General features: G+C 34.7%; 2 protein-coding genes across 3 annotated transcripts; one reads left to right on the top strand and one right to left on the bottom strand.

Moving 5' to 3' along the window:
* Positions 1-4,170: 4,170 nt before the first annotated feature.
* On the bottom strand, positions 4,171-5,986 carry LOC106715954 (ELAV-like protein 1). The gene has a single exon (XM_014509363.2). It carries the CDS (start codon positions 5,627-5,629, stop codon positions 4,550-4,552), a length of 1,080 nt encoding a protein of 359 aa, XP_014364849.1. The 5' UTR covers positions 5,630-5,986; the 3' UTR covers positions 4,171-4,549.
* A 20,621-nt stretch (positions 5,987-26,607) lies between these two features.
* Positions 26,608-51,589, top strand: LOC106712714 (ATP-binding cassette sub-family G member 4). 2 transcript variants are annotated; one of them, XM_014505354.2, is made up of 8 exons: positions 26,608-26,773; positions 41,945-42,120; positions 46,648-46,956; positions 47,609-48,183; positions 48,254-48,496; positions 49,168-49,554; positions 49,733-49,833; positions 50,995-51,589. In XM_014505354.2, the coding sequence occupies exons 2-8, from the start codon at positions 41,975-41,977 to the stop codon at positions 51,493-51,495; spliced, it is 2,262 nt and encodes a 753-aa protein (XP_014360840.2). In that variant the 5' UTR covers positions 26,608-26,773; positions 41,945-41,974; the 3' UTR covers positions 51,496-51,589. The 2 variants fall into 2 exon arrangements, with proteins under 2 accessions (XP_014360840.2, XP_045534754.1); XM_045678798.1 differs by lacking the exon at positions 26,608-26,773 and adding an exon at positions 36,113-36,186 and having other exon boundaries at positions 41,942-42,120.
* The last annotated feature ends 20,500 nt before the right edge of the window (positions 51,590-72,089 follow it).

Below are 72,089 nucleotides of genomic sequence, written 5' to 3'. Positions count from 1 at the left end.
TAAAATCAAAAGCTTTATTCTCTACTCCTGACAAGTCGATGTACCGCTAAAAAAACTTGATATTAGATTTAGGACTACTATCGCTGAATTAAAACCGATTTGTACGTTTTTAACGAACACATAATCGAAGGTTATTTTAACAGAATAACGAGATTTATATTATTAACCCTTGCCTTTTTATACATACATACATTACCGCTGAATCACCCATAGTCACGAACACCACACTATAAATTGGGGCGAAGTTAGATATTTGTTTTATAAAATGAATTTAAACCAAGCTGTTGGTTTCCTATATAGAACTAAATACAGATAGAACTATATAGAACTAATACTAATATCAGTCAATTAATCTGTATAATAGTTTTAATGTTTAATTCCTTTGACATTCAAAACAAAATATCCTAAATATTTGATTTTTCACAGCACACAGTAATCTTTAGTTTAAAGTAGATTATGTATTCAGACTAAATCATCCGGTATGCAAAGTTTCCCAATGGATATTGCGTAAGAAATTCCGACGTCAGAATAATTTGCTTTTAATATAATTCCGTTTTGCGAAAACATCTTGTCGATGGACGCGTGTTTTACCATCAAGAGAGAGTTATAATGAACTTTCTAATCGAAGGCTCGCCCGTTAGCCCGTTACTATAGTTTAGTGGTTCACTTGTGCGGCCAAACTGGTGACATGGTCATATCAAATTTATAATTTTTATGACAACTAAATCATAAATATTTCATATCTTATTCTTTGAAAGTTCACTTACTTAACATAAAACTAACAATCGTTAAGTTACCACTAAGGGACACCCCTAGTTTAGAATTAGTATTAAAAATTACACTAAGCAATTGTTTAAATAACCATTAAATGTATCTGATAAACGAAGTACAACTAATGGTGCTTTATGGTCATTCGAGTAAATAATAAGAAAATGTCTAAACATTTTGACGATGTTAATTTTTTTACCTAGACATATTTTTTTGCCAATTGTCCAATGTTCGCTGTTGTCTAGATTGTTTGAAAAGGAAAAACTTTGCGACACAGCAAAACGCTCCGTTGTCGTCGCCAAGCTGTCTGGTCTCAAAGTGAGAACAAAAAATTGTACATTAAAATCTCCCGACTCAATATTGACATCGAAATGAAAGATAGTCTGGTGATAATATTTTTGGAACAAAGGAGCTTTGGCAGTTAGGGATTTAAATAAAAGAATATTTAAATATTATTGCTAATGTCGATATTTAATGTCTATATCAATATTCCCTACATCAGATTACATTCGTTGACATTTCAAAAAATTAAATGTAAGCCAAAATTTTTTTTCAATACGTTATCGGCGATTTGTACTCTGTCTTACATCTCTAGTTACACACTAGGCCAAACCTTACAATACCCGAACCTGCCCAGAAATTAATATAAACCAAAAAAAAAAAAAAAAATTTGTTAAATAATTGTTATACAATAAATAAAAACTAAACAGAAAAAATTGACAATTGTTAATTTATAAATTAACTGAAACTACGCTAAACACAAATAAAATACCACGAAATATTGCAGAGAAAATAAAATTAAATGGGACAGGTGTGAAGTTGTCAGTGCTACCTATAATTGAGAAAAAAGCTTTTTATTTAATCTTTATTGTTTTTGATAAAAAGATCTTTGCATTCGTTCAAAATTCATGCGATTAGAAACTTATGTCTAATAGACTGATAAAGACTGAATCTAAAGATGCCAAATCTATACTTTTTAGTTTGATATCTGTTAATTTAATTAATAATTAACTAATTTCTTCTCATTTATAGATAGCTTTATCAACAACTGCTCTGACAAAATGTTCCTTTCATTGGTTAGTGTGAATTTCAAGTGACGGACGACACAACACAGATTATCGTAGATATGCTGGAAATCCTTTGAGCGGTTGATTAGGGATCCAAATAAAACTAAGTCTCCGCTAAATTGGCTACAAGGAACTGTGAAATGGAGGCGGATTTAATACTACTTAGGACATAATAAAGAAAAATAACACACTGAGATTCCCTCCACGTAGGTTAGTTTCTTTGCCACAGACACGCCCAAAAGATTCACAACAATTCCTCAGACTATATTACTTCGAGGTATGTTTTACCTGTGACTAGTTTTTTAAGCACACCACTTGCGTTGTTGCTGTGTGCATACAATGGTACACTATTCTTAAGTTAACGAAACACCACACCAACAAATTTTTAAAATCAAATTCTAAGCTACATTTAAATAAAGAACACAGTTTTTTTTAAATACTTATATGTAGGTACTTAAAAATTTATGTCGCGCAAAAATTAAAACTGACTAGTTCCGTGTAATTAAGTACTTTAAATAAATAATTAACCTTAATGAATCATTTATCCTTAGCAGTATAGAAATTAACTCACTTAATCAAAATGCGTTTAACAAGACTGTTGCTGCGCTGTCACCAACTGTGCACTATCGGGGACATGATATGCATTTATCTATGAATAATTTAACTATGAAGATACTGAAACTACTCAATACTGTGATAAATCATACGGATGTTGTTTTACAGAGTAAACAATTCACCAAACTAAGTCCCAAACTTACACTAATAATCAATATATATTAATAATAACATCAAATGAAATCTACTATAAATCTATTCACTATTATGACAATAAATTATTAATCATACATTACTTAAATGTAATAATAAATAGCGATTACACAATCAAATTAATAAGAGACAAATATCATTTCACAAAAGACAAATTTAAATCATGCTTACGTTACTGCATCAAGAGCAGTTCCTCATCAAATCGAGTGCAGTAAGCGCTCTGTCCTCTGCCACTTATGAGAAAACCTTTGAGACTAACATTAATGCAAATTTTATTACTTGACATAAACATTAATATAAATTTCCCCAACTTGATACATATTCAAGTCAATACAAAAAATTTCTTTTAAAATGTTGATCAAATAACTGCAGTCATATAGTGGTCCATCAACTTTATAATTTCGATTCAGATTCCTTACATGGTTATGTCAAAACAAGTCAAAAAAATTAAAGTCAATTCCTACTTTGGTCAACACAATTTAATATTTCATTTTTTTTTCATGGAAGAAAACTGTTTTAATATTGCATAGTGTCATCCACTACAAGTTTACAAAACATTTTATTAAATAATAATAACAATAATTTATTAACAGTAATTTTTAAAGCTGTATAAATATGGGGATAAAGTGTTAACCAATAGTTGGAATTGAAGACTCATTATTGTGATTTGAGATTTTTTTACAATGAAAATCAATCAATACAGGAATTAGAAGAAAATGTATCTTGAATATGAATTTATACATTAAAATATTAAAATAACCATCTTACATTATGATTTTGTGCATTTATATTAGAGATTCTCTTAATATTTAAAGTCATGGATTGATTATAAGAGATTATAGTCACATGAATTATAAAAGAGACATGAAAATGATTGGAGTTGTCATTGAATGATATATTTTTTCATATGAATATTTAATGTAATGATTAAATCAGTCATATTTTCTGTCATCTTTGGTAGTAATTAGATAAATTCAATATTGTTTATATACTTTGTGTAAAATATAATATTGCTGGTTTCATTTTGAACATAATCAACTGAATTACATAATTGCACTGTGTTTAAATACATATAATAAACTCTTTTTTTAATATATTTTTACTTAGAGTAAAATCTTTAATATTGCACTGTCAATCCTCATAAACAGTATATTGCTCGGGATCTAATCATTGTGACATAGTCCAAAATTTCTCTAAATTTCTTAATATTTATAATATTAAATTTGTATTAGAAATTACTCTGGTATTTAGCTAAATGTCATCAATTAAACCACTGTGAAATTGTATTTAAGAATCAGTAAAGGTATAAAAAAAAAATATTAATTAGGTCTATTTTAAAAACTAAAATAAATTATCATTTTTACTAAATTATAGACTCATCTGGTATTTAGTCACACATTAAACTAAGATTTAGCAAATTTAAAACAAAATAATAAAAACTTTCTATCTATGCTAAAGAATCAGTACATTGTTTTTTTTTTTTTTGAAAATAATATTTTCTATGAGTTACAGGAGCAAATTATCTCTTTATCAAATAAATACAGTAATATTCTTATTTGTAGTTGGACAATTTATAGTGTAATTTAAGTTATTAACATCTCAGAGATAATGATTTTGGTGTAAGGAAAGGTTTGGCTAGCTATTGAAGGTTCAAATGTTCAACTTATCCAATACCAGTATGTAAATGGATAAAATATTAATTGAAGTGAATTAATCAATAAGTGGGACTTTCCTTTTTGCTTATATTTTATAGTGAATCATGAAACTTAACCTGCGGTAGATGGTTTGTACTTTTCTTGTATGAACACTGTTTACAATTCGGTGCCATGCCATGATTTGAGTCACATTATTTCCTAGTCAATAGTTTGCTGTGACAAAGAATCATGACATAGAAATGATCAACATTTTCGCATTAGCTACAATTTATTGACTAGAATTTGATGAGTTTAGGATTTACTCTTGTTCGTTTTGAAGCTGACCTGCAGCACTTGGCCGTTCAGAGAGTATCCATTCAGGGACTGGATGGCGACAACTGCCTCATCATAGTTGGTCATGGTAACAAAACCATATCCCTTGCACTTGTTAGTGGTGGGATCTCTTATTATTTTAACACACTGGACGGCACCAAATGGGCCGAAGAGCTGCCAAAGAGTACTCTCTTCAGTATCAGCTCCAATATTGTACACAAAGATGCACCAACCTGAACCTCCAAGAGCATTGCCTTGGATGATGGGATCGGCCAGTGGAGAGAATCTCTGCAGACCTTTATTGATAGCTAGGAGGGCCTTCCCTGCTGGGCCAACAAATCTACGAGTAGAATTGGGAGTCAAGTAGGCAGCTAATGGAGCTAGTCCTTTGTTCTGATTGCTGGGATTGTTTGCACATTTAACAGTCATCGGGCCAGTGCCTCCTGGTGGAATGGTGCCATTCAACTCACGGATAGCTGCCTCTGCTTCACAGCGCTGGTCATATCGGATGAATGCCACACCGCGTGATGGCCCCTGAATTGATTGCTCATCTATACCTCCTTGTAATAAATGGCCGACACTTACGTTCTCATGAAGAATCCGCGAGCTGATGATCGATCCATAAGGACTGAAGAGCTTCTCCAGGTCTTGCTGTGTCATATGTTTGGGCAAGCCGGACACGTAGAGATTGGCACCTTTAATTGCGTCGGAACTGGGGCGGGCGTAAGATACTTTTATTATCTTATTCTGCAGTCGAAGACCATTTAGGGTGTTAACAGCCTTTTCGGCATCTTCAGCCTTGTGATAGTTGACGAACGCGTAGCCTAGACTCTGCCCGTTGAGAATGTGGTCCGGGAACACGGTTACTTTGTCTCTAATCAATTTACAACTCTCGACCTCCCCAACACTAGAGAATAATGACCGGATCTCTTCTTGAGTCATAGTTTGTGGCAAATAATTAACAATCAAGTTCGTCTTAGATTCATTGTTGCATGGCTGTACTTTACTACCATTTTGCGTAGGTTGATTCATGTTTACGGAGTCGATATTGGTCATCATTTTTACTGAATACAGCGTTAACACCAAATAAGGTTAAAAACCGAAAGGTTTAAATAATGTAATACTAAGAACGTTTTCTAATAAGAAGACTATTTCGCCCGAAACGTTAGCTCCACTTCGTATTGGTTGAAAGCATATGCAAGGAAAGAAAATCAATAAGATGCTGTGTACTCTGGTACTTATCCTGTTTTCGGAAATCCAGTACCTAATTTCGTTGAATCAAAGTATAATCGGAAACACAAATTAACGCGAGTTTATTAGATCTCACTGAGGATACGAAAGTAAAGTGAAAAGGAAATCAACCAAAAATCTATGCGACTTGCGACCTATTCTCGTAAATTCATTTCTTTCACTTCACTTTCTTTTTAAAATGTTGCCAGACAATTAAAACATTTCACCCGAGTACTTAAATCTGCGGGAAATTACAAAGCTTCTTATAACCATTTATAAAAGTACGAAAGTGTGAAAGTGTTATTTATAATGTAATGGATACAAGACTAACAACTTTTGAAATTTAATTTCATTCAGCCTTTCATCTCGAGGTTTTCAGTATTTCTTTAACATTATTATTTTCATATTATTATTTTTTCATAACTTCTTTATATTCTGAATTCTTAATTTTTTTTTCTAAGTAAACGTGATAAATACGGCAAGAGCAATTTATTGTACTTTTTTAATTCTTCCAAATTACATGGGATTATTAATCATAAGGTAACACCAAAACAGTGGTGCCAATAGCTTTTTGGCCAACATAACGAAATTGCAATGGAAGCATTCACAAAGATAGCTTTCCTAGAAAAAAAATCTACATGTAAATAAAGTGAAAAGTTCAACATAATACAATTTTATTGATTATTTATAAATTTCAGGTCAGGTCAATAATTTATAAACAACTTGGAACAATAAAACATTTAAAATAGTATTATATTAACTACTTTTTTCTTCTATTAAAATTATAGATAATTCTAATAGTTAAGGTGCTGCCATATTTCAAAATAATTTTGTTTAATTCGATACGAAAATAATAGTAACCAAAGCGGGGATTTTTGGATTTACTCGAGCGTGACAGTTAAACAAAAGGGGGAAACCTTGCACCCAATCGAGTACTCCTACCACAAATGAAAAGCTCTATATAAAGCCGCGTTTTTAGGGTGGCCGGTCATAATCCATTCAGTAAAGACTAAAAACTGTGTTAAAAATTTATGCCTCATGTACCATGCAAATTAACAGATACTTGAAAAGTAGATTTTTCTGTCTCAGCCTGTCTCAAACTGACATGCTAGGTCATTTTAACAATAGTTTTTTTACTTAGTATCCTAATCAGCTATCCTAAAAGCGCGACTCTATATGTTTTTTTTTTGTGACTGAGTAGTCACTGTTTGCCTTGAAGAGGCAAAGGAGTTTCACCGGGCTTGAGGTGGCCGGGCGCAGATGGCGCTTAGCCTAAACCTCGTTTAAGAGTAACTGGGCTCGAGGGCTCCCACAGGAGCCTCGGCTCGGATTGTTACTTCATTATTATTAGCGAATCGGGAGGTCACCGAACTCTTAGATCGCTTAGGCGGACGCTCCATGGAGTGACTGGGCTCAAGGGCCCCCGAGAGGGGACCTCGGCTTGAACGGTTGCTATTATCTGATTCGTATTATTAATACAACTAACATTACTACAACTTCGAAAAACGTTAGCGCTGGGAGAAGGAGTGGCGGAAGAAACTCCAGCAACGCTTCTATTATTGATAGGAGAAAACTTGCCTGCTATGAGGCCGATTGGATTGGAGGTGGCGGCACCTACAACTAGTGGATTAGGATGACCGACAGCAGAATCAAAATAACGACGCGACGCTAACTTCAGGTGTTGGGCAATGGTGGGCAAGTCCAAGTCTATATGAATATCGCTGTTGCGCATGTATCACGGGGCTCCCGTGGCTAGAATCTATTCTCTATCACCTGAAGTCGATGTATTTGTTTCGGGGCGATGAATATACCGGACTAGGGCTATTTATGGAGCGATTCATTTGTGGTAAGTCTATTCGATTGGGTGCAAGGTATCCCCATATGTTTAACTGCTAGCTCGAGTAAATCCAAGGGGGATTCGGCTACTATAATTATTCTTTTTTTATAAGAGAAGGGGGCAAATGAGCAGCGGGAACACCAAGGTGTTCATCGACGCCCATGGACATCTGATGATGACGTGATACGCTCGCTTCTTGAAGTCGTAGCAGTTTGGAAATACCGCCGAGGACAGACCATTCGCAAACTTCTTCATATAACATAATAAGGGAAAACTTTTCTTTTGCTTGACTACCATAGTTAGAGATTTGTATTATATTTCCATAACTCTAAAAGCAAAATTACAATAACTTTTTCATTAATTTTTATCAAACACTATGAATTATAATTGCTGCTGACTAAAGTCCTTATCACGCACGTAAGAATAATTTATTACAATTTGTTTTAGTAAGTCATTATAAAAAGTCTAGTGATTAACTAAAACTAGTTCCTTTATTGGTAAACCAAGGTTCGATCAATAACATAAGATTGGTTAAAATCTCTTTAAAAATATCCACTACTGGCATGGGCCTGGAGGCAACGAAATTTTCGAGAAAGTATTTGAACATCGTCGACATAATTTGTCAAAAATTGTATGAGATTAGTCTTTGACCATTATGCCGGATACGGGCGCTGCTGTGCAAATATAATACATATTTTGTCGATGCCTTACGAATACTTTCTCGCAAATGTATGAAGTGTTACATTTTTGATGATTGCTGAGATGTTCATGAGTAGGTTTATCAGATATCTCTATACAATGTGTTCTGTACACGGCAGGACTTGTAACTATTCATAAGGCATTTGTAATTATTAAAGTATCGGTAATATTTCTAACAAGTCACTTAATTACTACTTAGTAATCCTTGTGTTATTAAAGCTGATTCAAACAATTATCCAATTATGTTACCGCTACGATCTTTTAAAATTAAATTTAATCTTTTAACTATAAAATTACTGCTATTGTAAAATGAATGAGAAAAATAACGATAAAATTGTTTTGACCATTAAACTTATACACGACCATTGAACATACAAGTTTTACCTTACTTTAAGTACTTGTAAAACACCTATAAAAGGCAACATTTATAATTATTGTAGTTCCTAAATTTGTATTGAGCAACAAATTTTTAAGTAAGTGAATAAAAAAACAAGGGTTGTTATTGTTATGACTGGGTTTAACAAAGTAGACCGCGCCTTCACAAAAATAATAGCAATTCTACTCCGACGTGTTTTGTGTAATTTATATGGAAGGTTCTGAATTGAACCTTTTTCGAGTTTCCATTTTGCGTACTAATAAGTTTTAGATTTTAATTTAACTAAAGTCGACGTATTTATGTATATATAATCCTTGATAAAAATAATTAAACTAACCTTCATAAATGTATAATCTAAATCTTTCATTTGTTATGTGTATTCATTTGTTACGTGTATAATTGTGAAAGCGTAACAAATAGATTGGTAGTACCGTTCACCTTTTAGTTTAGTGTTCAGTGAGATAAAACATTAAGACCGTGACTCATAGTAATCAGTTGGTGGTGCCACTCTCAGTGGTTGGCGACAAAATAATCCGTGGCTGCCGCCTGTATCAAAACGGATGTTCCGCCGGGTCGAGTCTTTCGCAGCATAGAATGCTGGTTACTCATCTGATGTCGCGAATCGTTCCAAGTGATAGGCTTCGATTATGTATTATTTAAGTTTAATATATTTTATTTAAGTTGATTCCTTTTGTCTATAAAGTATAATATTTTTACAGCAAAATGTACTACAGTTAATGTCATACTTAAATCCCTGGTAAGCGACGTGAAGATCCGCGTTTTACAAATAACAGATAAATATGATCTATCGGGAGTCGGTCGAATTATATTTGTATTTAATATAATATTGTTAAGAGAAAAATTCGAGAATCTCAATCTTCTCATACATTTATGACTTTACATAAATAAATGTCGAAACATATTAGTATTTTTAAAAACCAATAAGTCAGACTAGGGAGATGACTTTAATACATTTAATTTGAACTAAACAAACTAATATGTAACACTTTTTGTTTTAAAATATACTCGGAAACATTAAAAAAATCATTTAGTTATTACCAGATAGATTTGAAATAGTTATTCTCTCGTTTAACACTTCCTACGTCCACTACATGTGTTTAGGCTCTAGGCTGTCATAATGAAATTTAAAACACATAAGCACGAAAACATTATCCTCTAGTCAGTCAGGTAATCAGTCGGGTAAAAATAAATAAATACAACTCTCTTGCCTCTTCTAACTTGTGCCACACGCAAAGCACGCGGTGAATGTAGGGCCGGTCTCGGTGCGTTCTCGGTGCGCCTGCACCCGGGCACTTACAACACGTAAGCATGCGCGGCATTTGTGACGTTAGCACGTTGCGTTTGGCAACAATTTGCCTGTCGTTTGTTGATGTCATTCGATGTTTTAGACCCTTTTTCCACAAATCGGCTAGCAGTAGTTTCACTAATGTAAATGGTACACGGGATTACTAGTAGCTAAATAATAAGTGTGGCAGTCGAGCGCAAGATACCAGCTTTGCGGAAACTAACCTATAATTACAAGTAACGTTTGGTATGGCTTCTCTTTTCATTCTTTCATTACGTGAAAGTATCGCATGTGGCAGATTATTATCGTTCTGCGTTGGCTGATGGAGCTGATCAGTGAAAATATAATTATCAATTACTGGTGGTTAATTATGATATTGTGACAACTTAGGGTTGCTCTCTCGCGTCTTTAATTCACATTGTTACTCATTGCTTTATATGAACATAATCCCTTGATTTAGGTACTTTAGTTATCGTCATTTCATATATGAAAGTATACATAAATAATATCACACACGTCATGTGTGGTAAACTATGAGCTCTTTTTCATTTTGGTAGTTTTAAAAACAAACTTTGCATTAATAATTTAATGTGGCAACCCTCTTAAACAGTTGCGTGTCGGCGCGTTCAAATTAGCTATAATGAGCTTTGTACAAAGGTATTGTGTAAAATTCAACCTTTCATAAAGCTGAAAATTAATCGATGAACAAAGTTATTAAGTAGTGCCGGCGCGTAATGCCCACAAAGCAAGTAGTTTAGAGAATAAATTTAAAAATAAATACCACATATTTATTATGAATATATTTTTACATATTAATAAAATTGAAGTGTCTGTATGTAATAACCAAAAAAAATCATACTTTGTACACATTATGTATTTGCGTTTCTACCAAAAATCAATTTTTAAAATTTTTGTCTGTGTGTATGTGTTTTTGTCCGCAAGGCCGCGTTTGTTCCGGGTAATTTCAGGAACGGCTGGACTGATTTCCACAGAACTTAGACGGGAAGGTAGCTGTTGCACGCGGGCATTTTATAGGATACTTTTTAAATTCCGTGCTGACGTAATCGTGGACTACCGCTAGTGAATAAATTCTAGGAGAAAATCTGTAAAATAATTAGAAATAGGTTTAATTTGGACATTGTTAGCAAGAAATGTGTGATTTAACGCTTTTACTTAGTGACCTTGTGAATGCTTTCGTGTCTGAACTTAGTTTATTACCGTAGTTGGTATAAACTACTTAACTATTAAACTATTAACATTTGTCATCACGCATAATATTAATAATATGGTGAATAAATTCCTATTAGGAATAAAAATTATGACGCTATTTCTGTCGATTTACATTACAGCTTTTTTGTTTTAGTTATAGCAAATATTTTATTGTTAAAAAAAGCTGCAGCCGTAAGGGAAGTTTTGTTGAAATCAGAGCTGGAATCAATTAGGTAAATCTAAGATTACTGCATATCCCACTAGAGGTTGCATAATAGTTAATCTCAGAGATAACTATATGTTTTATACAGGGATAAAAACTTAAAAGCATAAGTACAGAAACTATAAGTTTAAGTACAGAAGTATGAGGCTAGATTATAAGGCACTATCAGGTATGTCTATACGTGTTAAAAATGTTAGGATAGCGTTTTCATAGATCGAGAGAGTAGAAACTAACTCATTACATTTCTTTCATCTTCAATTGGGATATTTTTTTTTTTTGTAAATGTAAGCTTTTTCGTTGTGGCATCTCAATCATAGATTTGTCTTTTATTTTTATAAGACGAGGAAGCAAAAGAGCGGCGAGAGTACCGACGTGATCAACGACACCCATGGACATCCACGACACCAGAAGAACTGCATATATGAACGGTCTTTAAGGAAACTGTTCTTGCTTCTTGAAGGGTCCTAAGTCGTCTTTGTCTTCTCGAAGAGTTACTTAAGAAGTTATTACTACTTCATATAATAATGTCAGCTATAATAACATTGTACGATTGCCATTTCAATGTCAACAGCCGTGATGTAACTTCATAATGACGACAATTTTGTGACAAGGTTGGTGACGCTAAGCCAATTTACCTCTATATATAATATGCCGGTTGGTATTAAAAGGTAAGGAAATACACGTTATTTAATGCTTTATTAAATTATTTAAAGGCCAAAAGATAAGTTATTCATTGAATGGTAGTGTGTAAATATAGAAAGGGAAAAGGAAGGGAAGGTAAACTACTGATTTACGTTTTTTTTTAATTGTACAAGATAAAATAAAATGTTTGTTTTTAATCATAATAGCTATATATTTATATATAAAAGAGATAGCATTTTTTGTGCAGGTGTTTCGTCAAGGATAGCTATGGTTCGCATGGCATGGATAATTTGATTGGTAAAGTGATTTCTTCTAATTTTTCTAATTAAATATTCGTAGTTAATTTTTTTTTCCACACTGGCTCGTGTTGATGAGTTTATACTTTCCTAAATTAACAAAAAAAACGTCGTGTTTTGTGTTAATATAAATCTTAAATTAAGCGAAATAAACTACACACCATTCAATTCACCAACACTATGCGTGACAGCCGTGTAAGTTCTTTGTTCACGAACAAAGACTCAAGTGAAATTGTTTGTTCACACGTGTTTTTATGTGCTGGTTATGTGTCCACATAGTATATGGTATAGAACTCTTTGTATGTTAGTAACAATGTTGATAATAATGTTCATATTTAATTAAGTTGGATAAATAAGAGTATTAACAAGATAACAGACGTATATGATCTTTTGCGGACACATGAGTTCGTGAATCTTAAGAAACAAAGGAGTACTTAGTAAAACTATGCTTCTAAACTAACTCGCGTTAGTAGCAGGTTGTCGTACATCAATATTGTTAAACTAGCTGTCACCCGCGACTCCGTCCGCACGGTATTAAAAAAAAACTTTATAAATAGCCTATGTGTTCTTCCAGACTATGTTCTTTATCTGTGCCAAATTTCATCAAGATCCGTTGAGCTGTTCCGGAGATACCTTCAAAGAAACATCCATCTATCCATCCTTCCATCCATCTAAACATTCGCATTTATAATATTAGTAAGATATCATTTCAACATAATTTAATTTAACATATTTCACACATCAGTTAAATTTCATCAGAAATATCTAAGTTATAAAAATTCGAATTTATTAAGTTTTTCGTTCATCTGATTCGACTAATTTTCACACGACATTAAATTGACCATTTTCGTTCATTAAGTTCATTTCAAGCGTAATAATCTATATATATAAAAGAAAGTCGTGTTAGTTACACCATTTATAACTCAAGAACGGCTGAATCGATTTGACTGAAAATTGGTAGGCAGGTAGCTTAGAACCAGGAAACGGACATAGGATAATTTTTACCCCATTTAATATTTTTTATTCCGCCCGGACGAAGTCGCGGGTAAAAGCTAGTATTTATTTAATACCAAAACTATGCAATTAAAATGTTTCAAACTCACAACGTAGAAAAGGAATTTTTCCAAACAGATTTATTGTGTCGAGCATAAATTAATGCGGAAAATAACAAATGACATCTTCAAATTTAAATCTTATCACTTGTCAGCGGTTGTTTAAATAAAACTATAATAATATTTAATTAATATCTAGGTTAATATGACGAAACAAATTGCCTTATCTTTTCTATCCCAATTACCGACATCACTATGTATTTAATGAGTAACATTTGTTAACATATTATGTTGTCAAAACAAAAAAAGGTGGCAAACGAGCAACCGCTCAAGTTAAATCGCTAAAACAGCGAAGTCACTGGTAACCAAAGACATCTGGAAGAAGTTAAAAGATTTCAGATACGTTGCCTATCTTTATTTTATTCTCGCTAATTTTGTTAAAACAATATCATTTTTGTACAATGTACGAGTAGAGCAGAGACTTCTAAATTTTTTTCTTTTAGAACCCTGTCAACCCCCTGCTTCCTGCCAGGTCTTCAGTGGACCAATATGTGGACTGGTTTAAAGAGAGTATATTACTACTCATGGCAAAGTAAATTAACACGACGATTGTATGATAGTAAAGGCTATATAGCAACAGGATTCAATGAATCAAACTGAACAATGGAGTCGGGTGCGTTAAGTGCAGGTGCACTCGGTACACCCGTACTCACACTGGCGGATGAACGTGCACGATGCACTTACGTTAGAGTCACCATTATGTTATCATGGAATAGGATTTTCCCAAATAATCAGTTTTAAATGTTAACTACAAGGTGTATATTTTTTGTTAAGATTTAATAATTTTTAATGAATTAATAGTATTAAAAAAAAATTGTAACCAGTATGCATATTTATTCGTATGTATAACCAAAGGATTCTATTGTTGAAACATCTGTATAAAACATACTGTTATCCTTGTCATAATTTTTGTAAAAACCGAGATGACAATAATATGTTTTTGTACAAGTTTGTAGGCAGTTCCTTAAGATAATGAAATAAATGATGAACCGAGACTGTGGATTCTAAATGGTAACCCTAATCTAAATGCGTTGCTACGCGTAGTGTGGGGGGTTACCAAGGGCTTATTTTAGGGGACGTATTTTGGTGTTTAAATCGTCAAGCATGTGTACTGTTTGTTATCACGCAAAAGTTCTTTGAAGAGTTTGAAAAGAAGTTTTGAAGAGAAATCGAGACCGAGTATGCTGCATGAAAAGCTATGAAGATCAAGCTAGGTTAGGTACAGGTTAAGGTGGAATAATTTTATTGAAATGTTTGCTTGTTGACATCTAGGTACTACTCTTCAACATTATTAAGTCCGTGTTTTTTTCTATAAGACAATAAAGACAGATTTACAGTCTCTCTCTCATTCTTTGCGATCATAATTACATCCAATCTGATATCTTTATAATAATTGTAGGTTAAGTAAATTGTTGTTTTCATTTAATACAGTTATTTATACTTATTGAATTTTAAATACATATATTTTTTAAATATTAACCTATTACGTAAAGTAACTTACGAAACGCTTTTACTTTTAGTTCCAGTTTTTTTAATTAATCAAAATTTAATATTTTCAAATCAAATGCCAATTCAGCGATACATCTCTAATTTTGCGAATGTTCGTCAGCACCAGATCATTAAGCATTTGACGATCGGTCTTGTTTGTCCTTTAATCCTATAAAAAAATGACCATTCTATATTCATATTGGAATTAAGTATTCATTCTCGAACCATCATTATTTTTAAATTATAATCACATCCGTGGAGTCTACGAGCTCTTTTTGTTCATCTCAAGGTTGCAGCTGAGCAAATTATACGTTTTTATATGCCACGTTCATATCATGAAGAGGTATGTTAAAATATGAATGCAATATTTCTTTAACGCGGAGACATTTGCTCGTATAAAAGTAAATTATTGTGATATGTTAACTGGTACTAATATTGTAATTTATTACGATTAAATTATGTTCACAAAGGTTCTTGATTAGTGGTAAATATTAAACAAATAAGTTTCTCATTTTGTATTTCCCAATTTAAAGAATTACTAGGAGTTTAAAGTATTAAATTACAACAAATATGAGTAATACAATTCTACCAGATGGACAGTAATCAGGAAATATGATTGCAACAATATGATAACATGCAATGGCAATGTGCAGGCAAAATAATCCTACGACTAACTTATTAGTAACCGTTTCACACTTTTGTATTCATAGTTTCTGTCTTCGTCAAAATTTATAATTTACGTTTTACTTAATACTAGCTGTCGTCCACAACTCTGTCCACGCGCAATAAAAAAACTTAAGTAGCCTGTGTGTTCTTCCAGATACTGTTGTACAAAATTTATCAAGATCCGTTGAGCCGTTCCAGTGATAGATTCTAACAAACATCTATTTATCCATCCATCCATCTAAACTTTTACATTTATAATATTAGTAAGAAGTAATATGGGATGTATCTTTAATACTTTAGTAAAGTATGGTTGATACTCCAACAGCAAGGTAGTTCGCTTAGTCACAAAGTTACTACAAAGAGAGTTGAGTGACCGAACTCAAGTTTTCCGTGAAATACAACTGCCGTATCATATATTAAACATATTGTTGTCTCTCTTTTTTTAAGAGACAGAGAGAGATAACAATACAAGACATCGACGATGGAAAATCTCAAACTATACCTGTTAATGGCAAATTATATGCTCACATACCGTTCTTTGTCCGAACGTGGTGACGTGTTGAGAATAACTGGACTCGCTGATGGCGCATTGCTAATTTAATTAGATATTTTCTTATTAATTTCCTTATTTCCTATTCTTTCTGGGCTAATTGTAAGGAATTATTTTGTTATTTACATTACATTTTATTTGTTTTTTTTTCTAGATTGTGATTAGTTTATTACCTAGTAAAGTGTATTACCACAGCAGCTGATTTAACAATGCGTTAATAGTTAAAACGTTTGCATCTATATTATTTATTGGTAGTCAAACTTTGTTTTAAAAGTACTGCTTTTGTTTTCAATCTATTTTGAGCACGTACATGCAATATTTGTTCGAACTTAAACTCGGTCGCTGTCTTACTATAAAAATTTGTTTGGTTTTCTTAAAATACGTTGCTAGTGATGTGCGTTCTACTTTTATTTTACAACAGGGTACCTTTTACTTCTTTTTCGAAGGTCGTTAACGCATCTGCAGGTTATCTGGTGTTGGGAATGCACAATGGCGTCGATGATCACCTTTTTCCCGCCGCTCGTTTGCCGACTCTATTTAAAAATATAACAAATCACAGTCCTAGATCCGTCCACTATCATCGTATTTGACCTACCCTTAATACCATTATGAATTTAACAGATTCAGATATAAAAAAAAAAATTATACAATTTTTATTTATTATTTTATTTATTTATTTATTTTCTACAGATGTTTAAGAGCATCACTAGGGCATCATATATACGCTTCAATTGATATTATTGCCGCTAACTAATGTTAAATGACGCCAATTGCTCTACAATTGACACACGCCCCGCCGCGCTCTGTACACACGGGCTCTTGTTCTTGCGTGTTCCGATACAACTTCGATCATCAATATTGGGGTTAAGTCCTTTTAAAAAGGTTAAATGGGGATAAAACCTTTTAATTACGTGTGTAGGATAACAAAGTAAAAGTTTGACTAAATTAAAAAAAAAAGTTATTTCGAAATTTGGTTGGTTTGAATTAAAACAGCAAAAAAATTAATAAAGGTTAGTGACACAAATAAGAAATATGCCTTAAATTTAAATGTCAGAAAGACGCGAATATTGTCCTCCAATCAGTTGATATGTGCACGTTTCATAACTACATACATATTTCGATTACACGTAAATAAATAAATATGCGGACAAATGGGACTTTGTTCTCTTACAACAAACATAAAGTAGCAAAAACGACTATATCTCAATGGATTAAGGCTCATAATTGAAACCCATTGATTAAGCATAGTGATACTATGCGGAAGTATGAGATTAATCATCAAAGATACAACAAATATGAACAATAATTGCTCTAATTGATTTCACAACTTAATGTTATTCACCGTTACATCTAACTCACATTCAGGATTAAATTACAACAGAAATGTGTTAAAGTTGTTGGTTTGAGTTATGAATTTCATCCCACACCATGTCAGCTGATAGGCGTTGCTTTTACGAAAATTTATAGGAAGCGTGTTTTGTATCTGTATCCATTTCATCTTACATAGTTCAATCCTTATATATTTTATTCTTATTATTTTTTTATATTACAAGATGGCAAACGAGTAAGCGGCCACATAAATTGGCCGAAATGGCGAAGCGACCGCTGCCCTACATTCGCAATTGCAGATGCGTTGCCTACCCCCAATCGACGAAAGAGGAGACGCATAAAAAGAGAATATTTCGTATGCCTCCTCCATCAAATTCACCTTCCCTTCCCATCCTTTCCTTATATGAATGGGGGTGGGAAGGGGAAGAGGACTAAAATTAGGCCCCCGACAACACACTCATCCGACGAAACGTGGAATTACTTCCACTTCACGCATGTCTTCTGTGTGGTCTTGAAAAGAAAGTAATGAAATTAAGAGATTGACCAAGTCAGTGACAACCTTATTCTAAACAATGAACTGAAACTTCAACAATAATTTGATACTTTATCTAAGCATAATATTATATCTATTTCTAATTTAAACAAAGAATGCTTAAAGTCATGTTTTAGATAAACCCAAAATTACAAAACTGATTTCAAAGGTTCTTTCAGTAATTCGTGGACGACCTCTACTTATTTGAGGGAAGCTGGGGCTGATTGTCAATGTATAAAATGTATGTGAAAAGTGGTAAACAAATGACAACTAGATAATAAACCAATTGCTATGAGGTCGCAGACAAAGAACATTTGAGTGACTGCGCACACGTGCGCACGGTGCAAAGGTCGCTCTTTGTCTGAAGTCTGACCGAGTCACGCGTTATTGCTTTTTTTTGAAATGCTTGCTGTCCAAGACTACAACCTATATTCTTCCAACAAACTAGTTATATGGTCTCAGGTCTTGATTAACGCCCAAGTCGACAGAAAAAACTAAAACAATACTGGTTATGTCGTCGTGTTAAGTTCGTAACACGCAACACTATCTCAACCTCTAGTGAAGTACAACACGGGGGCGATCCTACCGCTAAATTTTCCACCTTTCTTTGTTTTACGCTTGGCTGTAAGTAACTTCAATACAAATATCTAGATGGTTCAACAAGAACGTAGCTCTTAAATAATAACGTCATTATGGGTAAGTCTTATAGTTTATTTTCTAAATGAAAAGAAGAGCTAATTTTTTTTTTCTAAAGTTATAGTAAAAAATGTGCGCGTGTGAACCTTGAATATAACGTAAAATTTAACTTTATCAGTTGTGTGTCAGTTCGACGAACAAGTACATAAATGATTACGGAAATATCAGTATTTACATTGCTCCATACTGATGAGTATGCCTAATTGTTGTAGGAATTTGATGAGAAGATTTTTTTAAAATAATTAATTATGTATATTTAATCAAAAAATAAGTTTTTAAAACATAATAATGTACATAAGTGACCGTCAAAGATAAATGCGAATATTCAGATGGATGGATGGTTGTTTGTTAGAAGATATCTCCAGAACGGCTCAACGGATCTTGATAAACTATGGCACCGATGTAAAACATAGTCTGAAAAAAAATATACCCTACTTATTAAGTTTTTTTTTAGTTCTAAGCGGAATAATAAGACAGCTAGTTATAATATAAGACCAATTACTTAAACGGTCAAGAAATACATGGAAGCTATAAAAGAAATAAGAACAGAAATACATTATTCAAATCGGTGAAATTCGTGTTTTTCCAGTTCCGTACTTTGTAACTAAACTGAAAAAAAATATTAATAACTTTGATTCAAATTACATAAATTATGTCCGCTGTCGGTGTCCGTTGGTGACATGTAGAGACGCCGCGTATAACCTGGTTAGGACAGTTTGGACTTATGTTATACTTTTTCTTTGGGATACCACAATCGTGTGTATAGAATCCAGTATTAAACATTCCATTGTGCACGTGTAGTGTTTATTAAACAGATTTTTGTACTTTGCTCGTCAGTTTTTCCAACAAGACTAACTGTTTAACATTTTATTATATAGCATTACCTGAAGAATGTGACGTCATTTTAACTACGTTACGAAGTTATAAATGCAAAAATAAAACCACTGGTTACTTTTAATAACTATCATTGTTACTATAGGTAACACCAGCCGGTCTATGGTTTTTTATCTATTCGGTAATAGGATTGAATGCAAAGTATGCAAAATAAGTAGAAACATATTGAGGTTGTAGTATCGGCACTGTTACCAAAGTAAACGTGATTTAAATGAACAAGACGTTCGCGTGACGAAGTACTCCGTGTCTGACAGTTCCGTGAACCCTCCTCCGATCGTATCGGACACGTCTTATTAGGGAACGGAAATAAGTACACCTGAGTATTCTTGCCTTGCTTTAGCAACAGATATTAAAGAAAGACAGGCCATAGAAACGATATTCGATTAAACACAATTTTATTTTTCATGTGTAAATAATAAAAATAATGAAGGTTGTAAGCTCACAAAATAGCCATGTATGCTATAATTATCACAGTAGTACAATGGCATAGCGGATATATGGATGGCAGAGCGGGATACTGTGTTATCGGTTGGAAGAAATAAGCACAGTGATCTGCATCGTTTTTGGGGTCATGGCTCTCTATTTCAATACGCTGTTTATTGGAACGTAGCTCAATATTGCACATACCAGACGTGAACTAAACTGTGTTAAAATAGTTTGTAAAGCCAAAGACCTTCTAGTCCTTTGGCTTCCGAGCGAGTTAGCCTAATATTCTGATTTCTAGCCGTTTTAAGGAAAGGTACGTGACCTGAAATGTAAAAATTTTGTTAAGAACAAGTCAGAAAAAGACTAATAAAGCGTAAATACACACTTATTTGTGACGCAGAATCTTAGCAATTACCGCATATTTTTGAATAATTATTTTTGTAATATAAAACCCTATACTTACGACATGCTTTAGGCTACATATTTTCACGACATTAAACTTAGGACGTGAGTAGATTGAAAAAAAATTGTGTCGCGAGATAGGGACAAAAATTGCAAGTCAATAGCACCAGATGGATGGTTGCCATGTTAACGGAATTTTCAGCCAATAGCGATGGCTTTCGTTGTTATTTAAACATTTGCAATTGAAAGTTTTACGAAGTGTAAACAATAAAAAAAGTTTTTCTGTATAACAAAAATTAATGGAAATTCATGCGTATGAAATAATATGCAGCACGGGAACAGCAAGTTCAGATATTGACGTAATCAGTTGAAATTTAAATTCAAATAGAAACAGAATCGTTTACAATTCAGATCGGGATATAATTTACTTTATATTAAAATGTTCAGTTAGTGTGAGTGTTCCTATAACACCTTTATAAAATATGTTATCTTTTTAAGTCAAGCAATGCGACCGTGGTAATCGACAAAAAGATTTTGCTAAAGTTACAGTTTTAAATATCGACTTAGGCAAAAACGAAAAGTAATGCAATATTTAGAAAGGCATTGTAGTCATTTGCTCGGTTACCGAGAGCGAGAGGCCGCGGTCATTCACCTCAGGCTCAACACTGAAACGCAGCCTCTGCGCTATATGCTAGTTTCACACGAGGGCACAACAGTGAGGTAATTGGACGTTCGAGCGATAGCAGTAATGCACTGTCTGTGTTCTTCCCTTGTATGAAACTAACTTTACAAGAGCCTGGTTGAATTATATTACTCTGTTGATTTATTTTTACAAGTTATCAGCCAATGATCGCAATAAGATTCTTTAAAAGCAAGAGGTTTTTTTCTGCGTCTCTGAATTAAGAATAAGTATATCTAAGTTTTGTTTATCCAACAGGGAGATCTAACCGTGAGTTTTCACTGCTGGAACACACACAAAAAACATTATATTCTCTTTGAAAAGACTGAGTTAAACAATACGTTTGTTTACTGGTATTACGGCAGTGAGAACCCACATTTAAATGTCGATAGACTTTGATCTGTTCGCAGACAGGCTACGTGTAATATCTTAGATGTATTTTATATCAAAGGGTCAATAACCGGTCAATAAATGTTAAATAGGAACATCTTTCAATCAATTTTCGTATTCCAATTTATTCGATAGCGGTCACAGATTATTACATCTGAAACACTTTATATATCTGTTCCTAAGAGACAAAGATTAACTTGTAGCATCCGAGAGAACATGTATATAGTTTTAATTACAGAGTGTTGTAGCGGTTAGAGTTGTTAAAGTTTATTAGTTTCAGAATTTACTAATGCTCTATGTAGAAACTAACAGAAGTTGTAGGTGGTCTATATCTATATCTATATCATGTATACGAATATTAAGTTACTATAATAATTTAATACATAAACTATATTTTTTATTTAGAAATCCAAGTATACAGTAAACTTAGTTAGGTTCAAGCTATTTTTACCATCGGCTGTAACTTGAAGTAATGCGCGCGGTATTGATTTTTTAATTTGAACCCAGTTCAGGCAAAGAACTGCGTAAATGACAATTTCATGCTTCCATTTGGAAATTCACAACATTTCCTTTCTATTTGTCGTTTAAATTTCAATAATTTAGGATACGAAGGATAAAAAAAGTTCTTTATTAAGTTCATCATCATTAATATAACATTTTTGTGGTTACGTTGTTTTTTTCTCGAAATTTCCCTGCGGTAAGTAAGGTTTCCATATTTTTTAAACATTGAAGTTGAATAAATTTTTTGTCATTCAATATCTTTTTTATAATAAACTAGTTGTCGCTCGCGATTTCGTCCCGGCGGAATCAAAAAAAAAAAAAAACTAAATAAGTAATCTATGTGGTCCCCCAAATTTCATCAAGTTCCGTTCAACAATAGGATCCAAACCGTTCCGAAATACCTTCAAACAAACATCCATGCATCCATCTAAACTTTCGCATTTATAATATTAGTAAGATGTAAGATAAATTACAATTAAAGGTTTGCACATATTTCATTGTTTAGATAACTTGATGTGGTTTTTATCGTATGTTGTTAACTGACCTTGAATATAATTTTAGCTACGAATTTAACTTATTATGTAATTTGTGACCTCTGCATAGGACTCTAGTTGTATAAAGGTCACAAGCTGGTTAAAGGTGACTGACAATTACCTTTGGGATTTATAAACTTTCGCAATTTAACATGTTTTATACATGAGTGAATTGGGAACAAGACCAAATTTAAACGGTAATTTGAAGAATGAAGTTCGAAGAGGCAATAGTGGTGAAAGAAACGAATTGGGAATAATGAGATTGTGGTATAAGATATTTGATGAGCAGATTTAAACAAACACAGATTTTGTTAATGAGGGTTTAGTCTTTACATAGGCCTTCTAAACTGAAAGCTGTTGAGGACAATGACCGGCAGGAAGGTGAGCACCATTTAGATTATAAAAACAGCTCAATATTAAAAAATAATAGAAATGAAATTTAGATCAAAGTAAGAAATGTAAAAAGTAATTCTAAGAGATGTTGTATGAACAAGTGAAAGATTTTCTTATCTGTGTTGTTAATAAGATCTCAAGAAGTAGTGCAGACAAGTAACGCTGAGTTTGACCTAATTTAGATAGACAAGGCAAGGTTGAAAGTATCTCGTCGTATTCAGGGATTTCATTTAACTTTCACGGATTGGGGCTTGCGCCAACGTATTAATTCTAGGTTAATGGGACGTAGAAGAACTTTTACTGGACATGCGCACATTTCCCGCTCTCCTTGAGAGCATCTTTTCAAAGTACAAAAGGTGTAAAAGATTCCAGATCATTTATAAGTCACAGTGTAAATTCTAGCTAACTTACGCGTGTCACCTACTTTCGTTGTTTACTTAAGATATGTATTATATAATTTTAAAGCATTTTAGATGTTTCTGAAAGACGTTGTTTTTAAAATTGTAATTAAAAAATTGTAACCAATTTAACCAGTACTTGGTAGGTTCTTCTGTTTTAAAATTGGAATCAGTTAATTGTAAAACTTGGTGCATCCTTAGTAAAGAAGGAATCAATTAGGAAACTTCAAAAAGTTTAAGGATAGAAAGTATTTTGAGCACAATGGTAAGGACGTTCGTCGCTTTAAGCAATCTCGGATTTCCTCGGAATGCTGTTCTTTTGAAATACCTTATTGCTAAATAAAAATAAGCTATTTCTAGAGGAATCAGCAACATATTTCAACGTTCAACAACATATTCAGGAGGAATCAGCAACATATTCAAAACATTTTTTTATAAGATAAGAGGTTGTGGATTGCCAGCCAGCGAGCGTTTTGTCAACTATAAAGTTGGAAGCCGCAAGACTTGTCCCCTTTTCATTTCCCTCCTCTTATTTTCTCTATCTCAGTAAATCATAAATTGTCATGACCTCTGGACTCCCTGGAATTTAAAACATGGCGGGGGTGCACGTTGGCGGAGTCTAACCAGTAAAATGTTTAAAGGAGTCTATGAGAAAAAAAGTTTCGTAATCCCTGCTCTATCATCTGTACCCCTGTTGTTAAAATTTAGCTTTATGACCGTGACTATTCAGACCAGATTGGCAATTCCTTAATATCATCAAATAAATCCTTTGTTCACTTGTCACTTTTCCTACACGTAAGAAATTATTAACATAAATAATTAATACAAAATTGAAAGCAATCTTGCATCATCGTCCTACGCTTATTTCAAGTTGATGGTTAGATAAATAATTGTAAACACTAAACATTAGCTTTATAAAACGATTGCAGTATATCAATGAACGCAAATTGCGTATACGTGTTTATATTTTTAATTGCAAGTGATGCAAGAACCATTATATCGTAGATAACGGTTCTGTTTTCGGATCTCGTCACTGTTTACGTGCTTGCTTATGTTTTGGTCAGATAGTACGTCAGAACGTTATTGTTAACAAAACTGCATTTGTTTTTCTAATTGTAGAAAGGTATATTTAAAATCGGAACGTAACGACTGGAAAAATAAAAAGATGCCTTGGCAAAGAATCTATTGTAGGTAGATGCCGTACTGTCAGAGTTGCCAGTCATAAGGCTCCTTCAGTGACCAATTATAGAATGAACAAGTAAAAAATCTATTTAAAGATGCGACTTATACCTACCTATGCTGACTCTTCAATGAAACCTAATAAGTTTCATAATATCATCTTAGCATTCTCCGGTAGCGATTACAATTATGTGATTTTTTTGTTTAAGAGATTCTGAGATAAGTAGTTGGTTTGTGTTCGGAAACCATACAAATCCTTACTTAATATTATAAATGCGAAAGTAGCTCTGTCTGTCTGCCTCGCTTTCACACCAAAACTAAGGAACAGATTTAAATGAAATTTGGTACACAGATAGTCCAGAGACTGAGAAAGGACGTACTTTTTGTTGAAATGTTTTATAATTTTAAGGAAAATAATTAGCCTAAATAATTAAAATGCCACCCGAAGATAGTATTTCACGCGGACAAAGTCGCGGGCACAGCTATTATGTAATTAACGAGGAATTTTCCAACAGGTATGAAAGTCAAAATATTTGAGATATTATTATTACTTATTACGTACAAATAACTTTAGCTTTTTTTAAGTTTCTGTAAAATACCAAGGTTAAAATGGAAAGTATTGTCAGTTATAAATAACCATAGTTAATTTGCATCCGTATACCGAAAAATCTATTTTAAAAAATATCTACCTTAAATTGGAAGTGAAATTTTTACTGTGGCAGCATTTATCGTTTTCGATAGAAGTTACTGACCTTCCGCAATCCCCAATATAATGAAAAAACGAATTTATTAATTAGTTTATAAAGATTTTAAAACACATTTGTCGTTAAAAAAGTAGTTAAAGTAAAATTTACCAACGACATATTTTAATTATATTTATCAGGAAGTTTTCTTTTTAAAGGAGCGCCTTACACACTTCAGTAATAGGTTCAAAATAGGACATAAGCCTCCAACATGAACGAAGTGCCGTACCGCAGTGCGCGACTCGAAAGAGACCACATTGAGCCAGAACGGAACGGCACTATGACCGAATCGATGTATGAAAGAAATACAAATATGTTACCATCCTGTTCGCCGCCGGTACACTTGCACTCGGAATGCACCGAGCTCTTCATCAATCGGTTCCCGTACTCGTATAGTTGATACGTAACGTTTGCACTGAGAATGAAAACACTTCCTTTATATGTTGTTTTTACGTTATATAAACTCAACTTGTTTTATTAGAGATAATTTTGAATTAAAGTTAAACATTGCTTTGTTGTTATTTATAAATGATAACTCCGAGTTTATTCTACTAAACGTAGATACCGTGCCTTGCATACTAAAATCTTAAAATATCTAGGCTAAGATAATTTTCATTGTTATACCATAAAAGTTTGGCATTGATGACTCTGTAGGAAAGACATTCGAAGTTTCCTTTACAAATAAGGGTAGGAAGACTGCATGATTTATTGGAAATGATTAATTTCACGGAAGTAGGTAGGTCGATATTAGAACATATAAAATAAATTAGTTTCGAAGTACAAAAAAAAATCTCGCATATAAATCATAAAAAGAAAGCTAAATGTTGGTAACAAGGTACAAGTTATGTTTTTATAAAAAGAAAGAAAAAAGGGCGACAGAAAATTTAAGATATAAAGTTACTTATGAACATAAATAAAAACACGAAAGGCGTAAATTCGAATGCCGTCGGTCAATTTTTAATAAGATCTCGTGTTTGTTCCGGTGATAAAGATAAATTAAAACGATTAATCGTAAGTCAACTGGTAGTTTAAGGGATTCTTTCGCAAAAATGATAATAGGTTAAAACAAATGAAAGAATTATTAAATAACGACAAAACAAGACACGAGCCTTTTATTAAACACGAGTGAGAATCGATTCGCAATGTCTCGGGTTCACAAACATGAAAACAGCTGTGCGGCTTCGGGCATCATCGCATTTGTTCGGTATTCGACGAACAATAAACGTATACGTCTATGCTCGCGTCGACCGTCGACACGACGACGAACAAGTTCGTTGTTCGTTGTCTCTGATTCAGTAGCACATGAGATTCAACGGTGGGGTGTCGTTGCTTTGCCGCAGTACGAAAAACAATAAAATCAACCTAACAGGGCTTCCAGTGTACTAATTTTAATAATTACTAATACGAAAGTTTTGTATAGTGTTTGTTGTGATTCAGTTTCTTCGTACCTGTGTGGATTTATACTTGCGATCAGGTAATGAAAAAACAAAAGATTTCATTTAAAAGCGTTTTTCGTTTTATTTATTTCTAATTGGAAACGTTACGATTGGATTTCGAGACACTATCCATATTCCACAATCATCGTATTAAAAAAGTTTACTGTTTATGCCGATACATATTATCTTCTCTTAATCAATTAATTATAAAATATCGTTAAAATAAATTGTAAATTTATGTAAGTCGTGTTATAGATTCGGTTCACGCTGATCATGATTGCAAAATTGGGCGGTTTTACTGCAGTTTATGAATATGTAGCCAAAAAATAAACGAAAAGAGAATTAGGTTTATAGAGCAATAACAATCTTCAGACATAACCTGCTTACTGCCAATAAATAAAATTGATGAAAGATTCGTTCCGAAATAGCCTATAATTTGATGACCTAAACCATATTCTAACAGTAAAAAACAAACAGTTTATTATATTATTAGGATGTTAACATCGTACGAGTATATTTTTTTGCATTAATCGCTTCTAATCAAATTATTTTAATTGTCACTAGTACACTATGAAAGTATCTACTAATTAACATATTTTACTTAATTACATGTTGTCAAATTGTAGTTGTACTTGAATTAATTATGATAACTGGTCAGGTAGAGTCTATTGTTAACATAAAAAAATAATTCAAATAAAGCAATGAAGAACGAAGAACGTTGTCTCTTATAGATGTAATAACTAATTAAATTCATGTTTGTAACAAAATTCTTCTAATATTAATTAAAAACCAGAATACCTACATTCTTTTATCTAATATATAAAATTCTCGTGTCACAGTTTTCGTCACCGTACTCCTCCGAAACGGCTTGACCGATTCTCATGAAATTTTGTGAGCATATACAGTAGGTCTGAGAATCGGCCAACATCTATTTTTCATAAACCCCCCCCCCATTTAGTTTTTTTAACTGCGCGCGGACGGAGTCGCGGGAGACAGCTAGTAATATAGAGATTTTGACTTTATTGTCACAAATTGATGTACTTGCAGAAACATATTGAAATTCTTGGTATGTTTAAAGTATAGATAATAAAATCGATTGATGATAATTTACAAAATTTTATTTAATTTGATAATATTTATATTAATGACATATTAAAATGCAAGCACATTCTACGAACATTGATAGTTGCGGTTAGGGTTGCCAGGTCGCCAAACCTACTAGCCGGACAGACCAGCCAGTTTGGCCGGACATTTGGGTAGAAAGGCCGGACACCCTATATTATTTAGGATTTTGTCTCAGTATTAATAGGTACACTCTCGCTTGGAAAATTTAAAAAGCCTAACAAAAGCCGGAAAACCGTTTATTTTGGCCTGACGTGCAATCAAATAGCCTACCTATCTTTGGCTTTATCCGGACGCCTGGCAACACTAGTTGCGGTAACAGTATATTTTTTTTTCAAAACAACAGTGAAAATATAGCTAAAGTAATGTCAAAACAATTCAATCAACATTTGGGTAACCTAATTTATAATCGTACAGAAGCACTGATTTAGTTGAACAATTTTCCTAAAACATTACGTCAACAAATTATCCGGATTCACTTATGATTTTTTATCAATTAAATTAGCTACTCTACTAACCATGAACTTCTGAGACTAAAATCTATATCTATATCTATATCTATATATATAAAAGAAAGTCGTGTTAGTTACACTATTTATAACTCAAGAACGGCTGAATCGATTTGACTGAAAATTGGTGGGCAGGTAGCTTAGAACCAGGAAACGGACATAGGATAATTTTTACCCCGTTTTCTATTTTTTATTTCGCGCGGACGGAGTCGCGGGTAAAAGCTAGTCTCTGTATAAAACATATCATCCCTGTCCATTATCATTGAAAAAACAGAGATAACGATATGTTTTAAAGGAAGATTTTGGATGTCAAAAACCCACGGCAATTCGATTAACAATGTAAAAACATATCGTAGCTTTATTACGAGTATGTTTGTTTTAAGTGCGCACGTTCTTTATTCTTATAAGTTTTTTTTTCCGTCTGCCAAAACTTGCCTTTGGTAAGATTTCTTATCTTACTTAGACGATGTTAACTTTTGTATTTTTTACGTGTCTCCTTCATTTTGTGAGAATTAAAAATAATACTGATTTAATGTATTTAAAATATAAGTTATGACGGTATAGCAGTATGAAGGTAGACGACTTTTGGGATTCCAAGTCTTTTTTTAATGAAATAAACAGCCAATAAGTCGAGTCCCGTAGATACTAGTACTTGAGTCGATTAAAATTAAACCGGCCATTACGTTAATAACAATTCAATAACATTTTTTTTAATTTCCTCGATTTCATACCTATTTATAATCATCATACTTCATACTAATATTATAAATGCGAATGTTTAGATGGATGGATGGATGGATTTTTGTTTGAAGGTATCTCCGGAACGGCTCAACGGATCTTATTGGCACAGATGTACAACATTATCTGGAAGAACACATAGGCTACTTATTAAAGTTTTTTTTTTAATTCGCGCGGACGGAGTCGGGGGCGACAGCTAATTTTAAATATGAAGAAAAGTATCAAACACCATAATAGTAGTAGTTTTACCGGCGCTTAAGTTTTACTATAGAATATTTATAAAGTTAATCGCATTTCAAAAGTTTTCTCAAAGGCGATTACGTCACTTTTAAATTGGAATTAATAAATCTAAATATTGACTTCATCGTAAACTAATTGAAAGTCGGAAAACTTTTCTCGTGGCAACAGAGTTTGTACATTTCAACAAGCTTAACTAAAGAGTAACTTCATTTGAATAAATTATTTAGTTGATTTTTTTTAACTTCATAAATAACTTTTCATAAATAAATCTCTACGAGGGCAATTTGTATCTTACAGTTGCGTGGCTATTCAGGTGATTTACAATTCCAAAACGCGTGTATAAAAATGTATATTATCTCTGTCAATCTCTTTTAAAAGATAACAACTACATCATCATCAGGTCACTATACGTGACCACTAAGGGTGACTAGGCCATAGTCAACCACGCTGGCTCAGTGCGGATTGGTTACCTTCACACATTTCTTTGAATTTCTTCGCAGATATGTGCATGGTTGTAAATCTAAAAACACATTGGTAATTGGATTCGTAGTCAGGACCTGCAGATTACAAGTCAAGTGCTTAACCGCTGAGCCACCGACGTTTTGTACATTTGTTTACAACTATATGATTACGTACATTTGTACCGCACGAGAAAGCAATTTACGGCAATCAGTAGACAAAATAAAACAAAGGAATATAAGTGCTAATTCTTTGTTGCAAAAAAATTACACGAAATGCAAAACAATGTTACCAACTAACGGTACGGAAAGTTAGGCCGCAAATGGACCGCTTTTAAATTAAAACGCAAGGATTTGTCATATGCATGTGACTCATTTATCATATCACCAGCGTTGCTTATTTATGTATTTCGTACTGTGCATTTCATTGCTCGTACAAAAATCATGTCATCCCTTGTTTTTTTTTGTTTATGTACGAAATGTAAGATTATACTGAAAGCCTTTCACTAGATCAGAGATTCTCAGAGGTTTTTGTAGAGCCCTTTCAAAAATTACACTGACTTCGGTTCGGTGAAATTCCTGCTTCAACACTTATTTAGCTTGTGAAGTATTATCACTTAATTTTGTTTCCTGTCTTTCTTTACTGTTCTAAACTAGTTGAAGTTATCTTCGGAACAGCTCAATGGGTCTTGATGAAATTTAGCACAGATGTAGAACATAGTCTAGAACAACACATAGGCTATATGTTTCGCGCGGACGGAGTCGCGGGCGACAGCTAGTTAATGAATAAAGACTAGTGCAACAGTAATAGGTATTTTAATGTAAGCTGTTTTAGTATAGTGATTCAATACAATCATTTTTCGCTCAAAATTTCTGGGGCGATAACGAAAAAAGCTATGCATATTCCTAACGTGAGTTTTTAATTAAATTATTTTTATAAATAAACACAGTTTTCATTTAAATCTTGATTTACCTTAAAACACAGTTAAAAGAGGTCAGTTAATTCGGAAAATATATTTGCTTAGTAACAGCAGCAAGTATTTGATGTAATTTGTGCTGATTACGTACTTGTTCTACAAATAATTTCCAGTTATATTAGTATTACAATCTGTCTAACTATTGCCGGATGTTGAATAATTCAACAAAATATAGATGGCCTTGATTTTTTGCCCCTTCTATTAAAATAACATTAGTTGTTTATTTTTAATATGTTTTGAACACAAGATGATTTTAACGAAATTTTGTTTTGATATTTTGATATTTAAAACATAACAATTTTTTTTTATTGTTTATATACACTTACTAGTTGTCAGTAACCTATGTGTTCTTCTAGACTATGATCTACTTCTGTGCCAAATTTCATCAAGATTTGTTGAGTCGTTCTGGAGATATCTTCAAAAAAATATCCATCCATCTAAACATTCGCATTTATAATATTAGTTACACTGTGTTATCTCAGAGTTTTCAAGGAGTATTAGAGCATACATTTATTTTTGGAAAACTACACTTATTCGAATCCTCAGGATTAATAAATTGAACTTTGTACTGGAATATAAATTATAATGATACAGCAATAAAGTTTTGATTAGTTAATTATTTTTTAGAGTTTACTAAAATAGCTACAAAATTAAAAATAATACGTTTTGAATTTTTATGAAATATGTTAATTAAAAATACTATTTTAACACATCGCAGACTAATTTTTTGCCGACTTCAAAAAGAAGAAGGTTATCAAGTCGACTGTATTTTTGCTAAAATAAAATAAGTATTATGAAGTGCTCAGTGCTGTGATAATTAATTCTCAGTAATAAATCTTAAGTTTAGTTTGTGTTAATAAAGTTAATTACAATTTATGGGAATATCATTTTGAGATGTTACGATGTCTTAGAGATATAATATCCATTTACTATGTTATTCATAAAACAAACAAACGAGCACGCCTGAATTCGCCAAAATAACGAAGTGACCGTTGTCGATAGATATCCGCATTTGCAGATGCTACGGTCTATCGCTTAAAGGTAGGTATCGCAGATGCGTTATAACCCTAAGAGGACCCATGCATCCTCTCTTCTGCTAAATATACCTCCCCTTCCCCTTTCTTATAAGGAAAAGATGAGTAGGGGAAGAGGATTAAAATTAGTCGTAGAAAACGAGGAATTACTTCCATTTCACGCGCGTCTTCTGTGTGTTCGTGTATGAGTGGGAAACGTTCTTTCAATTTTAATAAATCACTATTTTTTATCTCACAATACATTCATCGTATACTGACGGAAACACATACACAATCTTTTGTTTTTAATTCTTATGAAATGTGGAAAACATAAAGTATATATAGAAATTGTACAATCTCCATTTATGGAAAAAGGAAATATTACATGCGTTCATTCTTTCATCATAGTTGCTTTGATTCTTTGTGGATTGTATTTGTTACATAAATAGAACAGTTATATAATATTATATTTAGGTTATGTTGTTACATCTTTATGGACCTATTACAAATATTTTTTTAGAAACATAATGAATAAAAGAAAAATGTAGAGTTATAAAGATTTCATTTGCACACCTCTTTATTTAGTCTTTGTCGTAAATCGTTTATTTAGTTTATTATAATAAATTACATTTATACTGGTCGGAATATATATATATATATATTATATTGTAAAGCGTCTTTCTGTCCTCTGTTATAAAAATGCATTATTATTAATAGATCGGCACATACAAATAGAAATAAACAATCTTACATCGTTGAAAAAGGTCAAGTTGATAAAGCAGCCTTAGTTTTTTTTACAGATAATGGATGTTAATAATATTAATTTGATATCCATCGTTAAGGCTAAAGATATGGCCATGTATTGGTAAGTGAAATACATTTCTAAGAACTATTTTAACTTTACCTATTATAGTTATTATACTTTAAAAGAAAATAACTTTTTAAAAACAAGTTATTGTTATATTGTTGTTAATTAAAAGATTTAAAAAAAGATATACTATTCGTCTATTCCAGTGATTGTCAAACTTATTTCTTTCACCGCCCCCTTTGAAAATCAATTACATTTCAGAGCCCCTAATTTCTATTCAGCCCTAAAACTTAAAAACCACAAATTCATTACTTTAATTAATTTCAATGCCCCTCATTTTTTGGGCCCCTTATCGCCCCCTCCTAGGTTTCTAACGCCCACTTTGGGAAACACTGGTCTATTCAAACGAGTCCAAACTCGATGAGATTGTGTCCTTCTTTCGAAGTTCCTATGTCCACATTCCAGCTCCATCATGAGGTCAACCGTTCTGTTCAAAAAACGTTCAGAAAACCGTTACGGAGATACCTTCTAACAAACATCCATCCATGCATCTAAACTTTGGCATTTATAAAATGAGTAAGATTGTATTTCTCGCTACACAAATCTATATCAGACCAGTTAATAAAACGAATTAAAAAACAGATGTTATTACTTAAGAAAAAAGTCAAAGATCTAAAAGTTCAAGATCGTTTTTTTTAATATCAGTCGAGAATTTGGCAAGACACTTTAGGTATATATTTTTTTGGCGTGAGTCCATACAGTTGTATGTATTTATAAATAAAAACTATAATAGATTTTAGGCTTCTCTTGTTTGTTGCATAAATACCGTGTGTGTAGATTTCTTTCCTTATACGTCAAAAAATTAAATTATTATATTAAAAATATCAGTTTTTGATAACGTATATCCATTAAAATACTTTTGTTACGTTTGAGTTCTAAATTGAATCTTATTTTTAAACTACACATTTACTAATTTATTTGTAATAAAAAGGACACTTTATGAAAAACAATTTGTAAAATACAAAATTCACATCATCAACCTTCCTTTCTCCATAGATCTCTATCAGTTGCCATATCTGATTTCACTCCCTTCACCCAATCCATCCATAGTTTCTTTGGTCTTCCTCTACGTTTGTAGTCATCCTCATTAAAAATACATAATTAGACCCTTAAATGATTAAAACGAAATGTAATTTATGCAAAACGACTAAGATTTTATTAATTGTTTTTATTTCAAAGTCTTAGCGTAGTTTTCGAGGAAGGCTTTTTACTGATTTAAAATCACCTAAATCATCTTTTGCTTCACCTTGGAACTTGTCAACAAGGCTAACTTTAGGAAGATATTTCTAAATTATACTCCTGTCGATGCCTGTTCAATGCAGCGTGAATATTTTATGCCTACAAGTTGCATACGCACGGGACTGGATCGATGTGGCGAGCCAATAGCCAGACATAGTTACTTCGGGTTATTGAGCTGTACTGGACAGTTTATACTTCTATCTATGTAAATAACCACTTTCTGAACGACCCCTTCTATATAAATTAAAGATAGGCAACGCATTTGCCTTTTAACTTGTAGCAAATGTTATGGGTAGCGGTCGCTGTGTTGTTTGACCCAAATATGTGGCCATTTACCACCTTTTTATTATAGAAAATGTAGTATTGGATAAAATCAGTTGAAAGACAACTGTGTTCAAATAAATAAAAAAAAAACCTAAGCATCGATTATTTACATTTATCATTTATTTAAATGCATTGTATGATTCTGGACAATAAAGTTGGGGCTTCACAAGTTCCAGAAGAAATTTTAGGTTCAAAACTAGTAATTAGGAAAGGTAATTTAGGAAAGGAGTCTATGAGAAAAAAGTATAGGGATCTGTGAATTAGATTATATTCATTCAAAGTCCGCTGCAACAGTAGCTGTAATAATCAGATGGTTACACGATTAAAACAAAAGCATGGCCAACAATCTTGATGACGCATTAATTAGGTGATAGCAACATTGTAGAGCCTTATCAGAATTTCGAAAGGCACACAAAATAAAGATCATACCAATAACTTTAATTAACATTGACTGTGAATAAATTTAATTTTGAGAAATCTCTAATTTCTAAACATCTATCGGCAGTTACGTACATTAATCATTAAGGAAAATCTCGCTTTCAATAAAAAAAAAATCCGTACTTATTTTGTATTGTAAAAATATATGTTAGTGTCCCAGTTCTGTGTACCATAGAACAGTGTTAATGGACTTTGTTTTTGAAACAATCTCAATTAACGCTGCTAGTGTGGGTGTCTATTGTTAGAAATCTGCCAACATGAACACTATATTTTTCTAACACTATTTAAGTATCATTAATGGAAAGTGCTACTCCTAAAAATGGACCTAATTTTTTGCCGGTAGAATTTTTTAGACTGAATTAATTGTTAGCATACGATGTTTAGTAACTAACTTGACACAGTTAATTAGCCAGGGGAATAAAGAAATACAATTAATAAGTAAGTTAGGTTAGGTCAGCTGATTTATGCATACCTGGTTTTTAATTAGAGTTATCTGGTTGTTACGAAGTCCTCAAAATAATGATGAAATAGCATACAGCAAAAGGTTACTGTACTTTATCACATTGGATAGTGACGTGAAAGGATTTTGAACGATAACATGTTACATTTGGCCTTGCTGATAACAAGTATTAGTTAATATGTCTGAAAAATCACGCTTATTTATTTGCCCTTACACTAGATTTCGCCCGCGATTCCGTCCACGCGGAATTTAAAAAAAACTTAACATGTAGCCTATGTGTTCTTCCAGACTATGGTGTAAATCTGTGCCAAATTTCATGAAGATCCGTTCCGGAGATACCTTCAAACATCCATCCATCCATCCATCCAAACATTCGCATTTATAATATTAGTAAGATTTTCATTTTCGACGAAGTTTACGAAACTCGTAATAAAATACAAACGATTAAAATTATTGATTTGAATTTATTATGGTAGTCATCGTTAAGTTTACATAAAATTTTAGGAATAAAAATAATTTATCTTTAGTTCATTGTTAATGACCTACATAATGTCTACATGTCTATGGTCAAAATACCTTATACTTGAGTTGTAAGTTAACACGTGTATCAGAGTTAAATACGAAACACTTAAATGTTGGAGTTTCTCCGAGTTTTCTTGAAGTAGACGTGAGGGTTAGAATCCGTGTCAAGATGACGTCGTCTCCCATCTCGGACATACAACATATTTCTACAGTTTACTTATTAAGTATGTTGTATGTGTACATAATATATGTTTGCAGTCGGAAAATTGCTAGGATATAATTATCCGTCTGCGTAACACGCATTGTTGGCTGCGTTGTGTAATACGGGTGCACTAGTACGTAAATGATTAAAATCAATGTTCGAATTATCTCCAAAATTATAATATTAACATTTAATTCGGTTGCTAAGCCGACAAGCGTAAGCACTGATAAAACTGCGTCGATTGTGTTCTGATTGTTGAGAGCGTTAGTCCGGGAAGATATTGCGTGATTACTAGTCGTGTGTACAAAGGCATGTTAGCTCCAGTGACGGGTACTTGGGTAAGGTATGACAATATCTTATTTATGAATTTCTAGATCTAATCAGTTCTAGGTTACTTTTGTACTTTATTGATTACGAGATTTTTTTATAAATATGGGTACCCTGTTTTTTTTTGTTGGTAGGATTAAATATTTTATAAGACTGTTAAAGGAATCCCAAATTTCTAATAGTACACAAAGTTACACGATACTTGATTTATATAAATTTATTTATGGTCAATTTTCTATAATACTAGCTGTCGCCCGCGACTCCGTCCGCGCGCATTTAAAAAAACTTAATAGCGGTATAAAAAATAGATGTTGGCCGATTCTCAGACCTACTGAATATGCTCACAAAATTTCATGAGAATCGGTCAAGCCGTTTCGGAGGAGTACGGTGACGAAAACTGTGACACGAGAATTTTATATATTAGATTTATGGTGTTCGAGATCCCTTATCCCAGGGTAGTATTTGTTCTACCTTCGCAAAACATTTTTAAAAGAAATACTTAAGAAAAAGTTTTCTACTGTCATAAAATCTTTTTTTTTTTTTTTTTTTTTTTTTTATAAGAGAAGGGGGCAAACGAGCGGCGCGAACACCGAAGTGATCATCGACGCCCATGGACATCCGCAACACTACGAGAATTGCAGATGCGTTGCCGGCCTTTAAGAAAGAGATATGCTCGCTTCTTGAAGGACCCTAAGTCGTAGTGGTTTGGAAATACCGCCGAGGACAGACTATTCCACAACGCGGCCGTGCGCGGCAAGAAATTTCGCGAGAACCGCACTGTTGTGGAATGCCAGCCATCCAGATGGTATGGATGGTACCTGGCGGTCTGTCGGGTCGTCCGATGACGAAACTCGGCGGCAGGAATCGTTCCAAACAGTTCTTCGGAACACTCCCCGTGGTATAAACGATAAAAAATGCTGAGGGAACTGACGTCCCTCCGCAAGGCCAGAGTATCGAGCCGATCGGTAAGAGCTCGGTCGTTGACGATTCGAGTCGCTCTCCGTTGTATGCGGTCAAATGGAAGAAGCTGGTATTGGGGTGCTCCCGCCCAGAGGTGCGAGCAGTATTCCATGTGGGGCCGAACTTGCGCCTTGTACAGTTGAAGGCGGTGGCCCGGCTGGAAATACTGCTTCGCCCTACTGAGCACACCCAGCTTTTTGGAGGCCAGCTTGGCCTTGTCTTCCAAGTGACCGCGAAACTGAACGTCACTCGATATGTCAACGCCGAGAATACCGATACTGGCTGAGGCAACCAGGGGAGTGCCCTCAAAACGAAGATCCACGACAAAGGGTTGTTTTTTAGCGGTAATGGCGCATACTTGTGTCTTTTTGGGATTGAATTCAACGAGATTTCGTCGACCCCAATCCGAAACTTCACCCAGTAGGGTCTCCAGTTCAGACACAAGTTTGGTCCGGTTCTCATCGGCAGTAGCCCGAGAAACATTGGCACGGGCCGTGTACAGTGCGTCACACATGCTATCGTCTGCATAACAATGAATGTTGCTGAATTGCAGCATGTCATTGATATGCAGAAGAAACAATGTGGGCGACAGTACACAGCCCTGTGGGACACCAGCGTTGATTGGTTTCGGGTCAGAGCACGCACCGTCAACAACGACCTTGATGCTCCGACCCTCCAAGAAGCTAGAAATCCAGGCGCAAAGTTTCTCGGGCAGCCCGTAGGAAGGCAACTTCGCAAGAAGTGCTTTGTGCCACACCCGATCAAAGGCTTAGGCCACGTCCAAACTAACCGCCAGGGCCTCCCCCTTGCCCTCGATAGCCTCCGACCATCGATGCGTGAGGTACGCGAGAAGATCACCAGCTGAGCGACGCTGACGGAACCCATACTGCCGATCGCTAATCAGCTGATGCTCCTCAAGGTACCTCATAAGCTGGCAATTGACGGTCGTTTCCATGACTTTTGAGAACAAAGGGGTAATGGCAATCGGCCTGTAGTTGGACGGATCCGAGCTATCGCCTTTCTTTGGGATCGGGTGGATTATGGCAGTCTTCCATGAATTCGGGACGATGCCTAAGGAGTAGAGGAACCGGAACAGGCGCGTTAAAACCGGTGCCAACTCAGGAGCGCAAGTCTTAAGCACGATGGGAGGAATTCCGTCAGGCCCACTCGACTTGTGGACGTCCAGAGAATGCAGCACTTTACGTACTGATCTCTGGCGAAACTGGATTTCGGACATGAAGGTGTCACCGCACGGGATATTCGGCGGTGAGCTACCTTTATCCTCCAGAGTTGAGTTCGACGCAAAAAGAGAGCCTAGAAGATCGGCCTTCTCTTTTGCGGTGTGGGCCAACGAGTCATCCCCCCTGCGCAAAGATGGTAAAGATGGCTTACAAAAATTCCCCTGGACAGCCTTGGCGAGAGACCAGAACGCACGAGTTCCCGAAGGAAGTTTCACCAGTCTCTCGCCAATGCTAGCCACGTGTTCCGACTTTGCCTTGGCAATAACTCTTTTGAAGGACCTGGAGGCGGAGTTGTACTTCTTTTTGAGCAGGCTGGTATTTACATCCCTAGCCGCTGACGCTTCAGCCCAGGCTCGGTAACAATCCTGCTTGTAGCGCGCTGCTAATTTGCAGGATCGACCATACCAGGGCCGAGAGCTGCCCCCGATAGGCACGACAGATGACGGAATAAATAGTTCCATCCCCTGAAGCACGACATCGGTGACAGAGTCGGCAACGGCATCGGGATCGTCCAGCTTGAAGCAAACTCGCTCCCATGGGTAGGATGCAAAAAAGGACCGCATCTCATCCCAGTCTGCTGACCTGTAGTGCCACACTCGGCAGAGGCCATTTGGCTTGAGCCGTGGGCGACGCGAGATAGGTACTGTTGTCCGGATCAGGCAGTGGTCCGACGACCCCAAAGGGGCGTCGACGGAAACCGAGTAGCTGTCTGGATGTGAGGTCAGCAGAAGGTCCAGCAGGGAAGGTGTATGATCTTCCACATCTGGTATTCGCGTTGGCGATGTAACCAGCTGCGTCAGATCATATGACAAGGCAAAGTCATGGACAGATCTCCCCGCGTGATCGGTGGTTCGAGAGCCAAGCCATTCGGCATGGTGGGCATTAAAATCGCCAAGTACCACAATCTCGGCGGATGGGATCTGCTCCAGGACGGAATCTGTAGCCGTTTGGACTTGCTCCATGAGTCGGTCTATTTCGGCATTACTGCTATGGGACCTATAGAGGCACGCGTAGACTCGCGGATGGTCGTCGCTATCTACGCGCAGCCACAAAATGGATAGGTCCCTACCTTCAAGAAGGCTGAGGCGACGAGAGCAGACATCATCTCTGACGTACACGCACACCCCGGCCCGAAGCAAAAAAGAATGTTCCAATTTGTATCCCGGGCAGGATAGATACGATGTGTCCGCCGGAGGAGATATCTGCGTCTCAGTAAGGAAAAGCAAGGCCGGTTTAGCCATCCGTAGGTGGTAATGGACGGCCTCCAAGTTAGAGTGGAGTCCCCTAATGTTACAGACGTCCACGGCGAACGTTTTAGGGGAAACCGCTGCGCGTTTCTTACTTTTGCCCCGAACTCCAGCAACGAGCGGAATGGTGCCCCCCCCAGAATACGCAGGGCGACCCGCGCGCTTACGCCCAAACTCCAAGCGGGAGTTCAGGCGTAAACGCGCGGAGGGGGATTCTCCAATACCAGTTCTTCATTCTAAAATTGTTGAAAGCACAATTAGTTTAAGACAATGTCAACAGTCAGTGTGAACTCAAGCTGTGTCGACTTATGAGTACTCCAAGATCTCACCTTGACCTCAGCATCTTGATTATTTTGAAATATTTTTATGTTCAAAGTTTGCAGAGTTATTATTTTTCATAGAAACGTTAACTTAAAAAATATTTGAAAATATTAAAGTCGTAAAGACACGTGTCGCAAGTCGCAATGGTACCAAAGTACATACTAACAAGTGTAAGTAGATAAAAAACTGTTGACATTGTTTAACACATCTTTGTTAATGTTGGAAAATAAATAAACACATTTCTTAATGAATAATAGTATTACAAATATTACTCAATGTAGAACATGAACTCCAGATGTAGTTGGCCAGCCAACAAGGCGGCATTGTTTGTCGGTTAAGGCCCTCAGCCAATCTCGCAATTATCTTATCTTTGTCTTCTAACATTATCTTGCAAAATAAAATAGCTATTTCTATCCTATATTTACTACGTGTCATATTACTTATAATGATATACGAGTTTTTATTACTTTGTCTTTATTATATTACTTCTACTAAATATGTAGTGATGCTTTACAATCATTACTTTGTGGGTTTTTAATTTGATATAAGGGGTCTTAATTTATCTTTAAGTACCAGATCGTGGCTTCTAAATTGGCTTTCCTAACCAAGGCAAAGGCAATTAATTAATTGTCAAATATAATATTTATTTGTAATACAACATGTTCGAAGTTATTTGTTATTTAATATGATCAGACATAATTAGTGCCACGCTTCATTGGAGGCGGAATATGTAAGCTTAACAATAGAACAAGTCTATGGCTTCTAGCGGAACTACTCGTAAGGTTTCTATTGATTTGTGTTATTATTTGTTTACTAGCTGTTCGTGACTTCGATCGAGTCGAAATGAACACGATTTTTACGAAGAAGTATTGAGACAGTGACGTCATGTTGTATGTAGATTGTGGTGAATTACAATAAAAGGTTTTATAAAAGATTCATGTGTTCAGTTTTAAATTTTAATATGTTGTACATATGATTGTAAGTAATGAATGTAAAAAAGCAGCCGATAATTCTAATGTTCTACTTTGTTCGGCTTTCATTATGCCCTTAGTCATTACAATCATGAAAGCTATAAGTGAACCACAGTATATTTCAACTGAAATATAAAATGAAATATATAATAATGTGGGCTTTAAAATGAAACCTTATGAAGTATTGGGTAATAAATTGCTTAAGCTATGTCGAGTCATGCTGGTCTAAAATAGTTCGATATTCAGCGACCGACAAGCCGGCGGCTGTTGCGAAACTTTCACATCGGAAATAAAAGCAAGACTTTGGCTTATAAACTTACGTAAGCAGACCCACAATAATATCGCTGGTTAAAATTGATGATCCCATGAATAAGTTGAAAGTTAACGAAATAGTTCCTAAAGGTTATCGCTTTTGTAACTGTTAGTTTGCAGCTTAAGCCATAAAATGTTGATATAAATATAAATTTAGAGATTAACTAAAAAACAGCTATACCTGTTTATATAAAATCCGGTTTAAGTGACTTTGGTTTTGTTGTCTGAACACAACTGAAAAAAAACAAGTGTAACTAAGTTGTAACTATTTTAAAATTACCTACCTAGAGTTAAACAGTACAAAAAAAGCTTAACATTTTACTACTTAGAGTTGAGAGTGATCAGTACCCACAATTAGTAATTGTCATCAGGGATTTACGAAATAAGTAATCGATCATATTATTCGTTTTACGCATATAGTTTAAGCATGAGACACGAAAACAAATCAAAATCGGAATTCTGTTTTTGCCCCATCATAGATTCGATCTTACGTCGTCCTGTCTGCCAAGCAGTTCATCGCAACGAACTAAATCCATACCAGTCTCATATCAACTACTTCACTTCTGCTACAGACGATAGGTTTCTCTTGGGTGTCTGACAAAAAACCGTTCGCGGTTACTGAAAACAAATTCGTGCCAACTATGTTCTATGAACCGTAGTGCCTCAGCCTTATTAATTTCGATAGTGTTTTGATATTAATATGTTGATTTGTCTGTGCAGGGTCTGGTGTCGCAAGATGGTCAGTGCGCGATGACGCCGGGCATAAAAATGGAGTCAAAGAGCACGCAGATCCACCTGCCGTTGATTGGGCGCGGCAGTCGCGGCGACCTCAACGACAAGGTCACTTTCTCGCAACTCAAGTCGCCGGAACAGCTCAATAATGGACAACTCACCGGGTAAGAATACTTACTACTAGTACGAGCATTAACAAGCACACAGCACTAATCAAAGAAATACGGAGATTTCCATGTTCTATCGATGTTATGTTGAATAGAGTAGGGGGAAGCGGATGGGTATTTTACTTACATTTTTAAAATGTAATTAACATTTGTATGTAGGTCATATTTGTATTTGTATATCTTCGAACAAAATATTCATCTAATACTAATTTTCAGATGACATAGTAAAACTAACCTTTCAAGTAAAATTCTGTCCTCGCATTTTCAATTTTTGGACGTTCCTCTTCGACACCTTCGAAAAAGTGGTATTATTTTTAAAGGTGTTGTATTGTAAAAGCCTTTTAGTTTACGTAGAAAATCTTTTGTTATGTTATTGTGAATATTGTTGGCATTAACTCTGCCAGTTTTTGCACCAAAGAATTGAATAGCACGAATTTTGCGAGCACTCCACTTTTGAATGAAGAAAAATTTCGCTTCTGCCACAATGGAGGGAATGCAAAAATAATGGAAAAAGCCTATAGTCTTAGTACTTATATATAGTCTTAGTGAGTCTATTTGCTTATTTTTATAACTTGATTATTTAGAAGGATGTGTTGAGGTGAATATGACTGAATGTTTTACGTATCGTTAGCTGAATGATTCGTAGAGAAATAAAAACATTAGTAGAAGATTGGTTTTTACTAAAGTTCAGGAAAAGTGGATAGATATTTAAGGAAAAGATTGAATGCAACTTCAACTTGTGATTCAGATGAAAAATTCAAATGAAAGAATAACCCGTTATCAATGGACGTTTAAATCAGATCGAATTGCGTCATAACGCCGTTATTCCGGACACATAATATGTATGTACATATGTATGTATATACAACACGTTTAACCGTTTCACGTTTTAGTTTTTTACTTTTAAATCGACTACTAAAAACTTTCGTATATTGATTTAAGTGATGAAATAAAAGTCAGTTTACAAATAAACACTTTACTGAAATTAATGAAAAATTATTTTAGTTTAGTAGTAGTTAGTTTAGTTTAACCAAACAGGGTAGAGACAAGAGACGTTGTTAATTTTTTTTTTACAGAATCATTATGTATTATTAATTACGGCCAGTTATTGCTATTTTTTAATTGGTAAAAACATTCTGCGTAAATATGCGTAGACAATGCAACTGCAATTGCGGATGTCTATGGGCAGAGGTCGCTTCGTATTCGTATTCAGGTGGACGCTTGCTGGTTTGACACCTTATGACATAAAAAAAAAAAAAAACATCCCGTCTTATACCCTGAAGCTTACCCTTTTTAACGTGGTTCAATATTCCATTGTCAACAAATTCTTATGTCAATTAACCTAATTAAAAATATTAATTGTACCTCATGCCAAAGTTCAGTTCATTCGAATTGAAGTACAAAAAAAAATTAAAGTTATTAAATATTGTTATTTTTCAAATAATATGACGCGTGGGAATTGTAAATGAGACCTCATGTTTTTAAACGTAATGTTTATGTGAAGCTTTATATTTTATTAAGTGCTGTGAATATTTGAGTTTCTCAGAGAAATTTAAAATTACAGACAAATTGCCAATCCTTTTTTGAAATCGGTTACAATGGAAGGAAGTATTCGTTTATCTTAATCTATGTTAATAACCAAGGCCAAGACTAGGTGACTGAGTGCTAACTTACTATTCATCACAGTATAATCAAAGAAGTTGTTATTACTTTCATTAAAAAAACATAACACATCCAACATAGTTCATAACAAATTTAAGTAGCGTAGAAACTAATCATACATAGAACACTAAGGTAATGTAAGAATACACCGAAATAAATGTAAAAGTCGTATTGCAAATAAGCTATGGAAGGACTGACATAGAGTAACCTATACACAGAGATTTGAGACTCGAAAGCTTTTTTCTATGTAGGAAAATCGTAAATTGTAAAACAAAAACATGGACCTGTAAGTCTTTTTTACTCCTTATATTATTATGTTAAATTTTACAATGATAACTTCAAGGCTGTAAAGCGTAACTAGGCTTTATTACATTTATAATTTAAAGTAAGAATAAGAAGCGCTCTTAATTTTTTTAAGTGATTATGCTAATGTTGTAGGAAAGTTAAATAATTCAATTAAATTGAGTGTTCGCTATGCCATGAATACTCTATTATTTAGGTAGTCTGTGGACAGAAATAGATACAGCCCTTGAGCTAGTTGGTCTCGCCTTTGTTTATAAGGGCTTAAGTAAATGTAATCTATTAAGCGACTTTCATTTATCGTTTTGTACATTTGATACGTAATAATGTCTATTTTAGTTTGTACAAACAGAACAGAAAGAGGAAAGACTTGTAAACTTGTCACTAGCAAAAACTCTAATACCACGACCACACAGAAGACAGACGAGAAGTGGAAGTAATTCCGCGATTCGTCTAATGAGTGTGGTACCGGAGGCCTAATTTTAGTCCTCTTTCCCTTCCCACCCTTTTTCTTATAAGGAGAGGATGGGAAGGGGAGGTGGCTTTGATAGAGGAGGAGATGCAAAGGAAGGTTAAATATTCTCTTTTTGTGGGTCTTGTCCTTCGTCGATTGGGGGTAGGCAACGCATCTGCAATTGCGAATGTCTATGGGCAGCGGTCGCTTCGCCATTTCGGCAAATTCATGTGGCCGCTTACTCGTTTGCCACCTTGCAATAAAAAAAACCTTGGGTTAGAATTGTCTTTTGTTATAAAAATTGTTTCAGTGTTTTTTGATTCCAGACTATGCTCTACATTTGTGTAAAATTTCATGAAAATATGTTTAGCCGTTCTGGAGATAGGTAGTAGCAATTATCAACATTAGTGAGATTCTTTGACTATGACCTTCTTAAGGGTGACCAGGTCTTAATTACCCGCGCTGGCATTGTGTGAATCGCTTGACAACACGTACATCTTTTAATTTTTAATTTTTTTTTGCTAATCTTTTACCTATGGAGCCTAACTTATTATAATCAATTTTAAAACGTTATATTCCGGTCCCATTGACGTCAGAGAGAACAACATAAGTTATTCATTCTATTCTTACTTTACTTCGCGCAAAAAACCTGAATATTTGAAGAAACATTGGACTTTGAACTTTTTTAGATGTTGAATAAAATATAATTATTAATATCATAGACGTTGTAATTGTGTTTCGACTATACACCAATACAAAAAAATATATATAGACGAATCTGCATAAGCGAGAGTCCATGAAACCGAAATATTTTTCTCGTGTATAGAGGTTTCTTTCTAACCCCAGTTTCTGGCTTATAGACGTCGTCCGTCGTGGCCAGACAATGACTCTTTCAAGTTAAAGAAACATAACACAACTAACTAAAAATTTAAAAAGACAGTTTATTTACATATGCAATGGTTCTAAATAGTAGATAAGTTTGAACCGGAAATTAATCCTCGTAAAACAACGGATGCGTCACTGCATACGATTCGTATCGATTACTTGATGTCCTAATTAACTAGTTTTCGATAACGAAACAATTCATCCAATGTTTAATATCGTTTGCAAAACCTTTGTCTTCTGTTCGTTCCATGATGTATTGGTTGATATACATACAAAGCTCATTATTGTACCCGGTACTCCGGTACCCGGCGATTGGATTGGTACGTCTGGCAGAAGTCTTGTTCCTCACTTGTCAAATTAAACGCTAATAGCTAAGCTTCCTCTTCAATAGTGTTATTACATGAATGAATAGACAAATAATTGTGACCATTTTTATTGATAAAATCCTATCGAATTGTCGTCATGGAAGCTAAGTTTAAAGCTTGGTTTTTAGTCGACTTCAAAAAGAAGGAGGTTATCAATTCGACTGAATTTATTTTATGTGTGTTACTGCGAATCTCCGCCTCTGATGGTCCGATTTTGATAAAAATTATTTTAATCGAAAGGAAGTGCTTGCAGATGGGTCCCATTTTTTTGTTTTTTTTTTAAATAACTAGAAGACTAGTAGATTTTGAATATAGCTTCAAAATTTGTTGCGAAAATTAGATACATTTTTGCTTTCAGCGCTTACGTAGGCTAAACTATAAGACCTACATAAAATTGATGTATGGCGAATTGTAGCTCTTTAAATGTGCTAAATAAAAGTCCGCGATAGCATATATCTATCTTTTATGGTTTTCTCACAATAACCATTTTTTTCTTTAGAAACATTAATTATGTTAAATAGTGTCGCGATTCCATCGAGTGCAGCATTTTTGGCCGTCATCCAAACTCTTGTAAAAATGAATTGATCGCTGTTGCACCAACTGTAGCTTTACTAATGATTTCAAGATTCGACAATTTTATACAAGGACGTTTTGATTAAAACCGCTGTCTGGTGCGCTCTATCTCCATTCAATATACAATTCGTACATGTTTTGATTATTACTTGACAAAGCGTACGCTTTAGAACGACTACTGATGCCGCAGCAATATAGTAGGTTCTTTAAACTACTATGTGGCACTATGCGTGCTTTAATGATATCAATTGCAATATTTTAAAATAGCTTCATGGATGTTTTCAGGGGCTCACAAATGAACATATGCAACGGTGGCGCTGGCACCGCCGCGATGACGGGGCTTGTTCCCAAGGTGCACAACGACTGCGGCGACCAGAAAAAGCCCATGGCTTCACTCACACACCTGCCCAAGCGGCCGCCGGTCGACATCGAGTTCTCGGAGTTATCTTACTCGGTCAGCGAAGGCAGGAAGCGCGGCTACAAGGCGTTGCTGAAAGGCATCAATGGCACATTCCGCTCCGGAGAGCTCACTGCCATCATGGGACCTTCTGGCGCCGGAAAGAGCACCCTCATGAATATATTAGCAGGATACAAGTAAGTTGGTTTTTCAATATTAAACACATTTCCAAGGCGCGTCACGAGCACGATCGAACTACGCTTTTTTAGGGCATTCTTTCGACTTAAGTCACTTCATGTCATAAAAGTTATTGGCTTCACTATAGCTATAAGCAGTGTTAACCGTTAACATCTTGATTGTAGCCATTCCTCGTAGTAACGGCAGTTATTTTTAATGTAGTTATTTTATACATTTTTAATTCTGGAACGCATCAGGTTATTTTGTTTACGTTTTATTTATATCTGTGATTCATATCACATTCATAAACTAACCGTTACTTTCTTTTAAAACGCGTTCGCTGTTCAATGTTAACAATTTAGAAATGTTTGACATCTGGAACGTTGCCAGAAACGCGCCTAGTTCTAAACATGTGATTTTATAGAGCTGTTTTCACTGCAAACACTGTACCGAGTTATAAAGGGTTCTCCGTAGTAGCAACTCCATGTATATCACAGGTTACCAAAGTGCAGATATATATCACAGGATGCATTCATTTTATCCAAACAATGTACTTTACTGGCCTCTATTTTAAGCAAAGTATTAAAAACTTTTAATGTTAACAGGTTTCAAACGCTTACTTTATAGCTAGTTTTGCGGTTGTATGTAATAAGTTGTTTTTTTATATTCCAGATCGTCGTATGTAACGGGGTCCATTCTCATAAACGGCAAAGAGAGAAATCTGCGGCGGTTTCGGAAGCTCTCCTGCTATATAATGCAGGACGACTGCCTCCTGCCTCACCTCACCGTCCGGGAAGCGATGTACGTGTCGGCCAACCTGAAGCTAGGCAAAGACATGACCGCCGCCGCCAAGAAGATAGTCATCGACGAGATCCTAGAGATGCTGAGTCTCGTCGAAGCGGCGGATACGCGCACGATAAACTTGTCGGGCGGACAGAAGAAGCGGCTGTCGATAGCTCTAGAGTTGGTCAACAATCCACCGGTGATGTTCTTCGACGAACCGACGTCAGGGTTGGATAGCTCATCTTGCTTCCAGTGCATATCTCTGCTCAAGTCGCTGGCCCGCGGCGGCCGCACCATCATCTGCACCATCCACCAGCCCTCCGCCAGGCTGTTCGAGATGTTCGACTTCCTTTACACGCTGGCGGAGGGCCAGTGCATCTACCAGGGCAGGGTCAGCGGCCTCGTGCCTTTCTTATCGTCCATGAGCCTGCACTGTCCCAGCTACCACAATCCTGCGGATTACGGTATGTCAATAACCTTTTAAATAATACATCTTGCATTGTTCTCGTTCTAAACATTGAACTTGTGGTACAGTAATGGAGGTGGCGACGGGCGAGCACGGCGACTGGGTGCACAAGCTGGTGATGGCGGTGAACAAGGGTGGCTGCGGGCGGGGGAACAACTCCTCCTCCTCCTCCTCCGCGAGCTCCGCCCCTGCCGCGGCCGGCCCCGCCCCCGCCCTCGCCCCCGCCCTCGCCTCCGCCCCCACTCACAACTGCAACTTCAACAATCATAAGACCAACGTCAACAACAAGGATGCCTTACAAATTGTCGTAGGTAAGTTCAACCAAACTATTTGTATACTATTTAAAAATATCACACTAAGTGTGGTCCAAGTAGGTAACATTGTTAGTATATAACTAAGCTGATTATCAACAACGCTAATGTTAAATTAGCGAGAATATTTTCAATGTATAGTTAAAACAACAGTATGTAGGAAAGAAATATGTCTGCTCAATGTCACCCGCGACTCCGACCTCCCGGAATAAAAAAAACTTAATAACTAGCCTATGTTGTATATATGTGCTAAATGTCATCAATATCCAGGCAATAGTTCTGGAGATGCCTTTTTGACCAAAATCCATCTATCCATACATCTTAACTTTCACATCTATATATATAAAAGAAAGTCGTGTTAGTTTATATTTATAACTCAAGATCGGTTGAACTGATTTAGCTGAAAATTGGTGGGCAGATAGCTTAGAACCAGGTAACGGACATAGGATAATTTTTACCCCGTTTTCTATTTATATTCCGCGCGGACGGAGTCGCGGGTAAAAGCTAGTTTATAATATTAGTAAGATGTAACAAACATTTTTGAAGTTTTTACCGTTAACACGCTATTACGATACAATACCTATTTAATTAAAAAAAGCATTTAAACCGTTTTGACCGTAGTTATCATTTAAGTTGTCACATTTATGTATGAAATATAATAATGTCCACAGACAAACCCACCTGCACTGTGATAGACATGTCGGAGGCTCCTCTGAACACGGAGAAGCCTGCAGCCGGCAACCTGGCGCCCGTCACCTGCACCACCTCACTGCTCGACTCCAGCGAGAGCTTCACCAAGAAGCCGGTGAAGGCGGGCTTCCCCACCTCCGGCTGGAAGCAGTTCTGGATCCTGTTGAAGAGGACCTTCCGCAGCATCCTGCGCGACCAGATGTTGACACACCTGCGCCTCTGCAGTCACACCGTCGTCGGCCTTCTCATCGGCTTCCTCTACTACGATATAGGACATGATGCCGCTAAAGTGATGAGCAACGCCGGGTGTATATTCTTCACCGTCATGTTCACAATGTTCACAGCTATGATGCCTACTATACTTACATGTAAGTTCTGTTTAATGTTTTTTCCTAAATAAAGGTGGCGATTTCTGTATCGTTTACCCTCATTTATCATCATTTTAGGCCAAAATAGACTCCTTCACCATAATGTATTATATCTAATACTATGTACGTATATATAAAAAATATAAAAAAAACTAACTAGTCGTTTTTTATATTTCAGTCCCAACAGAGATGAGCGTGTTTGTGCGAGAACATTTAAATTATTGGTATTCCTTGAAGGCGTTCTACTTTGCCAAGACAATGGCGGACTTGCCTTTCCAGGTTAGTTTCAATATGAAGTAATATTCCTTATCCAAGAGATGGTAAGAGCGTCGGTGGCTCAGGAATTGACTCAGAAGACAGGCGTCAAGTGGAAGTAATTCCGTGTACAGTCTGATGAGTGTGGTGCCGGAGGACTCATTTTAGTCCACATTCCCTTCACACCCTTCTTATTAGGAAAGGATGGGAAGGGGAAGTGGATTTGGCGGAAGAGGGTCGCATAGGAAGGAGAAATATTCTCTTTCTGTGCGTCCCCTTCTCCGTTGATTAAAGGTAGGCAACACATATGCATTTGCGGATGTCTATGGGCAACGGTCGCCTCACTATTTCGGCAAATCCAGTTGACCGTTTGCTCGTTTGCCATCGTTTGATATAAAAAGGCTACTAATTAAATCTTGTAAATAATAATAGTAATCGAGTAACGTTCAGTTTCGCGGTCACTTGGAAGACAAGGCCAAGCTGGCCTCCAAAAAGCTGGGTGTGCTCAGTAGGGCGAAGCAGTATTTCCAGCCGGGCCACCGCCTACAACTGTACAAGGCGCAAGTTCGGCCCCACATGGAATACTGCTCGCACCTCTGGGCGGGAGCACCCCAATACCAGCTTCTTCCATTTGACCGCATACAACGGAGAGCGACTCGAATCGTCAACGACCGAGCTCTTACCGATCGGCTTGATACTCTGGCCTTGCGGAGGGACGTCAGTTCCCTCTGCATTTTTTATCGTTTATACCACGGGGAGTGTTCCGAAGAACTGTTTGGAACGATTCCTGCCGCCGAGTTTCGTCATCGGACGACCCGACAGACTGCCAGGTACCATCCATACCATCTGGATGGCTGGCATTCCACAACAGTGCGGTTTTCGCGAAATTTCTTGCCCCGCACGGCCGCGTTGTGGAATAGTCTGTCCTCGGCGGTATTTCCAAACCACTACGACTTAGGGTCCTTCAAGAAGCGAGCATATCTCTTTCTTAAAGGCCGGCAACGCATCTGCAATTCTCGTAGTGTTGCGGATGTCCATGGGCGTCGATGATCACTTCGGTGTTCGCGCCGCTCGTTTGCCCCCTTCTCTAAAAAAAAAAAAAAAAAAAATTAATTATTCACGGACGAAGTCACGGGTGACAGCTAGTCTAGTATATAAAACATATTTTTTCCCGTGTTATTGCAGATAGTGTTCAGCGGCGTGTATGTGATAATAGTATACTTCATGACTGGTCAGCCGATGCAGACGGACCGGGTGCTGATGTTCACCGCCATCAACATCCTCACGGCGCTGGTGGCGCAGTCCCTGGGTCTGCTCATCGGCGCCGCCATGAAGATAGAGACCGGCGTCTACCTCGGCCCCGTCACCACCATACCTGTCGTCCTCTTCTCCGGCTTCTTCGTCAACTTCAACGCCATCCCCAGCTACCTGCAATGGCTGACGTATCTCAGTTACGTTCGCTACGGGTTCGAAGGCGCCATGCTGTCAGTGTACGGGTTCGGACGGGAGAAGCTGCACTGCTCGGAGGCGTACTGCCACTTCCGTAACCCGGACATGTTCCTCAACGAGATGACGATGGACAAGGCCAACTTCTGGGTGGACGTGGCCGCTCTCAGCGCATTCTTTGTTTTCATTAGAGTAATCTCCTATTTAGTTTTAAGGTTCAAGTTGAAGATGATGCAGTAGGTTATTTAGCACAAATCAGCTTATTTATATATTGGTGATATTTTTCCATTTACTTTAACTTCACGATGACGAATCATGCTCATGTCGTATGATACGGTTACTATGTGGTACGGTTACTGTAAGTTACTGTGTGGTACGGTTACTGTATGATACTGTGTGGTACGGTAACTGTTAGTGACTGTGTGGTACAGTTACTGTTAATTACTGTGTGGTACGGTTACTGTAAGTTACTGTGTGGTACGGTTACTATTAGTTACTGTGTGGTACGGTTACTGTATGTTACTGTGTGGTAGGGTTACTATTAGTAACTGTATGTTACTATGTGGTACTGTGCGCAGTTACTATGTGTTGTAAAGTACGCAGTTACTCACCGCGAGGTATGCACTTTACGTCGTAACTACACTGAATTTGATGCTTGGACGTAAGGTTGCTATAAGAAAGCTTTCCCTGTAATGATGAAAATAGAAATGCGAGACAAAAATTTTTTATATTTTTAATTGTGATAATTCTATAAAAACCAAAGATTTCACACGATATTGGAGAAAAAAATTAACAAAAACGTCTTTAGGACTCTAAAATGAAATTTTGACATTTGAATTAAGTTATAGATAACAATTTTTTTTCTAAACTAGCTTTATTTTTTATGGTCAAGGTATATTGTGATATTTTTTCATATTTGCGGGTAGTTCGAAGTTTGTTGCTAAAACAATTTTTTGTTTATCAAATAAAACTGCCATCTGTCGGTGATAAATGTTATTTGTGTGTGTTGCGATCGGAGTTTTTAGACGAGATAACATATCATACATTTAATTTCAACTTATGTTAAAGTACCCACAATTTACAGGGTTTTGTAACAAAATTTGAGTATGATTGGTTGTATGTTTGGATGAGAGACTTAATTGATGACTTGTATTTACGGCTGTGAAATCTCATGAAAAAAAGGGATTAAAAAAGATTGAACACAAAAACGGGGTAATAAATTTTTGTTTAGTATTTATTTTAATTTAAACATGCAATGTTTTGTTAATGGTACCAAGTTTATTACAACAGTATTAAAGAAATTGTTTTAGCAAAACACTTCACATTCCTATCATTTGTAATGTTGCCCTAATTATTTTTGGTATAATGTTTACCAGGATAAAGGTACAATTTCCTGCATCCTGGTAACACTCGTTACTATAAAACTGCGCTTTCGTGATATGCATAATACGTATTGTCATCTATTTCCTTCCATTTGACAAAAAAGATACCACGATATTAATACAAATATTACGGAAGGAAACTCACAGTAATGTAGTCAACAAGGATACCTGGCTAGGTGAGAGAGGCGCTACTATCGCGGTATTCTGTCAGAAAATATATAAAACCTACATGGGCAAAGAAAATGACAAAATAAAAATGACATAACATCTACAGTACAAATAGAATCTTCTGACAGTTTTTGTTTTTGACAGGAGGGCGCTAGTAAGTCAGATATCTTTGCCGGTCTATACAATATATTGTAAAGTGGTACATGGTGTCATTTGAATGTTTCAGAATCGAGGTGATTAGTTAAATCTAGAACTTTAGTTTTCGAAATATCTAGCTTAATAGGACGCAATAGATTGTTTATACGTAAACATATAGGTTAGTTGATAAGGTTTTATAGAAGATCGGGCCCATGACTTAACTTTAAGTTACTTAAATCGTAATTAAATGATATAATTTTATTTGTATTTACGAGCTCACCACGTGGACGTTTCTACTTAGGCCACTGTCAAAATGACATCTGTCAGAATAACGTCGAAGTGTCACCGAAATGATGACATGAAGTGACATTTGACATTGTGACCGATGTCGTTTTGACAAGTGGTAAAATTTACTCAATTCATTAATACATTCTAGATATTAATTAGATTCTTGAATACCTTACATTACGCTAATGATTTTTTGGTAAATCTCTATGTCTATCCTAATTACCAGTATTTATTAATTATTAATAAACGACTGTGATTTTTATAGCGGCATGTTTTTTTATTCATCTCCACGAGTTCTGGGGTAATTTCTTAAAGAGTAATGTACGTGAGAAGTATAACGACCTGGGGCTGCCAAGCAAAGCAAAGCCACTGCATTTTCCCGTTGCTCGTTTGTCCTCTTCTTATTATCTTACTAATATTATAAATGCTTAACATAACGGCGATTTAATTTGGCACAGATGTAGAACATAGCCTGGAAGAATATATAGGCTAATTTTAAAGTTTTTTTCTTATTCCGTGCGGTCGGAGACGCGGGCAACAGCTTGTCTTGTATAAAAATACTATCAAAACAACGTCTTTATTATACAATTGCGTCGATGACGATTATTAAGAAGATTCTTTCACTTTCCATATTATGCATGAATGCATGAAATAGAAATAAATAATACACACTAATAATAAATCAACGTTATAATGTTAAAAGATATAAAATACCACAAAGTCATTTACATTCGGTACCATTGCCTAAGATGCCTAAGATTGACAATGGAAAATATGAGTAATAGCGCCATCTATATTTTCTCATAGCTGTATCATAAAAAATTCTGACTGTGTCCAATAGGTGGCGCTTTTATTATTAGTGCCAAAATGTATTTTTGACTTCGATTCCTAGTCGAAAACTTTTATGGTTTTAAAAAATAACAGTCAATAATATCACTACGGCCCCGATGCTGATTGACTATAAAAATTGTAGGTGTCAATTATTTTATGCACATAGCGACAGATTTTAGCAATTTTTTTACTTATTACATTTTTGTTTTAGTCCAAAAAAATATTTTTAAAATGTCCAGAGATAAGTGAGATAAGTGGGGATGAAACGGGATAGAGTTGATTTATAACCAAAAATCATGATTAAATTCCGAGGATTTAAATTGATAAATATAACATTGTTGTTGACAGTTAGCGTAAAAACATTTCAACTATAATAAAGTCAGACATAGGAATAATAAATTGCGCAGGAACAGGTACATCAGTTTTTATTACACTGTTGAGATAAACGCTCCCAGAGGGCGCTAGGGGACACGCTTTACGGCAAATAAACTACACCCGAAGAACGATAAACTACAGGACTACTGGATGTCTTCCAGGATCGATCAGGAATGTTGCTGTATTTGCCAGTTTTATGCTTCGAAACCTTCTATATTGAATATTTATTCATATTATCAATACATTTAATTATTTTCTGTGCTTCTTAGTTTAATACTTAAAAGAAGAATAGAAAAGAAATATTTTTCGTTGCATGTTAATTATGTTATAAACTTCTTAATATATAAGTAAATAACACATTAAGTTAATGAATGGTAATTTGTTATAACATTTCTAAATTGACCTGACAATTGGTATACGCTTCCTATTACTTATATTAAAAATAATACACTAAATCGTAAAACATAAAAAACACAATTTTGAAAAGTTAAACACAATTAAAGAGATGTAATATTTTCACATAGTTTATTCAGATTCCAAGTATTATTACACCTGAAACAGAGATTTCTTTGATTTTCCGTGAAATACATCATTTACTTATGAAAAATAATAAATACTCCCGATTTGCGCAACTTTGTTATTTTTATTAAGCTCCGACATCTGCGTTCGGCTCCAGAGAATTCCTTTCATCTTATTAACACTTACTTTCTGTTAAAAGGTTTCACATTCTGTTAAATGTTTAAACCAGCCCTCTGTTGTCTCCGCAAATAGCGAGATTATTCTAAGATTAAGGTGGACTTTTCTTAGGAAAACATTGTTAAGTATTCCATATAAAATTATTTCATACTAGCTGTCGCCCGTGATTCCGTCCACGCGGAATTAAAAAAAAAAAACGTAATCAGTAGCCTATGTGTTCTTCCAGACTATGTTTTACATCTGTACCAAATATCATTAAAATCCGTTGAGCCGTTCCGGAGATACCTTCTTACGTACATCCATCCATCTAGACATTCGCATTTATAATATTAGTAAGATAACAACAAATGTGTGTGTACAAAATTATGTTTGTATGTATTCTTGTATTGATATTTTTGACATTTTTTACCATGAAAGTGGTAAAAGAGCTCATGGTTTAAAATCTCCACATTTACCAACGAAACGAGCAGGCGAATAACTGAAGCTGACATTGACTATATTTATTTTGAAAAGAGAACTAAGACTTCTCTTATTCATTCTTCCTCTTGTCCCAACTTCTTTAGAAGGTCTTAGTATTATAGAGGAAACATGAAACACATTTTATTCTACGCCTGTGAGGTCGTATTATGTGACTTTTCTTTAACATTCGATAGCGACCTCAACTGAATGCTTACAGTGGAAATGGGGCTTAAGTAATCGACAAACTACATGAAGGAGGCAGTCGCTACGCATACTAATCCCGACCTCAAACGATACCAATCTCATCGCAACAAACAGTATTAAAACGCTCGTGGTCATGTACTCTCCGCGGGATCAACCTCAAATACTGAACAATTTCATTTAAGTTTAATTGATTTTAAATAAATCTATTTATTAAGATAAACAATAAATTGAAATTTGTGAATGCTTTCTATTACCAAATATACTATTAACATCGTGAATATTTATAGTGTGGAAACCGTGAGTTCCATTCTCAAAACAACTGTGACAAACACACTGTTATCTGTTAAGGGATTTAGATGCCTATAATTCTAGTTCCTATAACAGTTTATAGGACATAATTACGACTACATAGAAATAGAAATACACCCAGTGTTATATATAGTTATATGTGTGGAATATCCCAATAAATTATGCCAGTAAAGGTCCGTTTTGATGTGTTGGTATATGTAATATTTATATTTTTATATGTTTCTAAGTTTTTTGTTTGATTAATAAAGATGTAAATGCTTATTTACTTCATTCAAGTTCTCATTGTGTTAGTAAATAGGGTTTCTTAAAAAGTTTTCTAACAAAAAACGAGAACGTCTTATTGAGTAAAGTTGGTGAAAGCCTATTAAGGCCTCTATTAAAAGTTATGTCAGGAGAAGATTTCAGGCCGAGCGGGGTGCTGTCTGAGAACTTTAAATATAAACTGATGGAGTGTTTTATCAGTTTGTTGATACCCATTTATGTATTTTACCTAAGATTTTTATGAAAATTTTCATTTTTTTATTTTTCTATTTGGGCAAATAGCATGATAGGTTCATTCGCTTTCATAGTCTTAATAATTTTAGTGAAATTGTATTATTATTTAGACGTTAAAAGATCCCTTGGTAGGTGAATTGAAGAAAATTATAACAGTCGTCAGTACACGGCCTTGTATCCTCCAAAAATAGTCTAACTTACGACGGTATTGGGGGTTCATAAATCCCATTATATTGGTAACAAAGCAACCCTAACAAAGCAATTTAATTACCACATAGAAACTAGTATTGCCTTCTCTAACGGCAAGAGGCAATTTACACCCCAGTTAATTCGATAATTGTCGAAATTGTTTAATTAATTTGTAGGTAGACCTCGCCAGGCCTAGCGAGGAAGTTACAAGTAAAATAGAAATATTTAACTACGAGTATTCTAAATAGAAACAACACCGCTAGTTTGACAAATTATTAGATTTATCTAATAAACAAATTGAGTTTCGCTTCGGGCATGAAGTTTTCGTAACTTTAACACGTAATAATTAGTAAAATATAATGACTGTCAGCCGTTAAAGAGAAAGGAGAACAATCCTTCCACAGTCATCATCATCAGCTTACTTTACGTCCCTAACAAGGGACTTGAAGTCTACCCTAACTTAGGGGTGACTATGCCATAGTCAAACACGCTGACCCAGTGCGTGTTGTTTGACTTCACACATATCTTTAAATTTCTTTTCCTTCACCGTAAGAACGTCGTATGATGTACATATGTAAATCGAAAAACAAATTGGCATATGGCGGAATTCGAACTCAGGAACTGCAGATTACAAGTCAAGTGCTTAAAAGCCAAGCCTTAATGGTCTTAACACTGTAGTAGGTTATAAATAAAGTATTAGTTTTTTGGAAATGGAAATTCACTGGAAACGAGACAAAGAGGTATGAAAATTTCACGGTAATGTGTTGGTTGTCAATAATGCTAAGATCCCGTACAAAAGAATGTAAACCTAACTGATGTAAGATGAAATACATTTCTATTTATCTCAGCAAATAAACCTTGAGATTTCGTATCTCGTACATTATCTCAGCAATAAAAAGTTTTATGCTTAGCGTTAAGTCACAACATCGTAATAAAAAGCGCTGCCGAGGACTATAAGAGCCTTGGAGCTATCTTATAAAGTAACCTCTATATCATTGCTTGAAACTGACATGTTAAGTGAATCACACGCATTGAAAAAACAGAGACAATAACATTTTTGAAGACAAATTTTATGATATTGGAATTTTAAATTAGCATTGTTAATACATAATGTTGTTTCAAGGGTTCACTGTATAAATTCTTAGAGCACATGCTCTAAATCATGGACAATACATAGTATATAAACTACAAGCTGTCGCCCGCGACTCCGTTTGCGCGGAATTTAAAAAAAACATAATGATTAATCTATGTGTTCTACCATTACGTTCTACGTCTGTGCCAAATTTCATCAAGATCTGTTGAGTCGTTCGGGAGATACTTTCTAACAAACATCTATCCATCCATCCAATTATCTTAACTTTTGCATCTTATCTCTCTCTCTCTCTGCGCATCGTTTCCTCACTCCTGAGGGTCGCGACCTCTCCTCTTGACCATCTCGCGAAGGGTGGTTCTCCATTCTGTGCGGTTTTCGGCGCTGTGGATGGCATTATGTATGCTGGAGTCGAGTGTGGTGCGTACTTGGTCAGTCCAGCGCATAGGGCGGCGCCCTCTGGGTCTCTTTCCCTCGATTTTTCCCGTAATGATGTTTTTTTCTAGGTTAAATTAATTTCTCAATAAATAAACTTAAAAATAAGAAAGCAGCAGGCCCAGATGGGATTGTCGCAGAAGTATTGAAAGAACTAGGAGACACGGCAGTGGAAATGCTTTATGACATCTGCTGCTCAGTATGGCGAACAGGTGTGTGGCCCCATGATTGGACGCAATCTATAATACTGCCTTTACATAAAAAAGGATCCACGCAGAAGTGTGAAAATTATCGTACTCTAGCCCTTACGTCTCATGCCAGTAAAATACTATTACATATAATTAACAACAGGCTGCGGGCCTTCTTGGATTGGCAGATACCGCAGGAGCAGGCCGGATTTGTTAGAGGTCGAGGGACAAGGGAACAAATCTTGAACATACGCCAAATAATTGAAAAGTGCTACGAGTTCAACATACCTGCTATTATCTGCTTTATAGACTACAGCAAGGCCTTTGATTCCGTTAAGTGGTCCAGCTTATGGAAGATTCTGGCAGAGTTCGGTGTGCCCCAACATCTCATCGGTCTCATTAGCTCACTTTACACCACAAGTCGCGGAATAGTAAGAATAGACAAAACCCATTCAGAACCCTTTAACTTCGAAAAAGGTGTAAGACAGGGTTGCATTCTATCGCCGATTTTATTTAATATCTATGGTGAATACATAATGAGAAAGGTGTGCGATGGGTGGGAGGGAGGTATCACAATTGGGGGTACGAACATAACTAATCTCAGATATGCTGATGATACAACACTATTTGCTGCAAACGAAGCTGAAATACTAGAGCTATTCCAAAGAATGGAATCAGTAAGTCAAGAGCTAGGCCTCTCAATAAACAAAGCGAAAACAAAGGTCATGATCGTGGACCGCTTTAAGCAAATTGGTGCGATTGATGGCCTGGATGTTGATATCGTCGATGAGATCGTTTATCTGGGATCAAGCATAAGCAGTGACGGATCCGTTGAACACGAAGTAAGACGTCGAATCGGTATGGGAAAGACAGCAATGACTCAGCTCATGAAAATTTGGAATGACAGAAACATCACTAAAGGAACCAAGGTCAAGCTGGTCCAAACGCTCGTTTTCTCAATATTTATTTATGGCGCTGAGACGTGGACCCTTAAGGTAGCAGATCGGAAACGCATAGACGCTTTCGAGATGTGGTGCTGGCGGAAAATGCTGAGAATACCGTGGACTGCACACAGGACAAACGACTCGATCCTAGAAGAGCTTAAAGTCACTAAAAGCCTCTCCACGGTATGCCTCAGCCGCATGCTGGAATATTTCGGTCACGTCGCTAGAAGATCCCCCGAAAACCTAGCATCTTATCTATATATATATAAAAGAAAGTCGTGTTAGTTACACTATTTATAACTCAAGAACGGCTGAATCGATTCGACTGAAAATTGGTGGGAAGGTAGCTTAGAACCAGGAAAAGGACATAGGATAATTTTTACCCCGTTTTCTATTTTTTATTCCGCGCGGACGGAGTCGCGGGTAAAAGCTAGTTTATAATATTAGTAAGATAGATAGGACGTACAAGTTTGTCGTCTAATCGAGAGTTGATTTTTTAAATGTAATTTCGTTTTATAAATATCAAAAATGTGGGTTGTTACCGCAAAAAAGGCCTGTGGAGGTATTTTTATCGCTTCTCTTTTTTGTCTCTAGATTTCCAGGTACCTATAGACTATAAGTAATATATCTACGGCTATAAATCAATTTGTATGCTTCATTCATTGTATTCATTCTCGATTAATGCCTAATCCCGGCTTCTAAACGCGCTCCTTTTCATTTGGAAATGAGTTCGGTTCTGTACTGTCAGCGTCACAAAAGGGCTTTAGCAAAGTGAGGGTTTCGATTTGACGTTTTACATTTTAACAGTATGTCGAATACAGTCCTTCCATTGTAAAGTCAATTTTGAAAATAGGTTTGGTGTTGTAAGTAGCGTTAAAGTATCAATAATAAATACATAAGAAACTTCCGTTTTAATTTATCTGTATTTGAGGAAGTATATAAGGTTTCCTTTTCATTTTTTTTATTTACCGTAACTCTGAATAGATAATAAAGATTCTTGAAGCAGAAAACCTATTGAACATTTAAGATTTATGAAATGAATTGATAAAGAAGATTTTATCATCCGTACTTTCCCGTTGGTGCCGCAAATATTTGTATTTGTTAAGGAAAAACGCTAACGGAAGCTATTTTTCTACGTTATATTATAAAAATGAACCATGGAAGGTTTTATAAATTAAATGAAATCTCTCAAAAGTGTGTGTATTTAATTTGATTTATGTCACATTTTACTATAACAAATAGTTCATGGCGACATTTTTTTTTAATTTACACCAATATTTTAAATTGTATAAAATTTAAAAAAGAATAATCGTGATTTTAATTTTAATTTAGTAAAAAATAAACTTTTGATACAGTTTCTTCTAATGAGCGTCTAAGAAATTTCAGTGCAGAGAAATCGAGGTCTGTAAATTCAGAGAGCAAATGGGCTGTAAATCCGCTGTAGCCGTGCACTCAGTTACTCCAGACTCCGGCGTAACTGCTTTTACAAATTTAATAATAACCAGGAAACGACGAACAATAATCGTTTATATAACATGTAGAAATGTTCCATTTCATTTTCTAAATTAAATTATATATACACCCCTAAAAATATAATATATTTATAATAAATATTGTTAGAGTGTACACGTATATGATCTAATGTTAAAGTCTACGAAGAAATGAAAAACAACGTTTATGCCAGTTTGTTTTTAGCCCTAACAAAACAAACAAAAACAAGATCGAAGAAGAAACATATCAACTTGACATTTTACTGAGGGTTTCAATAGTTTAAATATTTGTAAAATGGCATTGTATCTCTCTGGTTCTTTTTAAAAAGAAGAGAACATTATGATATTTTTCCAAAAATATCAACAAGTCTTTGTACCAAAATATAAATCGGGGTAAGTGGAGTAGCTCGTAATGCAATGACCCCATTTTCTGTTCAACAATTAATTGTATGGATGTTAAAACATGAGGAAGTTATTATGTTTGCATTCTCATCAATTTGTAAGGACTGTATGCTATTCATTATTCCACATTGAATGGGACTTCATTCAAGATTTGAGAATGTTTTTTGGGACGAACAGGGAATTATTATTGAACTAGCGGTCGCCCTCGACTTCGTCAGCGTAGAAAAATATATGCACATGCATAAGCCTTCCCGTTAAAGTCCCATATAATTCAGTACAGCCGTTCTGGAGATTACAAAGAACAAGCGCGGTCTTGTGGACAGACAGACGGACAGTCAACATTTTTACTTCTTGGTTGTTCGTTATCAGAAACGTAAATAAAGTAAAGGTGGGCGGTATTAAGCCGAAACCGACTTGTATGTATGAATGTGGATAAGGTGAGGGAGGTGTGTTAGGACCGCGTCAAATGACAGTCCGTAATCCCCGCCTATCTCTCTGGGTTACGGGCGTGACATGTTGTTGTTGTCACAAATGTAACTTTAATAAAACGACTGACAGTCGACAAAATAAATGAAGGAGGAAACTTATCCTACGCAGCGACGCGCTGTGTGTTAGACAAGTTGTCTATTTCTGTCCTCAAATGTTGTTTTGTAAACATCCTTTTTGTTGGGCAGGTACGGAGGCAGGTGTCATTTTGAGAAGGGGATATGGAATAATTTGGCAAGGCATCTGAATACTTTCACGTATATCTTCATCATATATTTTACACTAGCTGTGCCCGCGACTTCGTCCGCATGAAATTCTGTCTTCGAATAGAATTTATAAGTTTCAAGCTTCTAACTGTAAAAATGACGATAATTCCATACAAACTTTCACCCCCACTTTCAACCCCTTACAACCCCTTTTTCGCGTTAAAATGTAGCCTATGTCCTTCCTCAGGCTCTAGACTATCTGTGTACCAAATTTCATTTAAATCGGTTCAGTAGTTTTGGCGTGAAAGCAAGACAGACAGACAGAGTTACTTTCGCATTTATAATATTAAGTAAGGATTTGCATCTTTTATAGTGATTAATATTATTTGACAAAGCTTCGCATAAAGAGAGATTGAAAATAGACATTGTGTAAATAGTTCAATCAAGAATTTTACATGGAAGTATTCGAATAAGTTGAGGAATGGGCTTCACTTGACTCAGACAATTTATATTTTTTTTAATGTTGAAATATTGTCGACTTTGCCTTCGTTTCTGTAGCTTGTCTTTAGCAGAAACCTTTATCTTTAGTTCAATTGTTTCGTCCGCTACAATGGATGTCTTGGCAATACCGAATGCTCCTCCTGCCAAAACAGTATCCCTGTTGGAAATCTTATCGACCGATAATGGTAGCAACACGGATTAGGTATTAAAATGCGAAGTATTCTGCAAATTAAATTTTACATTCTTTTTCTATTGCATAATCCTTTTGTAAGCCGAATAAATACTCACGTTTACTTTTTAGATGTATTTTATACCTTAAAATAAATGCATAGATTAAAAATGTTATTCATAGAGATTTTACAATATCTGACATACGGAACACTTTTAATATTCAAGTAAATAAAGTAATAAAAATATTTTTAACAATCTTATCACTAAGATAAAAAAAAAGTTTAAAAAACTCTGTTGTAACAAGTCCCCGGGGCAACATTAGTAAAATTTACATTCGCGATACTCCCGAGTACTCCCGGACCAACCTACAGGATGTCATAAATTTCTTCTCACTTCCACAATTTACACTTTATTAACTTTAATAAGTTTTGCTCGACTTTTGATACATTATTATTGAAATTTAAGTTGTTTTAAGTAACGAAGTGATAAAGTTTAGAATTAATACACCGTACTCTCCTCTTTTCACTCAATATATAGTCATGACACCATGGTAGAAAATGGATATGTATTAATATTTTATATTTTATTACAAAATCCATAACTTTGATTCTAATTCGTGTTAATATTATAAGACGTTTATTGGTTTGATTTGGAATGTAAATCCTTACTAATACCTATTATAAATACGAAAGTAACTCTGTCTGTCGCGTTTTCACGCAACAACTACTGAACCGATTTAAATTAAATTTGGTATACCGATAGTCTAGATCTAGAGCCTGAAAAAGACAGTTACATTTTAATGCGAAAAAAAGGTTGTAAGGGGTTGAAAGGGGGATTAAGAAATTTAATGGAAGTTTCGTCGTTTTAGCACCCGATTTTAGTTTGCTAATTTGATTTCAATAATACGATATTCAAAGTTTGTTTTACCCTCAAGGGTGCAAAAAACAATAGGGAATATAGAATGAAACTTGGTATGGGAATATGTAAGGTTTATGAGAATGTTTTGTTAGTTTAACATGTTTTGTTGTAATGTTTAAGTGAAATAATTAGCCTAAATAGTTTATTTTCTAAGCGAAGACAGTATTTCATGCAGACAAAGTCGCGAGCACATCTAGTTATAAAATAAATATTAAAATTCTATGTAAATATGAAACAACGTTGTGAGAAGCTTGATATTAGAATAACGGTATACACATTACGTTTTGGTATCTCATTTGGCGCGTTCGTAACATCAAAGCCTTGCCAATAAATTAACGTGCATGATGAGAACGGAACTTTGATAGCAACTGTCGCACAAATATTCGGCAGGATATTAACGGGAGCTATTTTAATTTTAAAACATTTTACATCGCTCTAACATACATCGCCGTTGATAAAGAATTTCCTGCTTTATTACAACGTTTTTTTTTTAAATCAATACAGTAAACGTGCAAGCATCAATTGGTGTTAAGTGAGCATTGCATATAGAATCTGCATCAAATGTTTCTTTATTTAACAAAGGAGGAGATTGTAAAACGAAAAATGAATTTTACTTTCCTTTTACATGCTATTTTCCGTCGGGTTTACCTTCTCTTGCCATGCATTCCTCATTATATTAGAAAAGAATGGAAAAGATAAGAAGGTTTGAATTTGTCCTCAAGTTATTCATCTGACGCCTGCCTGACTGTCTGTCTTCTGTATGGTTTTGGGGGTTATTCAAGAAATATAAGTGAATACTTAATTGTAATAAAATAATACAATAGTAAAAATTTATACTAGTAGCGGCGCATCGTAGCCAAAATCATAGTTGTGAAAATTAATTAAATTGTTCTAAGTAAAATAATATATTTATCAACAACCTCTGGTTACTTATTAATACTTTCACCAGACTACGGATAAGTGGTCGCAGTCACAGGACATGTTTGCATTAATAACAAAGCAGTTGACATTGGCTTAGGGACAGAACGCGTTCTCAAGGGACCTTCCTACATTTTAACCTATCAAGTTTATTGTGACCGCTTGACCCAGATTCCATTTACTTCCGGATGTATTTTTCGTCAAAATAAACTAGTATTTCTGATTTGGGTCAACTGTACCGCTACCGTATCATTTACATATGCCAATTTTATAAGGATATAGCTTTATTAAAGCCAAGTCAATATTCTAATGCTTAAGGTACGGACTACCAATCGTGAGGTCACGGTTTCAAGTCTGTTATTCGATTATATTTTGTACATTCGACATTGTATTCAAATAAACCTAATAATTAACAAAAGTTTAACACACGATCTAACTTTACGGTCTCCTGAGTAAGTAGAAATGTACACAGATTTCCGAACAGCGCTCAGCTGGGCCCCAATTAACGGCGTGACTAACATGTGTTTGGTTCATTGTTATTAGTTGCAGGCAGTTCGATTTGTACAGTATGTTACAATATTATAGCACTTGATTGTATTCCAACGTATACACTAACCTAACTAGGATATTTATCTGTGAAAATTATTATTACATTATTCTAACATAATGTTTTTAAAAATCAATTTCCCGAACCGATTAAGCAAACTCTTCTAAAGATTTTGCTCACGAAAATCGTCATAATTTTTTTATGTACACGTATTTTGTGCTGAATATGGAAGCTTTTATGTTGAAAATCGAAAAATATACTTTATAAGCAATATCCGGTGATGTTAAACATTCGAGTGGTGACCTGAAATGTTCGGAAATTCTCGGTAAAGCAAAGAGGAAGCAAGTTAAGAATATGTTACTTACGTTTTGAATTAAAACAACCTATGATTGTTTCAATTATAAATAATATACAACCTTTTTACTTAGATAAAGTAATTTTACTTTCTTAATCTATTCGTTTAAATTGAACAGAATTAATGCAATAACATTGGCAACCGATTTTTTTTGGAATATGACTAAAGAAAAATTATTCTCTGTTTCATTTGTAATCCTCATAATTTCAAATATCAAAAATAAATAGTGCTACTCAAAATAAAATATAAATTTAACTGAATCCTACATTTCATAACTTGTATATTAAATCAGGGTAATATGACTTTCGGCTCGGAGCAGTCAAACAAGAGAAGTCAATTTACATTTATGACTTGGCTAATTCATTTTAAATTTATATTCCAGATTCGATTGCAAACGATTCACATTAAATTATTAATATTCTCACCCTATTTTCTCATTGAACGACCCCGATCAGTTTTCCTTACTTTAATTAAACGAAGCTTTAAACTTCAATTAGCATGAAATCAATACTCAAAGTGTGAATGGTTGAGTTCTGAAGTTTTGTAAGCAATTTATTTTTGCCAATCATTCCACTAAAGTTATGCTTGTTTTAGGAAGGATCACCACAGCAATCGATTGCTGGGTATCTTATAAATTTAGTATAAAATTAAAATAAACTTAGTGTAATTATACATGCGAATGTTTAGATGGATGGATGGATGTTTGTTAGAAGGTATCTTTAGACCTGCTAAACAGATCTCGCTGAAATTTGGCAAATATATAGAACATAGTATGGGAGAACACGTATGCCACTCATTAAGTTTCCTTTTTTAACCCCGCGCGAACGGAGTCGTTGGCGACAGCTATTGTAAAAATTCAAAATAATCAAATATATGTTTAGAACTTTAACTATTTATGCAATATTTGCTTTTATTTTTTTAGGACACTAAACTACGCTACTTATTTTCATGCGTAAAAAATTGGGATCACCAAGTCTATATTGTGAATTCTGTATTCTGATATAGATGTATTCTATTACAGTCACGTTACAAGCGCAGCTGATTGCTTTTGACAGACACGCACGACATACATTTAATTAACAATTCCAAAAATACATTTGCATAGATAAATTAAACGAGAATAAATCGTAATCTATTTAACAAAATTAAAACTGCTTATACATAGTTAACGAATATCTCTTTTAATTCTGTTATAATAGTTATTGGAACGAAGTTCCTTATCGCGCGTTGTGAAAGGGGGCTAGACGGAAAAAATTCTTACGAAAAGTTGTCACGCCACTTTTTGCTATAGACGAATGAGCGCTACTTCACCATGGCAACGACGTGACAATATATAACGAAAATTCATAGAAATAAAATGTACTTCTTGTGAAGACTTAAGTTTTTTATTCATAGAATAAACATTGGTTCCTTCACTAATTAATAGAAAGGAACTTCGTTCCATCCGGGTGTCCCTTGACACCTCTCAAGTTTTTTATTTTAAATATAATTAAAACAAACTCACAAGTGACTAAAACTTCTTTGCAAACGGTGCCTGTGTACATCTTTTTTGAGTTTTTATAATGGACGCTACTTGCTCTAAATTACAGAATTTTAGCTTTTAGGTAAAGAAGAAAATAGATAACTAAATATCTGGGATGAGTATGAAACTTAGGCTTATATTCACCAATTAACAGATTTATGACTACATACAATGTATTGCATAATTCTTCTGTAATTTCCTAACCAATATCATGGTAATCCAAATATCGCACGATTCAGAAATGATGTGCCTTTAAACGATATCTTCTCAATTTATCGTCTAGATTTCAACTATATATTCAAGATGTCGTGAATTGATTTTTGTCCTTTTTTCCTTCTATATCTTTTTTATTACATAATTAGCTTCATCATATAAATCTTACTAATTTTGTTCATATAAAGTTTTGGTGTTTCCGTTTGTTGCCTTGTTATACTTGTATGAAGTGTACACCTATAATTTGGATAAATTATTATCAGTTTTTAATTTGCTTTTGACATATTAGTTATTGTGTATGTTTTATAATTTATCTAAATAAATAAATAAATAAATAAAGGAGAAATTTGAAAATAAATTTTCATTAAATTGATTCCAGTTGTCGGGTTGAGTTGACGTCGTCGTGGTGACACGAGAATTCAATTTCCATCGCAGCTAACCCGCCTTAGCGAACTGATTGCTTTCGAATTGAAAAGTTATTCAAGTAATGGGGTAAATATAGTTTTACTAGCTTTTGCTCGCGACTCCGTCTGCGCGAAATTAAAAAAAAATATGAGTACCATATGTGTTCTGCCAGATTGTGTTCTGAAAATCTTCAAACAAACATACATCCATCCATCCAAACATTCACATTTATAATATTCAGATAGTAAAATATAATCATTAATTATACTTTTTAGGAAATTTAGATACAACAATTGAGTGACGTCATAAAGAGTTTTAACTCCGCTCATTATATTACAGTGAAGCCTCCTATTCGTTTGTTATCAAACGTTATATAAGGAGAGGGATATAGAGGGAAGGTATGCGAAGAACCATTGTTAGCTCAAATTTCCAGACACGATTGTTCGTAAAGTCACGCCCAAGTAAATGTTTAGGCTGACTCGAATTCCTTATCACTCACGTGAAACCAAATGGAATATACAAAGTTTTCAAATACAAAAGGTTTTTAAATTGAAATTTAAGTCTATATTAAAAATATTTTAACTCGAATCTGGGACGATTCGAATAACTGAATATATTACTTTAGTTGAACATTAATTACCTAGTCTTGGCAGCGATTTAATTTGTTCATTCCTTACATTACATTCATATTATAAACGTATTTCGAACACATTCTATTGTTAGCATTCAATATGGTTATTGATTTATTCATGAACTTCTACTGCAAGTAACAATCACAGGGTCACTGGTCAATTCGTTAGGGAGAGTCACAAATATGCTAAGGACATAATTTAAATTAATCTAAAAATGAACTAGAATGTAAATAAAATAAAACAAAATTTAAACAAACTGATAGTACTTTTCGTGTTAAAAGATACTAAGAAAAACGTAATTGAAACTTGAGCTATTTTCTTCGCCTTTTAAATTTAATATGAAAGCCTTTATTAGCTTGCCTTTTCTGTGAAATTATGATGTCTGTAAGAGCATTAACGTCTGTAGCCGACCTAGTCTGTATTATGACCTATTCAGCGGGGATTTGCTGTCCGTTAACTGCATGAGTTCTTAGAAGAAAGTCTTTTACATTATTTTATATTTAAATAAATGGTTTAAGATTTAATTTTCCTTTTCAAGAAATACTTTATGAAAAGTTTATGTGAAAAGGTCTATTATCTAAAGGCTATTGGTGATAAAAAGGTTGAATATTTTAAGCGTTCTAGGTACAAACGTTTATAATGGTAGTAGTTTGTTTGCTGGTGAGCTTCGGTTGGTTAAAATATTACAGTGGTAGATGGCAGCAACAACATTTGTTGCACAAATAGGCCAACTCGCCCGGTCTAGTACTACGAGTACCCAGAAGTCAGACGTCAAGTGGAAGTAGTCCCGCGATTCGTGACATGTGTGCGGCCTAATTTGGATCCTCTACCCCTTCATACCTTTTCCTTATAGTAAAAGGATGGGAAGGGAAAGTAACTTTAATGGATGAAGGGTCGTATAGGACGTGAAAATATAATTTTTTTGTGTGTCTTCTCTGTAGATTGGGGATAGATGACACATCTACAATTGCGGATGTTTATTGGCGAACCCAGGTGGTCGCTTGCTCATTTGCCATCATATAATATAAAAAAACTTAATTTATATTTAAACGTAATCGTATTTCGACAGTTCAAACGTAATTTGATATCTTATTGGGAAGTTGTTTAATCGGCGATTAGTTACGAATTGGAAATCAACGGCAGATTTGGTCTGTTTCTGAATGTTTTAATGAATTTCTGTTTATATATAAATTGAATTAACAATCATTTGAAACATAACATAAATACATATACATTTAATTTATGTCGCTGTAAAATCATACATTCATAACCAAATATACAAGCAACACTATATTGTATTTGTGAATTAAAGTGAAGTATTGATGTTTAGAATTGTGCAAGTTTATAATGTTAACCAGTCTTATATAAATTTTAACACTAGATCATTAAAATGCTTTGAAGTCTATAATTTCTTTTTCAAATGTAAAAAGATTAGATTGTTTAAATGCAGCAAATTTAACGAAGTTGTAGTCAAGTTCTTAAAGACGTTCTTTTGATGTGGTTTAAATATTTCAAAGCAAATAAACATTTACGGATTCTCAAAGCGATTAAATGTTTTTAAGTATTCTAAGGATAATAAATATGAACATATTTTAAAACGCTGAAATTTGTTTCATTTGCTTTGTCTTGTTTTCTTATTATTTGACCGTTCGATATGCTTCGCTTAATTGTGAGAATGATAAAAATAAAGTATTACGAAATTAAAATAAATATTTATTTTTTAATACTTTTAATTTTTATTATTAGAAACCTAATGTTGTTTATTTCTTTTTAAGGAAACAACGTTTAAGTTAACGAGGTGACGAGGGTCTGTCAAATCCGATCGGATCGGATTAACTGAACGCCGATTTATTGAGAATCAAAACATTCCCTAACTTACAAACTGAAAATTCACTTTGTTAGTTAGACTTAGTTTTGTTTTGAGATACGACATTTTGTACACGAATACATAACAATACCACTTAAATAACGAGTAAGTTTGGCCTCTTTATTTGTGTATGTACATACACAATATGTTTACTATATTCATTCTTGTCTTTTTGTATTAACTATTGGGATATATTTAAAAGTATAAATTCTTGAATTTCAAGTTCTGACAGATTCAAATTCTTTTAATGGTTACTTAAACAATGCTTTGTGTACGTTTCTCTCACTTAATCTACAATGGCTGTTGCACTCAAAGTATGTTATTTGGCAACCAAGTTTAATCCTTTGCGTATTATTAATATGAAAAATCGTCACTGGGCGATTATGATCGTCACTGAGCGAGTATGGCAATGAGGGACTCAAAACAAATGTGAATCTGAAGGTTAGAATGTAAAAAATTAATTTATTTTAATAAATTTTCAAAATAAAGGATTTTTTTTAGTATCATTAAGAAATGTTTTTTTAGCCGACTTCAAAAAGAACGAGGTTATCAATTCGACTGTTTTTTTCTATGTGTGTTATATTAATACGAACGTGCAATTCATTGAAAAATATCATCATCTCTCTGGCCTTTTCGAACTCACGTGGGCACAAGTTTTTACTACCGGCCGCTTGCCTGTCGCCAACCCTACTTGGGTTCATTTAAAAATATCATAAATATTTTTTTAAACGAAACTGTTAGGTAAATTTCCACAACATTATTAACCGTCCGTTAGGTCGGTGGGACGAAGACTTCGTTATAGTTGTGTTGCTCGTAAAAATATAAATGAACGCTCATTTTTCGTGATTTTAACTTAAAAATGAGATTAAACGTTCCTCGGGAAAAGTTAATTAAATGTTGACGCAGTGACGTCATTATCGGACCTAGTAATAAGCTTACAGAGTAAATGTACGCTACGGCTGTACGAGGGATGACAGAGATGTACTCTTTGCCTAGTTTTAATTAAAAAAAAAAATTGTCTGATTTGTAATTTAAATATAAATTATAAATAAGTTAATACTAGACATGTTTTGAATATCACTTTTACTTCATAATTATGTAACTTATTACTGTATTTTTTTTTAAATTATTTTATAATTAACTTTAATTCGATTAGATGTTTATTTATTAAGATTTGATTAAGATATTTTTAAGATAAGCGTTAAATACTACGTAATGGAAGAGAAAAAAGTATAAATTATAAAAAAAAAAGTTATTAACTGCTATATTTAACAACAACAGATCCAATTACATAACGCGACCATAAATTTTAATCAAAATTTCGTAGCTTCTGTTTTCAAATAACTTTTACTGGATCATCAATCTGCTTCACTCATTCATGTACCGCCTGCAAGTTTTCATTAAAGTAATGTAAACTATATGTAACATGTGCTGACTAATTATAATTTAAATAATTATTTTAATGTAAACATTTTTCTTTATTATTATATTGGGTCTACACAAATATTTATTTTTCTTTTAAATGAATTTGTCATTCGTCATTCCAATCTTTTTAGAGGACAATGTAATTTTGGTGTATTCACGCATTTCAAGTTTAATAACTGTTTACAGTTGATTCTGATAAGAAAAAGTATAGGGAAATATTTCACATAAGTTATTTTCAATTCAAGTTTTAATTTCATTTGATTAAATTTTCCATGATGTTTAGTTACTTTCTCGCGGAGGCAGCTCATGGAAGCTATTGCGATATTATGTAATAACTTCATTGGCTTGAACTCTGCTACGATGTATCTAAGCTTTTGTTGTCGAAACTGTAAAACTATATTTAACAAGCAATTTTCAACGATGCTATATAAGTTTTAATATTAAAACTTTGCGGCCTGATCTGTAAGTATTAACTTTAGTTGGGACTAGTTTTAGGTCGTCATTCAAACAAAGATCTGCAATTTAACAAATTAGACAAATGTATACGAAGACGAAGAAAAAAGAGAACAAATATATTTTACAACT

This window comes from Papilio machaon, chromosome 7 (assembly GCF_912999745.1).
Source record: "Papilio machaon chromosome 7, ilPapMach1.1, whole genome shotgun sequence".
Lineage (NCBI taxonomy): Eukaryota > Metazoa > Arthropoda > Insecta > Lepidoptera > Papilionidae > Papilio > Papilio machaon.
The sequence above is the reverse complement of the archived record's forward strand: the minus strand, read 5'-3'. Positions and strand labels throughout refer to the sequence as shown.

Excerpts from the sequence above, each read along its gene's own strand:
- LOC106715954 (XM_014509363.2), bottom strand. The coding sequence starts at position 5,629 with ATGATGACCAATATCGACTCCGTAAACATGAATCAACCTACGCAAAAT.
- LOC106712714 (XM_045678798.1), top strand. The coding sequence starts at position 36,157 with ATGTTAGCTCCAGTGACGGGTACTTGGGTA. Across the intron at positions 42,121-46,647 it reads AATAATGGACAACTCACCGG|GGGCTCACAAATGAACATAT; the intron begins GTAAGAATACTT and ends GGATGTTTTCAG. Across the intron at positions 48,184-48,253 it reads CCACAATCCTGCGGATTACG|TAATGGAGGTGGCGACGGGC; the intron begins GTATGTCAATAA and ends CTTGTGGTACAG.